General features: G+C 34.7%; 2 pseudogenes; both read right to left on the bottom strand.

Annotated features, from left to right (window-relative positions):
• Window positions 1-7,068: 7,068 nt before the first annotated feature.
• LOC149235490 (putative pectinesterase 11) lies at window positions 7,069-18,397 on the bottom strand (annotated as a pseudogene).
• Window positions 18,398-59,437: 41,040 nt separating this feature from the next.
• LOC149235491 (putative pectinesterase 11) lies at window positions 59,438-61,027 on the bottom strand (annotated as a pseudogene).
• Window positions 61,028-72,089: the final 11,062 nt, after the last annotated feature.

The following is a 72,089-nucleotide window of genomic DNA, read 5'->3' on the forward strand; positions in this document are numbered from 1 at the left end:
GATATCGTTATCTTTCTTTTCTTCCTGCAGGTCTCCTTTGTTATTCCTCCTACTCTCCTCATTACATGTTGAAAGCTGATCGAATGCCTCTCTCTCTTGTTTTTATTTTCTTTCAGAAGTCAAATTTTCTTCCCTTTTTTCCATAGTTGTTTGCATAGCCTCTAAACTTCATAAATTACTTGTCCTTACTACCTTCTAATATTTTTCAAGATAGGCTAGCCCTGTGTACTTCTCTTGCAGCCCAATTAAATTTAGAAAACCAATCCATTAAAACAAACCAACCAGCCTTTAATGGTTTTCATAACCAATTCATTTTTTATACAACAAGGAAACCTTGAATATCCCAAGCAAGAAACCTCCTCAACTCTGGAATCTGTGTCCCTTGACTCAAACCCTTTTTTTGTAAACATGTGTACATTGAATTTCATGAGAAAAACCATGGTTGGGGTTGTCACATCCTTGATGCAATATTGTAAATTTATTATATTCTAGGTTGAATAAATGTTTAATAAATTCTGAATTATCATCTAGATCCCAACAACAAAATAACACTATAAAATTAAATGTGTAACTGTCTCTTCCTTTATTTTTCACATGGGGCATCTCATAGATCCTTGAAAACCCCTTTTCTATAAGTTATCCCACGTGAGAACTTTATTTTTAAAGCATAACCAACCAAATAGTTTCAATTTCATGGGGAGCTTCCACTTCTAGAGTTTATTGTACCACCATAACTAGTTTGTGGCCATTGGGGAATTTGAACCATGCATATAAGCCTCCCTCACTAGAACATTCCCATCCTCCTAATTCCCATTCCAATGTAATAAGTCCTCTTCCTATGAAAGGGTTACCCCTTCCTAATCAATGTCATTAATATATAAATTCCAATGTGTTTCCCATTTAGCTTCCAAGCCCAGGTCTCTAGGGGAACACCAAATTGTGCCTAAACGGGGAAAATGACAATCTTCCATAATCTAATTCAGATAATAGATCCCTTTTTGATGGAGTAATCTAATCATTTTTTTTTGGAATACATGATTTACCAACAAAGAAAACAAAGGCATCCTCTCTAATACTTACCTTAGTCCCATTGTCAATTTTCCAATATATGCTTCGAGCCGGCTAATGTTTAATTTTGAAAAGAGAACGCCAAATGGAAGTCACCTCTTTGGATGTAGATATGTTCTATGATACAAACATGAACGAGGGTATCTGAAAGGTAAAATTTATCTTTTACCAAGTACGACCATAAGTCTTCTCCACAAATCGCCCTCTAGAGTATTTTAACTACAAGAGCCCAGTCGAACCCCTTCAAGTTCTTAAGTCCCCATCCTCCTTCCTTTTTAGGTTGTATTAGTTCCTTTAAGTTTACCAAGTGAAACTTTTTCCTATTTGTACTACATTCCCATATGAAATTGTCTATTAATGAATTAATCTACTTGATAATGGATTTTGGCACCATAGCAATATGCATCGAGTCCACATGCACATTTTGAAGCATGAGCTTGACTAAAATGAGTCTCCCTCCCCTGGTTAACCATTCACAGGTCCACATATTCATCTTACTTTTCAATTTTCCAATTAACCACCTCCAATCTTGCATAACATACTTATTGGGTTTAAGGAAAAAACCTAAGGAAGTAAACCTTTGAGCTAATGGATAAATGTGGATAGTAAAAAGATTAGAAATTTTGATTAAAATTCTAGCATCAACCTAAAAACAAATGAAAGCATATTTTTCCTTACTCATATATAAATTAGTAGCACAACTGAAGGAATAGGTTACTTTGTAATAATTTCTTCATTCCATGAGAGCCCCTTTTCCAAAACAAAGGACATCATCAAAAAAGTATATGAGAGATTGACAAGTTCCTAGGTACCTAAATGCCAATAAATTTAGTCCCTCATCTTCCCCAATTTTATTAGTTGAATTAAACCTTCAATTACAATTATAAACAACCATAGTGACAAGGAACACCCTTGTCTCAATCACCATGTTTCCTTAAAAATCATTGAAGCAGCTCCATTTATTAAGGTTGCAAATTGAACAGAAGATAGACACACCATAATCCACTGAACCACTCCAAAAGTAAGACTAATCTTATGAAATGTTGTATGAAGAAACCCAAAATCAACATAGTCATATGCCTTCACAAGGTCTAATTTCAAGACGAGGGAATTTCTTTGTCTTACTTTTAGCAAGTGTAAGCACTCTTGAGCCTCCATGATGGCCTCATGAATTTTTCTCATCTTAAGAAAACCAAACTATTCCCGAGAGATGTAGGAAGATAATGTTTCTCTCAATCAACAATCTATAATCTTTGAAATTATTTTGTCAACAAGACTACACAAGTATATGGGCTTATAATCCTTGAAAGATTGAGCCTTTGTATATTTTGGAATGAGAACTATAAATGTTGAATTCAAAGCCCCATAGACCTTTCTAGAATATCTATATTCTTAGACTAATTTTTGTAAGTCGTCCCCCTCCCCAAACATAAAATCAAAGAAATGAAGAAAAATCTCAACTAGGCATCCATCAAGTCTTGGACTTTTGTCCTTGGAAAAAGTCCAAAGGACCTTTTCCAATTTAGTAATAGGAACCGACCTCCCAATATATTCAACATCTTCCAACAATAAGATACTCGGGTATGATTCTAAGACTTTCAATTGATTATCAATGTTGACTTCTTTTATGGTAGTATATAATCCCTTGAAATATTTTACCACATCTAATTGCAGGTTGCCCCAAGAGTATATAATATTTCCTCCTGCATCCTATAGATCCCAAATAGAATTCTCCCTTATGCATTGCATAACAAATGATGAAAAAAATTTGTATTGTTATCCCCAACCTTTATCCAAACCACTCTACTTTTCAAGCACCATTCTTCCTCTTATAATCTCATAATATATCTCTTTCTGTTCTCTGATTCCATTAATTACTTTTTGGTCTCCATAGAGAAGTAATGAAGATGAGTTGGGTTGTCTAGATTTTTCACTTTTAATTCAATTTCCTTCAACTCAATCTGGTTCTTTTTCTTCTTATTCCTTTCCTAGATTTTAATAGCTTATTTCAACTCCTTAAGTTTAAAAACAAACTTATCCATTTGTGAATAAAAAACATATCCAACGGCTTCATCCAATTAGATCTATTCAAAGATAAAAACTCATCCTTCACCAACCAAGCATGATTAAACTCGAAAGGGATATTTCAGTAACAGAATTCATCTTGTCATTGCAAGAAGATAGGAAGGTGGTATAAAATTCCCAAAGTATAGACCTAAGACCTAGTGGTTCCCAAAAAGTAAAGTAGATATTACTTAACCAAAAAAGTCTGGTCTCTTAGTAATTCCATCCCTTCCAACCCTCCCATTGCTCCAAGTAGGATGGGAAATACTACGAGAAATATCCATAAGTTGATTATGGGAAAAGACCTCATTGAATAAAGTCACCAAAGGATCCATCCTATTGTGGGCCCTCCAAACCTTGCTAGCATATAGAGAAATATTTAAATCTCTAGTAGAAATAAGAGAATTCACTCTTAAATGCCACAATAATACAACAGATTCTTGAAGACATGTCTCTAATAAAAAGGACCATAATGATTCACAATATAGACCAGAATAACTTAGCCTCTAAACTAACCTAAAATGATAATCCTTATTTAAGATTTAAACAAGGAAAAATATGTAACCCTCAAGTTCCACATTATAGCCAAGCCACGTGAAATAAATGTATCTTCAATCACACTTAAGTTATAGCTAGGGCAAACATTGAGCAAGGAAGGCTTGGCCTTATCCAACAGATCCATAGTTTCATGTATGACAATTAGTTAAGGACGTTGTGATTGAATGAAGTGAGTCAAGGAGGATTTTTTTGAGGCACCTCCAAGACCTCTCATATTTAGAGACATAAGTATCATGGAGGAAATGGAGAAAAGCAAAAAATCTCCAAGAGCCTTAAATCACACTCTCATTAGTTAAAAGAGGAATATGATTCCCCAATAAGGTTTTCATTCCCAAAATGACTCCCATGGAATCAAAAACCTTACCCCTTTGAGCCAATATTTTGGTCTTCCTAATGGTTACACTCTTAGTTGAATCAAGATGGAGAATAGGATGTGAGTAGATAGTAGAGGAGATAGGAAGAGGATACAACAAGGATGAATAATCTAATGGCTCCGAAGGAGGAATTCTATCATCAACCAATTGTGGGAGATAAGATGGTTGAGACATGGTTTAAGTCACTCCATAAGTCTTGAATTGAATATGGAGATATTGGGAGGCAATCAACCATCAATTATGGGAGACTTGGTGTCAACAATAGGACAATCTAAGGGATTGAGAAGGGTATCCAAAATTGTTTGGGTCCTAGTTTCCTTGGACTCTAGGAGGACGAGAATTCAATAATGGGAGGGATTTAAAAACAATAGGGATACTTGAACCCCTAGACTTGATTGAAGAGTTATAACATATCAGAGATGCCACCCCACCAGTTAAATCCTTTTGAGGGGTATGTATATGTGGATCATTAGAAATAGTAGACTCTGAGGGTCCAACTAATAATGTAGATGGTGAGAAAGAAAAATATTGAGATACCGTACTTGATGATTTTTGCAAAGAACTGGAGGGTGAATCATTACCTACTTGCTTACTGCCAAAAGAAGTTTATTTGGACTTCTCTTGTACACACTCCTCCATAGAATGAAAGTCTCTTCTTCTTTGGCATCGGTGGATCAAATTTCATGTCCAGTAGCACCCCAAGAAATGAAAAGGGGTATGTCAATAGTCTATCTTCTGTCCATGAGAATTTTCCTCCCATCTGAGATTAAATTTTGCCTTTAAATCACCTACAAAGTACACTTCAACAAGTAACCAGAACACCCTCGTATCTACTCCAAATAAGCTTCTCTCATAAAGGAAAATGAACATCCCAAATGCATTGCCAATAAGGAAAAGTGCCTTCTAGGTCCAAAGTTCTATGGGAAAACTCGGAAGTTAATCCAAACAACCTTGTGGCTTAGATTTTCCACAATAAGATTGAAACAAACATGCCAACGCCTTAATTATATTACTCCCCTTCCCCAAACCCAAGTAAATAAAATAATTTTGTCCACATCTACAAGATACAAGAAATGGATACATAACCAATTGTTTAGAAGTAGGGTCATCTTTGGATTGTAGCCTAGCATAGGCTTCAATTTTTATACAACACAGGCCTCCATTTTCTTCAAAGTGCAAGTTGCAAACTCCCAAAAGCGAACAATAGCTCTCTTACTAAGTCCTAAAACCCTGTCAAACATAACATCCCTTCTGAATACCCACTCCTGAGCTTCCTTAGCCACCTTAACCACCTTCAGTTTCCTAATACAAGCCTTCTATAAAACCTTTTGAGGTTGTCTCTAAACTTCACAAAACTTTCCAACACATTCCTCCATCTTCTTCAAGTGACACTTTTATGAGAACCATAAACATGGAAAATTTTAAGGGCTAATATTAGCAGGTGGGCTAATTTTCCATGTTTTTTCCAAAAAAAATATCAGCAAATTCCATTTTTTCTAAAACTTATTCGCCCAAATTTTATAGTACAAAATTATTTTACTTTTAAATTCGCCAAAGAATTATATAGACTAATATAAAATCATTATAAATGTAAATATTTTTACAAAAATATCACCAAACATTTCACAGTTTTCATATTAAAAACTATTAAAATTTGTAAAAATTTGTAAATTTTAAAATAAACTACCATCCTTAAAATTTTCTTAACATAAATCTCACCCATTAGCTTTTTTCCCTTCGAATAATTATTCTTTAGTTACAATGCTAACCTTAATAACTCAATTTCAAATGAAACGTGACTCCACATTCTGAATCCTAGTGTCAGATCATAGGGTAGAGTCAACTCCAGATGACCCATCCCACATCACAAATGTCAACCGATGAATCCCCATCAACTACCACGCCAAGCACTCTAAAGGTCAACCGAACTATACTAACTAACCAATCAAAACTTATGAAACCCTCGACAAATTTTTAACCATCAATTAATGCTCAGCTTTAGGATTCGTAGCGCGTTTCAAAACGCGAAAATAAAGGATACTCCGCCTAACTGCTAAAATAAAGAAGAGCCCCCATAACAACTAAGAATAGAAAACGCCCCGCGTGCATGGGACGAATGAATCTGAAAGAACAGGCAACGTAGTAAATTCAATCTAAAACGTAGATTTTATAAGGCAAACACGTTGCGAAGCACCTATTTCTACGTGGTGCGTCAATCTGGTACTAGCTACCTCTAAACTTGTTATTTTGGGAATCAAGGTAGAGAATGGCCGGAATCAAGGTAGGTAATTGTTTAACATGTCATAACATGAAGTCTAGAGAAAAACAATACCTATGAGCATTCCCAACACACCACCTACACTCTGTTCCCACCACAAGATTTAAACTAGCTTGACAACAACTTCCCAAGTACTTGAATACCCGATTTGACAACACCCTCCGAAGTAATTAAATACCCGATGAGGCCTTACACCATTCAGTTTTCAAAAGCAAAACACATGCCGTTCTAAATTCTGTAAATATACTTAAAAATTCACCTTCATAGTTCCAGCGTAAGACTTATTCTCTTATTGATTGGTCTTCTCATTATCAAAATTTTAAAATATTGCCATAATGACAATTACTGGCTAGACATCATTTTCTGCTAGACTCGCATTGCGGGTATTATAAACAAAATGTGGACGTTAACAAATATTGAACAATGAAAGCGTATAGACTGGCATTCTTCATGGTGTATTGATACATGAATCAATTGTGGTATCATAAGCAAATTGTGGACGGTAACAATTGATGAATAGATGATAGTAAGAACCGTGAACGACTGAAAAAATGAGTCATTTACAATGTACAATTGCCCTTCAATTACAGACCCGGTGAAATAGATCATGCTATTCAACGTGGTTGCTCTTATTGCTTGAGACAATAAGACTCGAGCAGCGAATGCAACTTAACGTGTCAAGAAACGAGGGAATTGGTAGAAGGAAGAGAATTACTGGCTGACGTTTTAGCCATTTAGTGGAACCAAATTAGCGTATCTCTACAGGCCGCTTGGCATATTTTTGATCCAATTCTGCCCATCAATGAAACTGCTACTTAAAAACGGTGCAGCCTCCTCATTACTGAGTTCTCTCGACCATGAGACTCTTCGTTTATTTGTTGCACCAGGTCCAGAACATTTGTACAGCCCATAATACACAGTTCTGCACATAGACACATAAGAGCGATTATGTTGTTAGAATGGGATTCTGATAGTCCATGCATAGATGTGAGCATTAGATTTGCTTCGTTGGGATAGCAGTAGCTTACGATTCTCTGGAAGGATCCTTCCAATTATCCCATCCGTCTGGGAAGATAATGTCAGCAATGTAAGTGTAAGCAAATACTACTCTCGAGTAACGTCCCCATGCCCTGCCGAGGTACATTAGTCCACGACCGGTAATGATACAATTTAGAAAGGTGAAGCCCGTGTCTTCACCCGGAGTGGATCTGCTCTGAGCTGTAATTGCGCCATTTAGCTCAGGGATCGTATGAAGACGACATTTCTAAGAGTACATAACCACCAGAATTGTTTATCAGCTCTAATCCATGACAAAGCAAAAAAATGAAAACATTCTGCATGATCTGCAGTCAGTGAGTTTACCTCATAGACAGATTGTCCATCACCGCATATGAAGTCAGCGGCACCTTCGATGAAACAACTTCTAAAGTAATGCCTCCCGCTCTCGTCCAGCACAGTGTCTTGATACCCCAGAAATCTGCATCCGTAAAAAGCACAACGATCTCCCGATATCCTCAGTGCCACAGCTTGATCGCCCGGACCATAAGAGTTCTGCGCCAAAAATATGTACTTTTAAATAATGTCCAGTTTTACTAGGACATTAAATATTATACTACGATTTAATAGCGAAATAGGGGAGGGACGCCATTACCTGTGCGCCCTCCCCTCCACCTGGCGGACAAGCACGTTGCAGGCACGTGGCCTCGTACAACACCACGCCAACTCAATCCGCCACCTGTTAACATGCGTGTCAAGGGTTTACACTTTATTTAACGACCATGGATCCGCTCATTTCCGCCTTTACCGCGCGATGTATGCTCCGACTGTGGGTTTTCTGTTCGGGTCCGGTGTTTGTTCGAAGCCCTCCGCCGATGATGGCGCGGGAGGGCTCCATTACCTGTGCATGATGTCCGCCATGGTTGAGCTCATGTTCGCCAATTGCTGTTCAGCCTGGACCGCCGGTGGTTTAGGGTTTCCTGGGTGGTTGTTTAATTCGTGCTATTTGCCCGCCAATTGTTGTGCCAATTACTGTTTAGTCTGGACCGCCGGTGGTTTAGGGTTTCCTGGGTGGTTGTTTAATTCGTGCTATTTGCTGTTTGGGGAGGAGCCAGTACCAATTTACAGGTAACTGCAAATTTCGGTGGTATTTGTGCGGTTTTTTGGGTTTTTTTCTTCTGCATTTGCTCATTTGTTAATTTTTTCCAATTGTTGCAGGTGTGGCAGGTCCGGCGAGCACTGGAGAAGGTCCGCCGAATGTGTGGCGAGCTCTGGACTGATGGCTTCTATCCGGTAGGATTTTTATCCTACCAGCCATTTTCTGAAGTGTTTTTCAACACCTCTCACCGTGTGTTTCTCAACACCTCACCTCGCTTATTGGAAGTTTTGTTGTAGCTTTTCGGTGTTAAGGTCTTGTGCTTTTTTCGGTGTTAAGGTCTTGTGCTTTTTTCTGATATAATGGTAGCCCTCTGGTTTTGTTGAATGTATAATTTATTAGCTGCTTTGTTGAAGGGTTTAGGGTTTTGGATTCTAATGGCAGCTTGGTTTTGGTTGCCATCTCCAAAGCTTGCAGCTAGTGTGAGACTCGGAACATACGGAAATGATGTTGTAGCTTTTCGGTGTTAAGGTCTTGTGCTTTTTTCTGATATAATGGTAGCGCTCTGGTTTTGTTGAAGGTATAATTTATTAGCTGCTTTGTTGAAGGGTTTAGGGTTTTGGATTCTCATGTGTATATTTCTTAATAGGAATTGTAAATGCTCTTCCGAGGCCAAGATATGCTATTTTTACTACACCTCTTCGCTTATCCACCAGGAGATTGTGAGGCTTCAGGTCCCTGCCATATTATAGGCTGCCTTTCAATATTGGAGCATGAACAGAGAATGTTTCAACTGCCTTTCGAGCTTCTGTACCATTCCATATAATTTAGGCATACTTCATGAATTGTAAGACTCCTAAGCCGGTGGTGTTCTAAATCCTTCTATGAGATGTAAGGTTGTTTGCTTGTAGGAAGTTTGTCAGACTGTCTTAAGGTGGCTAAGCTGTTTCTAGGGTTCTACTGCGTCTAGTCTTGTTCTGAGGGTTTGAAGGGAGTTATACAGATAAGAAGGTATGCGGATTCCTTCCTAAGCAGGTATTGTAAGGATTCAAGGTCTAGTGTTTCATTCCAAAGATCTAGCTTCCTCAGTCCTTCTAAGCTAATGTTTATTAACTGCTTTGTTGAAGGGTTTAGGGTTTTGGATTCTCATGTGTATATTTCTTAATAGGAATTGTAAATGCTCTTCCGAGGCCAAGATATGCTATTTTTACTACACCTCTTTGCTTATCCACCAGGAGATTGTGAGGCTTCAGGTCCCTGCCATATTATAGGCTGCCTTTCAATATTGGAGCATGAACAGAGAATGTTTCAACTGCCTTTCGAGCTTCTGTACCATTCCATATAATTTAGGCATACTTCATGAATTGTAAGACTCCTAAGCCGGTGGTGTTCTAAATCCTTCTATGAGATGTAAGGTTGTTTGCTTGTAGGAAGTTTGTCAGACTGTCTTAAGGTGGCTAAGCTGTTTCTAGGGTTCTACTGCGTCTAGTCTTGTTCTGAGGGTTGGAAGGGAGTTATACAGATAAGAAGGTATGCGGATTCCTTCCTAAGCAGGTATTGTAAGGATTCAAGGTCTAGTGTTTCATTCCAAAGATCTAGCTTCCTCAGTCCTTCTAAGCTAATGTCTCAGACCATCTTCAGATTGTCTCTGTCCTTCTTCGGAATGTTGGTTTGCTTCTTGAAGGATACTAGAGCCTATGGTGTAAGCAGCTTACGTATTATTCATATATTATGATAGCTTGTTTCTCTGTATTGGTTACTAGTAATCACAATGCATAACCTTATGGACAGTGTTCACATAATCTACATGCCTTAATTACGATAAGCTCTTGTTCCTGTATTAGTATAGCTTGATTACAGTGATATCATAACTCTTACATATTACTGATATAAGCTCAATGTAAGGATATGTAATATGAAGCGTATAGTCTAATCACTTACACGGTATCAATTGATGTACCATATATAATTGACTAAGCTTAAACTCCATATTAGTAGAAGCTGTAATACATTTATACCTATAACTATTTCACACATATGGCTCTGATTCCCATTGAATTGATTACAATGAGTACTCTTATTCAAGCATTGTGTTAGCTTCTCACTTCCATGGGACTAATCTAATGAATACCGATATAGTGCTTGCAGTAGTTTGGGTTAGGTTCCTAAAGACTATCTCCCATGTTTGCCTATGCCATTCAATTTTGTCTATCACATGCATTTTGTTCGTTTCCTTGGAACAATACTTAGCTCAATTATTTTAGAACTATATATGACTACATATTTGATTATATTAAAATCAGATTTGTTGGATTTATTTACTTATTTATGGTTGAGAATTTATTTGCAGCTCTGTGTCTTATTATCTCAGTGTTTCAGGTTTTCTTCAACAAATTTAAATAATAATTACTTCAAAAATGAAGAAAATGACTTCAAAGAGTCCAGTAGTTCCAATTGTAACTCTTTATGATCTTTGTGGAGTACATATGTTGTGTAGGCTTTAAGTTTAGTTCAGTTTTGGTTTTGAGCTATTGTTGTGTATTAACTTCTTTCTGTATTCAATAGAAGATGGATGTGTTTGAGAGTTAGGATATTTTACAGAAGTATGTGCTTGTAGGTAAGCTTACTTAGATCTAGGTTATTCTTTCAAAGTTGAAAAACTGCTTACAGTGGCCTGCTTTCTATGATACTTGTTGACTGCAATGAATAATTAGATCTAAAGCATATTGCTACGGTGACTGCATAAATACCATAAGACAATAATAATAAGCCCAAGACCACTGCACATTGACCATAAGAGACTAATAAAGTCATATGTTTTTCTGTTGGTGACTTTCCAAGTGTTTATCTAAGGTCTGGTATATGTTTTCTGATATCTGAAATATGCTTTTCGAGATCTGGTGTACTTGTTTTAGTAAGAAGAAATCAATTTGCTAAGGTTTAATATCCATAAGAAATCACTTATCAGTGTTGGGAGCATCATTTTGAAGCTAATGGTGAAGTATTAAGTGATTTATTTTGTGAAATATAGTTCATCTTTGCAGTGGAAAAAGATGCCCCAAGACATAATATGAATTGACATAACAATTTCAAAAGGGGAATAAGTATCTAAGTTATCATTGTAGCGTCTTTTGTGGACTGATATCATTTGTGCTTAACTCGCAAATAAAACTGCTTTACAACCAACCAAGCTGCTGTTGGCTTTTCAATGTAGTGAATGCATAGCACCATAATGTTGTTAGTGTTTCAAAGCAATAAAACAACCTAGGTTGTAAGCCAGAATGTTTTTGTGACAAGAAAAAGACACAATCCATCCAAAATCCACATCATAATGTGGTTACAAACAAAAACATATGACACCCCTATTCTTTATGGCCCTGAGAATCTTGAGTGCCAAAACTCCTCGAGTTACCTTCTTGAGCCAAGTAGGTTGGCCTACATGTCAAGGGTTGATTAGGAAATGGTTGATTGCTGCCATATGATTGACTCCAATTTGCAGCTTCCAACCATGGAGGTATTGAGTACCCATACCTCACATTTGCACTACTGGTCCCTGCATTAAGTGGAGGTGTGTAATGAGCATACATAGAATTGGCACCAACTCTGGTAGGAATAAGGCAAGTGGGTAAACCCTCAGTGGTATAGTGAGGCACTTGAATGTTTATGAGATCTTGGAATAATGGTGTATTATCTGCAATGGAGTCCACTGAGTTTGAAATAATTCTGGTTTCATTAGCTATTCTTGTATCATTGTCAACCATATTGATCATCCCTTGTTCCTTTTCAAGAATTTGTTGTGCCTTTCGTTTTTCCTTTTCCTGTCTTGCCATTTGCTTTTGTTGGTCCTTAATTTGCCTTGCTTTATCTCTTTCAATCTTTTCATCTGCTCGATGTTGTGCTGCAACAATCCTTGCTGCCTTCTTCTCCTTGACTAGATCCTTCTTTTTCTGTTTTAATTCTTGCATTTCAAATTTCTTTTTTTCAGACCCAACTAACAGGTTTATATAGTCCTCTGAGGTGAGTAACTGCGAGCTTCGGCCCAGACGAAGACTACCTGGTGCACCTTGCTTTTTTTTCATTGATACTCTCTGTACTGGTAGCTTTAGGAATCGTCCAAGTGTCTTCTCCACCCCTCCCACCTGCATGTCATTGCTTGGTACTTCCCTTCCAGTTTCTGTTGGAACTGATCGAACTATATCATTATCTTCATTTGATGCCTCATTATGTCCTTCATCTTCTTCCATTGATATATTGTCCACAAAAAAATGAACAATTTCACTGTTCAATTCTGCTGGTTGTGAGGGCATGTTCATGCTTTCTTCATTGGTTGCTGAGACACTATGTGCATTCATATTGATCATTGCTTCTGCTAGCCATGAAGGTGGGGTTACTTGGCTTGGCAATGTCAATTGGTCATTTTCAACTGCATGTTCAGCAATAACATTAACAATATCAACAACAGGAATTTCATGTTCTTGAGTTGGTGGAACAATCTCCATGTTACTGCGAATTTGTTCATTGTTATATTGTGTTTCACATACAGTTTCATCATCTTCAGCATATAAGTGTCCTTGAGACCAGGAAATCATATTACCAGCTGCAACAACATCATCTTGGTCATCTACTTCTTGCACTTCAACACCTGTTTGGGCATTCCCTTCTTCCTGACCATCCACATGAAATGCTTGGCTACAACCAGTATCATGCATGAGAGCATCATAGTTCAGTGGCCAGATTCCTGTCCTCCTAAAGCCAGCCTTGATATTTGATGGTGTCAAAGCCCTTTTAAAAGCTTTACTTGCAAGCTCTGCTAGCTCAAACCTTTTCACCTCAACCCCTGGATTCTTTGCCATCCATGCAGCACGCTCCGACCTGAAATAGTTCTTGAAAGGGCCAAACACACTAACATCAAGGGGTTGCAGTCTATGAGTGGTATGAGCTGGCAATGTCAATAGGTCGATGCCTAAATTGTTTGCTTCCTCAATTGTTTGTACAGCCATGTGACTCCCATGGCCATCTAATATCAAAGTGAAAAAGCCAACTTAGAAACAGTTCTTTAGTCATCCATGCATGGGGATGTGCAGCCATGCATGCACCTGGTTCGCAGTTCTGTATATAGTTTTTCAGTTGATTTTTACCTTTGAATAGATAAAATCTTGGGATTGAAGTACCAATTGCATTAACACAACATAAAATAGTTATCCACTCCCTGCTCTTGGGCAAAATCTTTGGCACATTTCGGCTCCCTCTCTTGGCAATTACCCGCATGCCACAATTCCTCCCTGCCTGTAAACCTGTTTCATCACAGTTCCATATATGGTTTGCTCCATAAGAATGTTTATCATAAGCACTAGAAAGTGTGTCATAGAATTTTTGCACAACTGCAGGGCGCAAATTTAATGCTCTGTCTCTGTCAAGGCCCTCAGCAGTACGCAATACAAGTTCTGGATGCCTTTTTTTAAACCCAAACCACCATGATTTACCAGGAAACCCATCTTTGAATGGGTTTGGCCTCCCTTGACAGATTTGAGCAACTGTTGATTTGAGTTGTATCAACTCTAGCCCATGTCCCAGTTGGGCCATCTCTTTACACCACTCAACCACCTCGGCCTCCTCATCCTCAGTCATAACTGTAAGAGGCCCTCTACGTTTTGTATGAGTCAGTCCATTTATCCAATAATGTATTGATGAGGGAGGAATACCATGTTTTTTTGCAGATGCCCGAACTGAGTATCCATTAAACTCTATGTCGTCAATTGCAACTAACATTTGTTCTTTTGTCCATCCTCTTATAGCACTGATTTTTTTAGTTGAGCTTGCCCCTTGGACTGTTGTTGATGGTGGTTCTGTGGCTGATGGTGTGTTAACATCAGCAGCTGTCACATGGTCATCTTCAACAATGTTCCCTGGTGCATTGCTGGCATCGACATCAGCTGGCCTGTCATCATCAGACGATGTGCATCGGAGCTGCGCACCCCTTGTCACTCTCCTGCCACTTCTCCTTGTACGAGCAGAGTAACTTCCTTTTGCCATAGATGCAACAACCTATAAAATTATTGCATGCATTTAGACATTAGAATATATGTTAAATTATGCTTTATTACTTCTGCAAAAATTATCCCTATGAAGCTGATGATCGAATAATTCCTGTAAGCTAACCTTCAATTCCTGTAAGGTAAGCAACAAATAAGGTCAACAAATTATTACAGCTTTAAAAATAAAATTAAACATAAATAGATAGCATTCTTAAATTTTCAAGGCTAACAAAAGACTTACACACATGAATACCATTTTGAAAGAATTCATACCATTTGTAACTTATAACACTAGGTAGATCTTGAGATTAAGATTTTTTCTCATCTGTGATGTCAGAACAAGTTTTTACCATGGTGGTGAACTTGTGCTTTTATTTACATTATTGGGACTTTCTTTCTCTGCTTAGCATATCTGACTACAAAAATTTAGGTAGATAAGATGTTTTCTCATCTGTGGTGTCAAAACAAGATTTTTACGATGGAGGTAAACTTGTGCTTTTATTTACATTATTGGGACATGTCTTCCTCTGCTTCGCATATCTGGTTACAAAAACTTAGAAATGCTTCCCACTTGACTGATATGGAATTTGTGAGTTTGATTTTAGTTTTTCATGTAATGTCTAAATGAGTCTTTTTCTCTATCTTTACATAATTTCAAAAGAGTTGAAATTATTGCTTCAGTGCTTAGTATTTTATTGGTGTTTACCATGCTTACTGGAAATTTGGATTCAGTGCCCTGTTTTGATTGTTTCCTTTACAGTTACTCTGTCTCTTCTTTCAATCAATTTGTCCTTAGGATTTTTGAAACAAATGGCTTGCATCTCCTCATATTACTTCACCGATAGTTCACTAAAATCCTATTTAGTTTGTTCCATGTGCTTGTTGCATGAGCAAAAATAAGCGCGACCTTTGTAAAATGTGACTGAACTTAAAATTCGGCTGAGAGGTCTCACTTTTCATTATATTTTGATATATTTGTGAAATTTTCTCTCATAATCATGTAAGTTCACGGGTTTCTTCAGTATCTGTTTTTCCTGGTATACCACTTAAGCGCGACCATTGTAAAATGTAACTGAACTTAAAATTCAGCTGAGAGGTCTCACTTTTCATTATATTTTGATATATTTGTGAAATTTTCTCTCATAATTATGTAAGTTCACGGGGTTTCTTCAGTATCTGTTTTTTTCTGGTATACCACTTTTGTTGCAGTTCCAAAATCTTTGCAATTCTAATATATATTCATAACATGACCAAGTGTGAAATAATAATTCTTACGCCAGGAGAACTTAAACTAGTATTTCTGAAATTGGCACCTTTAAAGTTTTGAGTTTTGCAGCTATGGCTTAATAGCGAGCTGGATTACTAATGTAGCCCAAGTATTTTTAAACTTAAAAACACCTGTTTTATTAAGCAGACTTAAAATCTAATAGCATCTTGTCCTCTTATTTGATTTGCTGTCTTTCTGAGCAAGATGTTTGATAGCTTACTGCACTAATTTGTTTGTAATCCTAGAAAAAATGATCTATTTTAGAAGTCTGAAAGTTGAGCTTACTGTACAGTGTATTGTTTCATATTGCTTTTGTTAAGTTGGTCCAATCAACATGGACACAGCGGGGCTTTCGTTGCGCTTACTGTACAGTGTATTGTTTCATATTGCTTTTGTTAAGTTGGTCCAATCAACATGGACACAGCGGGGCTTTCGTTGCGGAGACCCTACCGTGTATAAAGGGTTATCGGGAACGACAACAGGACGAGAAACGATGTTTAGAAGTTTCCCATTGAAGAAACTAGGAGAAACGATGTTTAGATGTTTAGAAGTTTCCCATTGTATTCAATAGGTTAACTGTATAAGCTAGAACACATACATAAACTCTGTATAAAAAAGGTTAATTGTAACTGTATAGGTTAACTGTCACCACCCTATGGACAGAACTGTAATGTAAGAAATCTGATAAATGAATGGACAGAACTGTAATGTAAGAAATCTGATAAATGAAAACAATGAAAACAGAACTGTAACAGAACTGTAATGTAAGAAAAATCTGATAAATGAAAACAGAACTGTAAGAAGAATGAGTTGTAATTCATATAACTAACTTGAATATATTGGCCACTGTTTTGTGATGTTGTCTTCAAGTTTGCTGAATAGTTTGAAAGCATAAGATGCAACTTCAACAGTGGGTGGACTTGTTTTATAGTTTTGGGGACTTGATTTTAATTGGTGGACATGGATGCACATGGATTGCAATGGCTTCATTTTGAATGTGTGGTATGGATTTAATTTGCTGTGATCTAATGGTTGGGAATTGTTTATTTGTTGATCCATGTGCTTTGATTTGTTTTAATGAGAAATAGAATGAGTTGGGTGTCATTTATTGCAGTTATTGGGTCTGGGTGTCATTTATTGAACAAAGTGGATTTAATTGTTATTGGGTTGGGTGTCATTTATTGAACAAATTGGATTTAATTGTTATTGGGTTGGGTGTCATTTATTGAACATAGGGTGCTTAGTTGTTGAACAACACAGCAGTTATGGCTGACATACATTCCTTTTGTTATGTGCAGGTAGGCATATTTATTTGGGATGCAAAGTTGGAGTTCTCATGAGTGGGGGTTGAAGTGACTGCTGTTTTGTACTTCTGGAATAGACCAGTTTGGAAGCCTTTATGGCTCTAGCTGTTTTCTACTTGGGTCAATATGTTTTGCAATATTAAGTAGTAAAATACTATTTATGGACAGTTGTGGGCCCAGTCAATGTATGGGTGATTTTTGGACATAATTTAAAACTTATTTATACATAATGTTATTTATTTCTGTTTAAAATTTGGTTTCACAAGTCTTAATCACTGGTGGTTTGGTGGGACCAGTATTATATCAACTACTGGTCCCTGCACAAGAATAGGAATCCCTCCCCTACCTGGATTGTGATATATCTAGCCATGAAATCTGAAGCAAACACTGACACAGTTGCGCTGTAAAATGTCCCTCCACTAGATTTGGCACTATCATTCCAAGTGATGACAGTATTGTTGGCACCCGAGCCACTCAGAACTATAAATGGCTTGTCTGCAGGAATCGTCACCTTCTCCCTGATCACATAAGGCTAGAACACTAAGTTTCTCATCCTAAAAGACTCGTTTCTAGACAAAATTTAATGGAGAGATATATTGTTGAATCAAAACCATGCAGAAAGTATCAGTCTTCTGACAAAATTATATCGTAAGAGTCATATTCTCTCATGAAACTAATTAGCGGGTTTATTGGTTGCTCACTTATAAATGCCGGGTTTGACCTGAATTATGATCAAGTGCATGTTATTCGCCGGAACCGCATTGATGGCATGCTGGACCGTTGTAAAATGGCCGTTCCCTTTCTCCTTAGAAACTACTATAACTCTGGCTACACTCTTAAGTTTTCGAGACGATCTGCTATTCAACAATACCGGGATATCATTGTCTACATGGGTGTCGTTCATCAGATGGCGTTGAGAAATTGTAGCGATAGAGTAAGCAGGTTTTAGAGAAAACATATGAAACGAAGTAAAAAGCAAAGCGAGAAGGGTTACTCTCTTACAGTTAGACATCATGGATATATGAAAACAGGACGAGATCGAGGCAAAATGTGCAGGAAAGAAGAAATTATCACACAAAACATGTAGGTAGATAGGAACCGAAACACTTGCACTAGAACCCGACAGAAGATGGGATTTATATGAGCAGAAAGCCAAGTCTGATTTGAGTTTCATCTTAATTGCAGAGGCCCTTAAGGAATCGACAGCCGCCGGAGAGACGATGAGAGTGCAAGGCAGAGATTGCTTTTTAAAGAATCGGTTGACATGGGGAGGAGGTGGGGATGTCAGCGCTCCGCCGAAAAGCGTGGCCAGCAATGTTATAGTTAAATGACTACAGTAGTCAGACTCTTCATCCATTTGAATTTGGAGGTATTAAACTAAATCGTCAATGTGAGAGGAACATGTCATGCAATTGCCTTGTCGCGTGTGTACACCTCATTTAAATCTTTTATAACGGTTGCTAATATTACAATACATTTTTTAAATGCCAGCTATGCTTTATCCAACTCTCGAAATACATCCTTTAATCTTACTTTGCTCTTTTTTAATTCGGGATAATCTTTATCTCAACCCATCGTTTGGACAGACCATTTTTTAGTTTGTTTGTTTTTTGTATTCTTCAAGGTAGAGCAGAGTAGTATAATTTAGTTTTTATTTTTATTATTTCATCATAGTACAACAGAGTATATTTTAGAGAGGAAACATATTTTAACCAAATTTTAAGGATCACAACGCTGGATCATCTTTTAACGCGTGCAATCTAATTTAGGACATGGATGTTGCTTTCATAAATTAATAATTTAGATTCACATAAAATAATAATTTATTAAAAATATATAAGAAATATGATGATTTTAAATAATAAATAAAAAATATTTTAAAAATACATAAAATTATAACGATTTTAATTAATAAATAAAAAAATTAAAAAATAAATAATATAAATAAAAATTTAAAAATATATTATAAAAGAAAATTATTATTAAAATTTTGATAAAATTAGCAATACAGATTATGCATATTAAGGTAAAAACACACTAATAATAAATTGAAAAATGAAAGTGTAACACGTTAGGCTCGAGGAAAGATTCACTGTGGTTATTTAACTTAGCTTTATGATTCGCTGCATTTATTTTGCTTTGTGACATTAACTTAGGCTAAAAAGCCACATAACAAGTTGTTACCTAATCATGATTAATTAGGAATTTAGACATGATAATATAATATAATTGTTTGTCTTAACTAAAAGAAACAACTCTAAAAAGGGAAAGAAGGAGGGGAAGAGGACTATCCTTGAGTTGGAAGATAGAGAAACCAGTGGGAAGTTACTCATTTTAGAGTCAACTGAGTGCAGGACTTGAGGTTGGACCATGGAGTCTTGAGGCCCAAGGCACTACTATAACTGGATATAATCGAAGTGTGGAACAAAGAAAGTGCTCGGGGGAGGGCCTAGACGTAATCATCAGGCTCGAGGCTGGGAGGAGAGACTTTCCAAACAAAGCTGGATTGACCCATTTACAAATTTGGAACAGATAAGTAATCTAGTCTGTAACTACAAGATGGTATTACGTTATGAGAATTATTTATTCCTAATAGTAGGAATTAAGCAGTAATATTTAGTGATAGAAATGCATTAACAAAACACAACTGTAACTGGATATAATCCAGGTGTGGAACAGAGAAAGTGCTCGGGTAGTAATAAATTTTTAATGGATAGTAATATTTTTTTATTTATTATGGTCACATGGATGTTACAAACAGTATCAAAGCCTCAGGTTTGAACACTGAGACTCTTGGGGAAATTATATACATGTAAACAATGAATGTGATTCCTGTAATTTAACTAAGTGAATCTGTATGTGAACACAGAGATCACCTCCACTCAAAAAGGGACAAAATGCAGAGGAGCCCAGGACCACCTAATTCGCCAGGAACAAATTATGTGAATGCTAATCCAGATATTTGGATTCAGCTGGGTGAATAGTCTCATCAAGCTAACACAGTTTTACTTGAAACTGTGCAACAACTTCGTGTAGAAATGACCAACTTAAGAACTGACAACAAAAGACTCTGTCTAGAACAGGAGAAGATCCTAAGGAGTCTGTCCAATCGACAGAATCAACAAAACCCACACCCCAGTGCTGAAGATAGGGAGAAGACCCTAACAACTCAACATGGAGAGGAAAATTCAAAGTCAGCTGAAAAACATGGGGAAGATGAAGAAGGGCGCTCGAACAATGTCTCCGACCAATGCAAGACAAAGAAATAGAAATTTGTATTACAAGGACAATTTAAAAAGATTAAACCATCACTTTTCGAAGGAAAATCCGAGGAGGCGGCGGAAGCTTGGCTCATTGATATGAGCAAATATTTTCAACTTTACGAATACATGGATAAATTGAAAGCTTGATTGGCATTTTATTAGCTAAGAGGTAAGGCTACTCTTTGGGTGGAAGAGATTAAATGAGTGAGAAAAATTGATGAGGAGTAGGTTACCTAGAATGAATTTCAAAAACATTTTAAAGACAAGTATTTAACTGAATGTTACTATGACGAGAAAGCCAAGGAATTCCACCTGATAAGATTGGGAACCTTAACCATGGACAAATATGTGGCCTAGTTTACCTCCCTACTATGCTATGTGCCTTATATGCAAGAAGAAAAGGCTAAGATCCAGCGTTTTATCCACAACTTACCTAATTTTACGAAGGAAAAACTTGAATTTGACTACCCCAAAACAATGGACGATGTAGTACGGAAGGCCCGCATCTATTATCAATAGATGAACAGAAAAATGATGAAGCTAAAGGAGGGTTGAATAAGAAAGGAAGAGGTCTGATTTCAAATAGACATCCAAAACTTTCTAACGTCAAAAATTTCCAGCAAAAGCCTTTCAGTAAATTCCCAACAAGGAACCAACCCAAGACTACTTATTCAGAACATAGATAGGTAGAAGGAACCAATAAATTTAGTAATGATCAGCAGTCAAAACCCCCGCTACAATGTTTGGGATGTAGAGAACCACACTACTACAAAAATTGCCCGCTTAAAGAAAGAACAAAACAGTTGGCAAACATGCAAATTGAATCCACAGTCAAAGAAGTAGCGAGGAGCATGCCCAGAATTAATGTTGCCCTAGATGATCACCAAGCAGAATATCAACCCACCATGATTGAATGTGAAGGTATGATTGCTAAGCAACCTGTTTCGATTTTGTTTGATCCCGGTGCTAGCTTAAGTTATGTTAGTCCTAAAGTGGTAGAAAAGTGTCAACTGCAGAGCTGTAAATTCCCAAAACCATGGCTAGTTCAGTTAGCCACTGGGCAAAAAGAAAGGTAGTCACCAAAACAGAACAATGTCCCATAGTAATCTCAGGACAGCCCATTCACGTGAACCTTAACATTCTTCCTTTGGGTTCATATGATATTTTAATAGAAATGGATTGGTTGGAAAAATGTTGGTCGTTGGTTGATTGCAAACAAAAAACTATCAGTTTTATTTCAGAATTGGGACAAAGAAGGGAACTACAAGGAATCAAGACCAATACAAAGCTACGCCCTATCACTGTTAGTCAGTTAGGAAAATTTATTAGGAAGGGCTGTCAAATTTATGTTGTTCAAGTGGGATTTACCAACACCGAGAATAAAATGGCCTATTTGGATAATATTCCTGTTATTTAAGAATTTGTTGATGTCTTTCCTGAATCCATCCCTGGACTACTACCCAAGCAGGATATTGACTTCACTATTGAATTGATTCTAGGTGCGGCCCCAGTATCCAATGTCCCTTATCGCATGAGCATACCTGAGTTGATAAAACTCAAGATGTAGCTTCAAGAGCTTTTGGATAAGAAGTACATTCGCCCCAGTGTGTCCCCTTGGGGAGTCCCCATACTATTTGTACAAAAGAAGGATGGAACATTGAGACTGTGTTTCGATTATCATCAGTTAAATACGCTGACCATCAAGAATAAGTATCCATTGCCACATATTGATGATCTATTCAATCAAGTGCAGGGATCCAAAGTATTTTCAAAAATTGATCTAAGGTCTGGCTATCATCAAATATGGATAAAGGAGGAAGACATTTACAAAACTGCATTTCGAACCCGTTATGGTCATTATGAATTCGTAGTGTTGCCATTTGGCCTTACAAATTCCCCAGCTACCTTTATGAGTTTGATGCACAGTATTTTCCAGCCCCACCTTGATAAGTTTGTACTAATTTTTATTGATGATATTTTGATATACTCAAAAAATCAGGAAGTGCACAAAGAACATTTGAGAATTGTGCTACAAAATTTACGGGAGAACCAGTTATATGCCAAATTTAGCAAGTGCGTCTTTTTCAAAGATCAGATCCAATACTTCGATCACGTCATATCAGCAGAAGGAATAGCGATGACCCAGAAAAGATCAAAACCATCATGGAATGGACCACCACAAAGAATGTCGTTGATATCATATCCTTCCTGGGTTTGGCCAGGTACTACCGCTAGTTCATTGAAGGATTTTCAAAAATTTCCTATCCTACGACCTCCTTATAAAAAAAGGGGCGCATCTTTCAATGGACAACAGAATGTCAGCAAAGTTTTGAAAAATTAAAACACCTACTTACCACTTCACCCGCGCTAAAGGTAATAAATCCAGAAAAGTCTTTTGTGGTTTGCACAGATGCAAGTAAAGAGGGTGTTGGCGGAGTGCTGACACAAGAAAGAAAAGTTATTTCTTACAAATCACAGAAATTAAAAGATTATGAACAACGATATTCTCCCTATGACCTTGAATTAATAACCATAGTACATACACCTAAAATGTGGTGACATTATTTGTTGGGGAAGAAATTTTTGCTACTAACAAATCACATCAGCCTTACTAACTTCTTCAACCAGTCTAGCTTAAATTCTTGACAAGCCAGGTGGATGGCATTTTTAAGTGAGTTTGATTTTGAGATGAAACACCTTAAGGGGAAGGAAAATTGAGTGGTTGATGCATTGAGTAGGAAGGTACATTGTATTTATCAAGTTTAGATTAGCCAAGCACGCTCCAACATTCCAGAAATTATAAAGGAGGCATCGGTCAAAAATCCTAAATACACTTTTCTTTGGTAGCAAACAAAGGAAGCACTGTTAAAAGGAGAAAAATCAGATTTCGAAATAAGTATTGATAAGCTCCTTACGTTTAAAAACAGAATTTATATTCCCAACCAAAGCTCTGTTAAACAATTAATAATGGATGAGTTCCATAAGAAACCATGTGTGGGCAACCTAGGTTACTAGAAACTTTTAACAACCATCAAAAAAGGGTATTTTTGGCCCGGATTAAGGAAGGATGTTGTTGAGTACTTGTCCAAATGTTTGGAATGTCAATTAGTGAAGGAGAAACATCAGCATCCCATTGGTTTGTTACAACCACTTCCCATTCTGAAATGGAATGGAAGACCATATCTATGGACTTCATCATTGGTCTACCCCACACCAAGAAGCAACATGATTCAATCATGGTTGTAGTTGACAAATTGAGGAAAACCGCACACTTCATACCTGTGAAGTCCACTTACAAAATGGTGGAAATTACAGACATATTTATGAAAGAAATTTTTTGACTGCATGGAATACCCAAGGTGTTAATATCGGACTGGGATGTGAAATTTACATCCATGTTCTGGAAAACCCTCTTTTCGGGATTGGGCACCCAAATCTATTTTGGTACAACTTACCATCCCCAAATGGATGGATAAACTAAATGGGTAAATCAAGTGCTGGAAAACATGTTACGCATGTTCGTGATGCAACAAGCACATAAGTGGGAGGATTACCTCCACCTTATGGAATTTTCCTACAACAGTGGACATCATGAATCACTGGGCATGAACCCTTTTGAGGTGTTATATGGAAGAAAGTTTAGAGTGCTCGTGGACTGGAATAACCCTATTAATAAACTCGCACTAGGTCCAGACATACTAGCAGAGATGGAGGAAGCTGTCAAGAAGGTTAGACATAATCTAAGGGTGATAGGCGAAAAATGTATGCAGATAAAAAGAGGACGTAAAAGGAATTTCAAGAGGGAGATCATGAGTATATGAGAGTAAAACCCCAAAAAAGTTCCTTACAGTGGAGGGGTTGTGATAAGTTAGCACCCCAGTACTGTGGACCTTTACAAGTTTTGGAATGAACTAGACCAGTAGCCTATAAACTTGCATTACCAAGCCACATCTGGGTCCACAACGTTTTTCATGTCTCATTGTTAAAAAAATGTGTGTACAACCTGCAACATATAATAAATTGGGAAAATATTCAGGTAATGATCTAAAAAAATATATGCTGTTTATTTTAATTTGTTTGAGAGAATTATGACTGTGAATTTTTTCTTTCAGGTCAAACCGAAAGGAGAGTTTCTGGTAGAACCTCTTCGTATTTTCGATCGAAGAGAAACCACCTTGCGGAAGCGAGTCATCACCCAAGCTAAAGTGTAGTGGAAGCACTTTGTCCTGGATGAGGCCTCCTGGGAAGAAGAGGGATTTATGCAATAAGCTTATCCGACGTTGTTTTCTTGAATTAAAAAGGAGAGAAGAAGAGAACACCAGGGACGGTGTTCCTCTCAAGAGGGGGGATATGTAACACCCCAGGCTCCAGGAAATATTTACTGTGGTTATTTAACTCAACTTTATGATTTACTGCATTTTTTTTACTTTGTGACATTGACTTAGGCTGGAAATCCAGATAACAAGTTGTTACTTAATTATGATTAATTAGGAATTTAGACATGATAATATAATATAACTATTTGCCTTAATTAAAAGAAACAGTTAACAAAGAAATAGTTACACCCCTACCTTGAAAAGGGAAAGGAGGGGAAGAGAACTATCCTTGAGCTGGAAGATAGAGAAACCAGTGGGAAGTTACTCATTTTACAGTCAACTGAGTGCAGGACTTGAGGCTAGACCATGGAGTCTTGAAGCCCAAGGCACGACTGTAATTGGATATAATCCAGCTGTGGAACACAAAAAGTGCTTGGGGGAGGGCTTGGACGTAATCGCCAGGCTCGACGCTGGGAGGAAAGACTTTCCAGACAAAGCTGGATTAACCCATTTACAAATTTGGAACAAATAAGTAATCTAGTATGTAACTATAGGATGGTATTATGTTATGAGAAATTATTTATTCCTAGTAGTAGGAATTAAACAATAATATTTAGTGATAGAAATGCATTAGAAAAACAATAGATTCAGTGATAATTATACATTAGTAAATAGTAATTCTCAGGTGCATTCAGAAATATCGCACCAAACGAGCATGAAATCTCTCTTACTCTGTTTTCCTTTTTATAGATTACATATATATAAATGTGCGGCAAGGTAACAAGAATAATCAGTTACTGAATCCTTTCTTTTTACTAAATTTTGGACAAGCAAAACATACGTATGTACAATCTATCATATATAAACCCTGATGAATTTCAGAATCCCTTTTTCCTTTCCATGTCGACTTATCTACCCCTTGGCAAGCTAGAGACAATGAAAGAGGCCGTTGACAGAAATAAACCTAACCCTTAGATTTCAATCGAATGCATAACGAAACCCTAAGGTGAGTTCCGGCTTCAACCAATGAAGAATGCATATTCATGGGGTTACTGTAATTATACAAACCGCAACATTATAAAGTAGAAAGACTCTCAGAGAGATTAACCCTCTTGTAGAGAGATGGCAACAAACCCAAAACAGTTAAAGAGTTTCAAATTAAATATAATTTCCACAACCAAACTTTGAAATCAAACACCAAACATCGGAAAACAGATATTTATGAACATAAATACGACTGCGCAAGAAAATCATATACATATCCAGTGATATAAATTAATAAGCTTCAGGCGTAAGTAACAAAGTTCTTATCAAAATACCAAGACATGGCCGAGATATTTTTCTCTCTCTCCGTAAAAGTTACGGCCTTAACAAAAGAATAATTACATACAAAACCGACATTTACATCCAGCAGCGTAGAGAAACTTTAAAATGTCTTTCTCTGAAGTGCAACATAATTAAAACAGTCCTCCTTATATTAAGGCGCATTTCAAATTCAAACTAAATGTTTCACCAATTCAACGAGTCATAAACTGCATCATATTAACCTTGAGGAGCTAGGAAATGAGTTCCAACCTGTACTAATTACAAAGTTGTGAGAACGCATGATCACTGAAAATCCAAAGGATGAACCATAAAGGCATACCTACTAAATAGTAGTGTACTTGCAACAAAATCGTTGGCAGACATTAGCAAACAAACAAGAGAACCTGAAGTATTTCTACAATTTAGCTAAGAGCTCTTGGAACAAACCAACCTTACTTGAATTCGATAGGTCGCAGCTTGGTGTCATCCCGCTGCATATACCTTCCAGGGTCAGAAAAATGTATAGAAGGTAGAAGTACAAATAACTATAAGAAAGAAATATAAACCACTACAAGAGCTTTGTCTAAGTTAAGAGCTTACATGTTTCATACAATGGAAGAAGATTGCCATTCCTCGCAGCGCAGGAAGAGTTGGATGCCAAACTTGGCCAGCAAAGGGATGTATCAACCCTAAGCGCTGGAATAGCTCCCAATGAATACAGAGTATGACCGAAAGAATGAACTGAAATCATAGAAAGAAAGAGTTCGGGGTTACCTCCCCGCAATAGACGAACCGACGAAGCCATAAAGCCTAGAAGCCAAGACAAAGAACTGGAGAGAAACCAAAAGCGAAAGGTTGCAGAGCAACCAAAACCCTCAACCCTGGATTGCAAATGAGCTGCGTACCGACGGGAGGAGGGGTGTTGGGTATTTGGTAAGCCTGGAGCCCTCATCATCGTCAGATACCTCTGACCTGATCAACGAGCGAGATTCACACTGCCTGTCACAGCCAAACCAGAACAGAGGAGAGTTGCCACTGTGTAATCGTCGGAGATCGAGCCACGTGGAGTATTGTACAAGCGACATTGATTCCCAAGGCTGGTAATAGTCCTTCTATCTCTTGGAAGGCCATACGAGCCCTCACGATATGGCAAAGCCGACTGTGGGCAGTAATGCCAAAATTAATTAACAAGACATGCTTTTGGAACGGCGCGTGCCTCCGTTTCACATTTATATATTAAGTTATATATCAATTATAGTATGAAATAACTTATGTTTAATGGGTAGTAATAAATTTGTTTATTTATTTATGTATTATGGTTACATGGATGTTATAGTGATCCATTTAGAAATATTATGAGGATAATGAAGGCATTTAATGGGAGTCCTCTACGGAGGTGGGGGAATTGTTTAGAGAGTCAAAAGTAGTTGGACAAAAAAAATTCAAAAAATCTTGTAGATGTAGTGTTTCGATCATGTTTTTATAGTGGAAATGGATTTAGCATCATCAAAAACGTCTAGAACACTTAAAATTATGACTTCGACAACTTTTATTTAGATTTACAAAATCCCTTTGAAATTTATATAACTTTCAAGATAAAAAAGCATAATTTTTAGACTAGGACCATTTAATGTAATTTGGCTCATCACAATGATAATGAGTTCATTTAATATACTAAACGGGCACTTTCTCAACACACAGGCAAATTTACCCCAACATTAAAAAATCACCCGAATCTCGTTCTTTAAAAAAAAAAAAACACTGGCAGTCGAAATGTTTATAAAACTTATTAGATATCAAGACAATGTGTCGTGGCTGCCACTTGGGAAAAGCAAATGTGCCAACTAAGACCCAGCTTTTAGCCTGTTTTGTCCGAAGTATCGGACGTCTCTTCTACAAAGGTTTTCTGGCAGGCTCTGTTAGAACACGGCCGCCCGTTTCCTCAGGAAAAGGCCAACCGACGCTTAAAAAACACATTTACTGAAAGGAAATGCAGTGGTATGTGCTTTGGCGGGAAAGCTTCGGAATAAAGCGGTTTCACGGAGTCTAGGATGGGATATCGAGAATTTAGCGGTTTCACGGACTTGTTGTGTGGACTGTACAATTTCCTTCACACTGCACACTCGTAATCGATTAGGCACCGATTAGGATGCCTTGATTTGATTCGAGGATGAAAACATTGGAATAATTTGAGCTATTTTTGAAGTATATCATGGTGATGTGCGTCGGTCTTGTGTGGAATCAATGTAGGTTGGAGCAGTGAGATTAATTGTTGGGTGAGTTTAAAATTGGATAGTGAAAATTAAAATTTAATGTTTTTTTTTTACACATAGTAAGAAAGAAAATAGACAAAAGTTTCATCGAAGTTAATTTTTAGTGAAATTTTTATAATTTATACATATATTATATAATTATTTTATAATGAATAAAGGATCTTTAATTTAATTATTTATAATTATTAGATGAAAATTAGATATTTAATTTTTATGAAATATTTTTAGTAATAGTTTTAGATTAAAAATTAAGATTTATTTTAAAAATAGATACACAAGTAATATGAAATGATTTATGGTTTTGGGACATCCTATATTAATAAACCTTGGTATTGTAACAAAATCTATAAGAAAAGTTAAAAATCTCTATAAAAAATGTGGCGAATCTTCATTATTAAGAATCTTGTTACATGTTTTTTCATATATATATTATAATTAAAAATAAAGTAATCATTCAATTATTTTTTGTCATTTGTTATTTAACCATCATGATATGAGATATATTATGAAATAGTCATTTTGATGTTTATCATGAATATATGTCTATCAACATTTATCAACCATTTAATTTATATAACAATACTAATTAAGAATGCAAGGAATCTCAGAGCCCTTAAAAGAAAGATGAACTAAACTCAGAAATCATATATCACGTCCATTAACAAAAAAAATGATTCTACATGATAGAGTTACAAAAATTGCTTGAAATCAAATCTATAATGCTCCCATTATTCACATGCTTCACTATATTTTTCTTCTACTACTACGAGGATACTAGAGCCTCTTATTTATATGAATGGGTAGGGGCAACCTCATTGAGGGGTGGGTTGGTTTCACTCCTAAAATCCATTGAAAAATAGATCTTGTTTCCTAGGTCACTGCATAGCAAGAAGAAAGAGCATTTACTATCCCGAGCTAAAAAATTTGGGATTCTTTTGGAGCAAGGAGAAATCCCCACAAATATCTAGGGTTGGATATCCTCAAAATCTATGCAAAATCCATCCAAAATCCTAGACAATAGTCATGTTAGGCATATAAAGTATGAAAATTCTCTTTAACTCTCCCAGAACTCATTAAGCTAGGAAAGTGTTATTAAGTGCAAGTATTTACCGTGCCCAAGTTGGGATTCTTTTGGAGCAAGGAGAAATCCCCACAAATATCTAGGGTTGGATATCCTCAAAATCTATGCAAAATCCATCCAAAATCCTAGACAATAGTCATGTTAGGCATATAAAGTATGAAAATTCTCTTTAACTCTCCCAGAAATCTTTAAGCTAGGAAAGTGTTATTAAGTGCAAGTATTTACCGTGCCCAACGAAACGAGTTGGGATTCTTTTGTAGCGAGGAGAAAGCCCCAAAAATATCCCAAGTTGGATCTCCTCAAAATGTATCCGAAATCTCTTCAAAATCCTAGACAATAGTCATGTTAGGCATATAAAATATGAAAAATCTTTGTAAGTCTCCTGAGAAAGCTAGGAAAGTGTTATTAAGTGCCAGCATTTACTATCCCAAGCTAAATGATTTGGTATCCTTTTGTAGGAATGAGAAAGCCCCACAAATATCTCAGATGGATCTTCTCAAAATCTATGCAAAATCCCTTCAAAATCCTAGACAATAGTCATGCTAGGCATATAAAATATGCAAAAGCCCCTTAACTCTGCTAAGAACTAGTTAAGCTAGCAAAGTGCAAAAATGTAGGTTCAATATAGTCTTTATGTTCCTAGGAGTGGTTAGATGGGCTTTATGTTTCACCTATTTGGGAGACCGATAACTGAGGTTGGTAGAAAGATGTCAAGTTTTGGATAAATCATTATTGAATTAAAGAAAATGCACATTTGCGAAACAAAAAATAAAAAATATTATTCATGGAAAGTTCAGTATCTTTATGTTTTGGCTAGAGTAATCAATAAAATCAACATTGCTTAAATAAGCCTACAAATCTCACAAGCTTCATAGTGAAACCTTGAGTGAACAATTTGTAAAATGTGTTGGGTTGAAAGAATTTGTCATCTTTGTAACATTGAGAGAGTTGAAAGTGCATTTTATTTTATAATATCTTTTTCACACCTATATCAAATCATAAGTTCAAAATATTAGTCAAAACACTGACCTTCCTAATCTTTTAACTCATAAAAAATATGGTGATTTAGCTGTGAATTTTTAATTCATCAAAAACATGGTATAGCTTCATTTATACCATGACCTTTTAAAAGTGAAGATATTTTTTTAAATGTTAAGCCTACTCAAACTATATAACAAAATAAATAATGACACTGGTTTCTTGACTTGTGAAATTTAAAAGCTCTATAATTTAAGTCATTAATTCAATTGCCCACTTTATTGAATTGTTATGTAACTTTATTATTGCATAATTTAAAAAAAAAATAACTATACAATATTTAAATCAAATTTAAGTTCTGTTTTTTTCTTCATTAAAAATAATAATAATAAATATGTATTTTTTTTTCAAAATTTCCAATAAAAATTATTTAAAATTCAAAATAAATTATTTAAAATTCAATAAATTTAAAATATTATTTATTAATATTACAATATATATTAAATTGTAGCAAAAAAATTTGAAGACGTTGAATTCATTTTGTATTAAAAATACTAAATTTAGTAATTAAAAGTTACAATATCAAACCAAATTTAAGTAAATTGATTGTTGGATGACCTATTACAAATATTTAAAATCATGATACATTTATCATTTTTAAACTAATAAAAATGATATATCAGAAAAATATAAATACATCGTTCAAGTTTATTATGATTTTGCAAATTATTTATTTTATTTTTAAAATGTACCGACTAAATTCAATTAGAGGTGAGTATTACTATAAACATATTCAGAATAGGTGAATAAAGAGTTAATTTATTAGGTTATTATTTAGAATTTATTATTAAAAAATTTAAAAATAAATATTTGAATTTATATTTAGAAATTAAATTTTTATTTAAAAACATAAATATTTTTTATCACTATAAAATAAATTAAATTGTTGTTATTTAATAATGAAAAAAATTCATAATATGTGTAATGTTTGTATGATAAATAAAAGATATGGGATGATTTAATTGGTGAAGATTATGTTACGAAGCATTAGATAAATTATAAGATTTGAGATTAAAATTTATTAAAATCTTTCAATTAATTTATACTTTTATTTAAATGTATAGAAAAAAATCAAAATCTATTTTAAATCTACACCTACTGAGCACTTGGAGAAATAAAATTAACTACTCAAAGCAGAAAGATCTGGTCTAAAATCTAGATCTACGGAGCACTTAGAGAAATAAAATTAACTACTCAAAGCAGCAAGATCTTGTCTAATGAATCTGAACCGTTAAAAAGCAGCCATGTGGTCGACGAATGGATCTGAACGGCCAGGACAACGAAGCAAATTCAATCTAAAACATAACTTTCACATGGGAAACACCTTGCCAAGTACTTCAATACCAGAAAAAATCCTTGCTATCTAGTTTTCAGAAACAAATCATATGTAGTTCTAAATTATGTAAATATACTTTCAAATTCACCTTCAGAGTTCACGCGTCAGCTTTATTCTCTCGCTTGTTCTTCTCAGCATCAAATTTTTAATCTCTGGCCAACATTGACAATTACTAGCTAGACTTTAGTTTATGCTAGATTCGTATTGTGGTATCATAAACAAAGTGAGGACGGTACCAAATATTGAACAATGAAAGCGTATAGACTGCCATTCTTCATGGTGTATTGATACATGAATAAATTCCACACGACCGTTGAATAAATTCCACACTGTAGCATAAATTATTGTAAGAACCGTGAACGAATAATGAAATGAATCGTTTACAATGTACATTTGGCCTTCAATTACAAACCCGTTGAGACAGATCATGCTATTCAACGCGATTGCTCTTATTGCTTGAGACTCAAGCAACGAATGCAACTTAACGTGTCAAGAAACGAGGGAATTGTTAGAAGAAGAAAATTACTGGCCGACGTTTTAGCCATTTAGTGGAACCAAATAAGTAGATCTCTACCAGCGGGTTGGCATATTTTTGATCCAATTCTGCCCATCAATGAAACTGCTACTTAAAAACGGTGCAGCCTCCTTGTCACTGAGTTCACGCGACCATGAGACTCTTCGTTTATTAGTTGCACCAGGTCCGGAACATTTGTACAACCCATAATACACAGTTCTGCACATAGACACAGAAGAGAAATTATCTTGTCACAATGGGATTCTGATAGTCCATGCATAGATGTGAGCATTAGATTTGCTTTGTTGGGATAACAGTAGCTTACGATTCTCTGGAAGGATCCTTCCAATTATCCCATCCTTCTGGGAAGATAATGTCCGCAATGTAAGTGTAAGCAAATACTACTCTCGAGTAACGTCCCCATGCCCTGCCGAGGTACATTAGTCCACGACCGGTAATGATACAATTTAGAAAGGTGAAGCCCGTGTTTATACCCTGAGAGGATCTGCTTTGAGCTGTAATTGCGCCATTTAGCTCAGGAATCGTATGCAGACGACATTTCTAAGAGTACATAACCACCAGAAACGTTTATCAGCTCTAAACCATGACAAAGTAAAACAATGAAGACATTTTGCATGATCTGCAGTCAGTGAGTTTACCTCATAGAGAGATTGTCCATCACCACATATGAAGTCGGCGGCACCTTCGATGAAACAGCTTCTAAAGTAATGCCTCCCGCTCTCGTCCAGCACAGTGTCTTGATACCCCAGAAATCTGCATCCGTAAAAGGCACAACGATCTCCCGATATCCTCAGAGCCACAGCTTGATCGCCCGGACCATAAGAGTTCTGCACCAAAAATATGTACTTTATGTCCAAAACTATGCAGAAAGTATCCGTCTTCTAGACAAAATTATATCGTGAGAGTCATATTCTCTCATGAAACTAATCTGCGGGTTCATTGGTTGCTCACTTATAAATGCCGGGTTTGACCTGAATTATGATCAAGTGCATGTTATTCGCTGGAATCGCATTGATGGCATCCTGGACCGTTGTAAAATGGCCGTTCCCTTCCTCCTTTGAAACTACTATAACTCTGGATACACTCTTAAGTTTTCGAGACGATCTGCTATTCAACAATACCGGGATATCCTTGTCTACATGGGTGTCGTTCATCAGATGGCGTTGAGAAATTGTAGCGATAGAGTAAGCAGGTTTTAGAGAAAAGATATGAAGCGATGTCAAAAGCAAAGCGAAAAGAGTTACTCTCTTACAGTTAGACATCATGGATATATGAAAACAGTACGAGATGGAGGCAAACTGTGGAAGAAAGACGATATTATCACAGAAAACAAGTAGGTGGATAGGAACCGAAACACTTGCACTAGAACCCGACAGAAGATGGTATTTATATGAGCAGAAATCCATGTATGATTTGAGTTTCATCTTAATTGCGGAGGCCCTTAAGGAATCGAGAGCCGGCGGAGGGACGATGCTAGTGCAAGGCAGAGATTGCTTTTTAAGTTGAGATGGGGGAGGCGGGGATGTCAGCTCTGCGCCGAAAAGCGTGGCCAGCAATGTTATAGTTAAATGACTAGAGTGTCGAGACTCGAGACTCTTCATCCCATTTGAATTTGGAGGTAATATATTAAATTGTCAATGTGAGAGGAACATGTAATGCAATTGCCTTGTAGCGTCTGTACACCTCATTTAAATCTTTTATAGAGGTTGCTAATCTTACACTACCTTTTATAAATGCCAGCTATGCTTTATCCCACTATCCAAATACATCCTTTAATCTTACTTTTCTCCTTTTTAATTCCAGATAATCTTTCTCTCAACACATCCTTCGGACAGACCATTTATTAGTTTGTTTGTTTTTTTCATTCTTCAAGGTGCAGCAGGGTAGTATAATTTAGTTTTTATTTTTATTATTTCATCACAGTACAACCGAGTATATTTTAGATGGAAACATATTTTAACCAAATTTTAAGACATCACAGTGCTGCGGTATCTTTTAACGCCGTGCAGTCTGATTTAGGACATGGATGTTGCTTTTCAATAAGATATAACTATGTTTTATATTGCCATTGTATTTTAAGATGTGGAGGTTAGTATTATTATTTTCCCGTTTAGATTTACATAAATGAATAATTTATCTATTTTAATTATAAAAATATATAAAAATTATGATGATTTTAAATAATAACAAAAAATTATTTTAAAAATTTTAAATTAGAAATGGAAAAATATATTTTTAATATAAATAAAAATTATAAATCGAAAATACTATTAAAATTTTAATGTAAATTTTATATAATTAGCGACACATATTATACATATCAATGAAATAATAAATTTACAAATGTACATATCAATGAAAAAATAATAATAATAAATTGAAAAATGAAAAATTCTGTGTAAAATTTTGACAGACGATGTAAACTGTGAAGATGACTGAGAACCACACCAGTAACCCATTCAAAAACAGGCGATTCCTATTTCTGCCACAGTTTTTTAATTAATGCCCCCTGACATGCGGGGGCATTAGGGAAATATAATGCGAGCTGTTTTTTTTTCTCCTCCAATTTTTTTTCTCGCGTTATATTTCCCTAATGCCCCGCATATCAGGGGGCATTAATTAAAAAACTGTGGCGGAAATAGGAATCGCCTTCAAAAACATCACGATAGGAACCAAGGAATTAATGTAATCTCGCTCATCGAGGACAATGAACTCATTTAATGTATACTCACCGTGCACTTCCTCAACCTCAACAAAATAAAAAGGGCGGGCCGTTGTCTACAGAGCGACAAATTTATCCGACATAAAAAAGATCATTGGAATCTGGTTCTGTTTTCAAAAAAATCTCAGAGTACAAGTGTTTATAAAACTTGTTAACTAGCAATTGCATTGGTAAAAGTGCATTTAAGGAATAGAAGATTTGGGAAATTCTTCTCATCAGGACTAAAGTCACTTCACTGTTCTGCATCAAGGATTTAATGTTTGTGATAAATTTTATTTGGAAATTTGGAAATTTAGTTATATAACTTCTTTATTAAATATCCAAATTATAATGAGCCAAAATTAGAAAACTACATGCATACTTTGAATTATAATGAGCCAAAACTAGAAAACTATATGCATGCTTTGAATTTCATGTAACTCATACCTAAATTGCCTACTAGATTCATATAGAGAATATATATATGTTATTTAAATTAGTAAATTTCTTAGAGAGAGTATATATGTTATTTAAATTACATGAATACTATAAGTATTCCATGTTTTCCTTTAATTAGTTATTTTAACATAATATCATCAACTTACTATTGTAGTTTTATTCTTAAATTAATTAATTCTTTTAACATAATATCGTTAGCTTACTAAAAAGATATATATGTTATTTAAACTACTAAATTGCTTGCTTACTACATTCATAGAGAGAATATATATATTTTATTTAAATTACATGAATATTATAAGTATTCCATCTTTTCCTTACCCCAAAGATTGTTCACTAATTCTTTATGGTTTTATTCTTAAATTAATTAGTTCTTTTAACATAATATTTGTCACCTTACTAAAAAGTTATAATGATTTTTACTACAATATATATTTAATATATGCATCCACATGTAAAATAGTTTTTATATAATATAGTTATAAAGGCTTTACAATAGAATCTAGAACCGATATCGAATCTCTATTAGATAATACATATGAATAATTACGCCGTAAGATGTTTCCCTCTGAGAAAGACTTTCCTAGGTGCCACATTGCACCATTTTGCACCTTCAAATTTAATGTTAGATGATTGAACAATAGTCAACTCTCAGATTAATAGTCAGTTAATAGTTATTAAAAATAGTTTTAGTTAATAGTTAATAATATTTAACAAACTGATTTAAACTCTTTTCCTTCCTTATCTTCATATTGAGAGAGAGGTTTTAGTCGTACTGAGATAAAAGATGTTTTCAGAGAGTTCGAGGGCTTGTTACATTGTGATGCATTCCATGTTTAGCATGCATGGTACCAAGAGCTCTCGCAGGGATTTTTTTGTTCCTTTTCTGCATATTGGTGACTGTGTAGTGGGAGAGCTCAAGGAGGCAAGTTCTCAGATGAGCTTTTGAGGATCGACCAGAACCACCATTTGAGGATCAACCAGAACCACCAGCATGCATACCTTTTAGATCTTTTCTTTTCATGAAGCCAGTTTAGATCACTTATATAATCTAGCGGTAAGGGAAATTGATAGACAAACATTTATTCTCCCCCGCCTGGTCTTGGCTTAGATGCCTTTGCTATGGGTAGATAAGTTGGAACCACTGCATTTTATACTCGGTATACATATCTAAATTGAATGGAGAAAATAGCCCATTGGTCGGTAGCTTTGTATAATTGTTATCTCATTCGTATTCTTTATCGGTTGCTCCCAACAAAAGCGTATTGGATATCCTAAACAGTTTATTCTTTCATTCATTCCCGAGGCTGGATTTGTTTAACCATTGTTCCGTCCACAATTTGTTCAGATATGATCTTGGTTTTTCAACGGTACCCACATCGAGATTCGTCTATTTTTTATAGTATCCATATCGACATTTGTGTAATGACAAAATTTATTGAGCTTTTATTTTCCAAAATGGGTTGTCACTCAAATTGGGCTATAGTTAGATTACATAACATATCACTTCTTTTTTCATCTATTCTCTTATTCCATATATGTTATCGGCTTACGGTGTTTCCTTTGCAACATCTAGTGCAAATGCTAGTTATAATTCTTTGGAAACAATCATAGTTGTTGAGTGGAGTGTACAATTTCCTTCACGGTGGACACTTGTAATCGATTAGGCACCGATTAGGATGCCTTGATTTGATTCGAGGATGAAAAGATTGGAATAATTTGAGCTATTTTTGAAGTATACCATGGCGAAGTGCATCAGTTTTGTGTGGAATCAATGTAGCTTGGAGCAGTGAGATTACTTGTTGGGTGAGTTTAAAATTGGATAGTGAAAATTAAAATTTAATGGTTTTTTTTTTAATTCTAAAATATATATAGTAAGAAAGAAAATAGACAAAAGTTTCATTGAAGTTAATTTTTATTGAAATTTTTACAATTTAAATTATATATATATATATATATATAATTATAATTTTATAATTAAGAAAGGGTTTTTTAATTTAATTATTTATAATTACTAAGTGGAAAGTAGAGATTTATTTTTTATGAAATATTTTAAAATATTTTTAATAATAGTTTTAAATTAAAGATTGAGATTTATCTCATATATATATATATATATATATATATATATAGACTTATGTATATATAGACTTATGGTTTTTCTGACATCTTATATTGATAAACCATGGTATTTTAACAAAATCTACAAGACAAGTTAAAAATATCCATAAAAAATTGTGGTGAATCTCCATTATTAAGAATCTTGTTACATGTTTTTTATATATATATATATATATATATATATATATATATATATATATATATATATATATATATATATTAATTTTTTCATAATTAAAAATAAAGTAATCATTCAATTATTTTTTGTAGTTTGTTATTTAACCATCATGATATGAGATATATTATGAAATAGTTGTTTTGATGTTTATCATGAATATAGGTCTATCAACATTTATCAACCATTTAATTTATATAACAATACTAATTAAGAATGCAAGGAAGCTCAGAGCCCTTATAAGAAAGATGAACTAAGCTCAGCAATCATATATCACTTCCATTAACAAAAAAATTGATTCTACATGATAGAGTTACAAAACTTGCTTGAAATAAAATCTATAGTGCTCCCATTATTCACATGCTTCACTATATTTTTCTTCTACTACTACTAGGATACTAGAGCCTCTTATTTATACGAATGGGTAGGGGCAACCTTATTGAGTGGTGGGTTCTAAAATCCATTAAAAAATAGATCTTGTTTCTTGGGTCACCACATAGCAAGAAGAAAGAGCATTTACTATCCTGAGCTAAAAAAGTTGGGATTCTTTTGGTGTAAGGAGAAATCCCCACAAATATCTAGGGTTGAATATCCTAAAAATCTATGCAAAATCCCTCCAAAATCCTAGATAATAGTCATGTTAGGCATATAAAGTATGAAAATTCTCTTTAACTCTCACAAGAACTCATTAAGCTAGGAAAGTGTTATTAAGTGCAAGTATTTACTATCCCCAGCGAAACGAGTTGGGATTCTTTTGTAGTGAGGAGAAAGCCCACAAATATCTCAAGTTGTATCTCCTCAAAATGTATCCATAATCCCTTCAAAAACCTAGACAATAGTCATGGTAGGCATATAAAATATGAAAAATCTTTGTAAGTCTCCCAAGAAAGCTAGGAAAGTGTTATTAAGTGCTAGCATTTACTATCCCGAGCCAAATGATTTGGGATTCTTTTGTAGCGAGGAGAAAGCCCCACAAATATCTCAGTTGGATCTCCACAAAATCTATGCAAAATCCCTTCAAAATCCCAGACAATAGTCATGTTAGGCATATAAAATATGAAAAATCCCCTTAACTCTCCTAAGAACTGGTTAAGCTAGGAAAGTGCAAAAATGTAGGTTCAATATAGTCTTTATGCGCCTAGGAGTGGTTAGACGGGTCTTATGTTTCACCTATTTGAGAGACCCATAATTGAGGTTGGTAGAAAGATGTCAAGTCTTGGATAAATCATTATTGAATTAAAGAAAATTCACCTTTGCAAAACAAAAAATTAAAAATATTATTCATGTAAAGTTCAAAAGTATCTTTATGTTTTGGCTAGAGTAATCAATAAAATCAACATTGCTTAAATAAGCCTACAAACTTCACAAGCTTCATAGTGAAACCTTGAGTGAACAATTTGTAAAATGTATTGGGTTGAAAAAATTTGTCATCTTTGTTACATTAAGAGAGTTGAAAGTGCATTTTATTTTCTAATATCTTTCCTACACCTATATCAAATCATAAGTTCAAAATATTAGTCAAAACACTAACCTTATTAATCTTTTAACTCATAAAAAATATGGTGACTTAGGTGTGATTTTTTAAGTCATCAAAACCATGGTATAGCTTCATTTATACCTATGATCTTTTAAAAGTGAAGATTTTTTTTTAAATGTTAAGCTTACTCAAACTATATAACAAAATAAATAATGAAACTGGTTTCTTAAGTGAAGTTTAAGAGCTATATAATTTAAGTCACTAGTTCAATTCCCCACATTATTGACTTGCTATGTAACTTTATTATTGCATAATTTAAAAAAAAAAAAAAAAAAAAAAATTGAAAAATAACTATTCAATATTTAAATCAAATTTTTTATTTAATAAATATAATAAAAAATTAAATTAAGTTCTGTTTTTTTCTTCATTAAAAATAATAATAAAAAATATGTATTTTCTTCTCAAAATTTCCAAAAAAAAATTTAAAATTCAAGAAATTTAAAATATTATTTATTAATATTACAATATATATTAAACTGTAGCAAAAAAATTTGAAAACTTTGAATTCATTTTGTATTAAAAATATTAAATTAGTAATTAAAAATTACAGTATCAAACAAAATTTAAGTAAATTGATTGTTTGATGACCTATTTGTGTATTACAAATATTTAAAATCATAAGACATTTATCATTTTTAAATTAATAAAAATGATATATCAGAAAAATATAAATAAATACATCGTTCACGTTTATTATGATTTTGGAAATTATTTAATCTATTTTTAAAATGTACCGATTAAATTCAATTGATGGTGAATATTACTATAAACATATTCAGAATAGGTGAATAAAGAGTTAGTTTATTAGGTTATTATTTAGAATTTATTATTAATAAATTTAAAAATAAAGATTTGATTTTATATTTAGAAATTAAAATTTTATTTTAAAATATAAAATATTTTTTATCACTATAAAATAAATGGTTATTAATGGTTATTATTTGATAATGAAAAAAATAATAATCTGTATAATATTTGTATGATCAATAAAAGATTTATTTAATAATGAAAAAAAAATTAATATGTATAATGTTTGTATGATAAATAAAAGATTTGGGAAAATTTAATTGGTGATGATTATGTTAGGAATATTTGATAAATTATAAGATTTGAGGTTGAAATCTATTGAAAATTTTCATTTAATTTATGTTTATAAAATAAGTGTATTATTAAATGATAATTTAAATTTATATAAAATAAATTTAGATTCATTTTAAATTTAGATCTACTAACCCTTACAGGGATAAAGTGGATCTAAACTTATTAACTATTGACTATTGAAAGGAACAAGATCTTGTCTAATGAATCTGAACCGTTAAAAAGTAGCCAAAGTAGCCATGTGGTCGATGAATGGATATGAACAACGAGGAAAATGAAGCAAATTCAATGTAAAACATAACTTTGATAAGGGAAACACCTTATGAAGTACTTAAATACCAGAGAAACCTTTCTATCTAGTTTTCAAAAACAAATCATATGTATTTCTAAATTATGTAAGTATACTTTCAAATTCACCTTCATATTGAACCAGTGCAACGAGTTTTAGGAACCTGCAAAGAGATCCTCAGCAGAGAGATAAGTTGCCTATGATGGGTTTGACTTCTCTGTGAAATAAGGAAGCGAATGATTGCAATCCTGCTAACAGAGGATTGGATCGAGAGGAGGTTGGATCAAAGAGTGCACCTATAGTTGCAAAAAGAGAGGTGCCTATGCAATCGTTTGGAGAGGACGTTGGCTTAGGAAGTTTCCAGCGAATTCAATGAGGAAATGGAGAGCAGCCACAAGTGGCATGTCTAGAGCGCGCGCAGAGTAGCTAAGGGTAATAGCTGCAGAGCAAGGTTGTTTATTGCTTCATACGAGTTGATGCCAAGGTGAGATACGGAGGTTGGATCACCAAAAAGGAGGAGCTCTCAGATCCTACTATCTATGGAGTTATTGAAACCACCCTAATTGTGTGAAAGCCTATATGTACTAGGCTGTTCTCCTAATTGAGATATGTAATAGTGTGTGTGTGCATGAGTGTCTGTACACTCTCCAGGTATCTCACCTGGAGAGCCATTTAGCTAATATATTTGTTTTTTATCATGGTATTAGAGCTTCTGGGTTGTTAATCCTGTAGGTTGAGTGAAGGGAGTGATTGTAGAGAAATCGTTGCGAGTCGTGTGTGGAACAGTGCGACGACCGCCCTGTTAGACTTCACCTTGGCACCCTATTCAAAAATTAGTGTGAATGGTTGATAGACCTTCGTAGATACGTTTCATTTTCTGGCGAAGATCTTCGTGCTCCTTTGGTGTATAAAAGCATCAAGCGGATCCATGGTGCTGCATGTGACTACGAGGGCTACGTGGTGGCTGAAGCTGCGCGTGACTACAAGGGCTGTGTGGTGGCTGAAGCTGCGAAAATTCGTGCAGCCGATTTGGTGGAGCATGATGCCGTGGGCTGCTGAGAAGAAGTAATATGTAAAGGGGACTGTTAAATAATATTCCCGTCATTGCAGTTATCTCGCATTACATAAGAGGAAGACTGCGCTAGGTTCATAACAAGAGGAGGAAATCCATGTGGGAAAAGTCATCAAATTGAGGATTCAATCAGGAGTTTGTCTCGTTAAATCAATTAAGGTATGTTTGTGTTGTTTGGGTGAACACATTCTCACAAAAAAAAAATTCTGCATATTTCGCTGAATTTTCTTAACCCTCGAGGAAGTCCTTTTGCATCGGGACTACAATGATCAGTGCAATCTTCATTCCCAATATTACATTGGATGCTTAGTACATCTGAAAATTCAAGCACATAGCCAAAATGGGAATGTGAATGGCGCTTTCATGAGCCATGTATTGAACCAGTGCAACAAGTTTCAGGAACCTGTGAAGAGATCCTCAGCAGAGAGATAAGTTGCCTGTGATGGGTTTGAATTCTCTATGAAATAAGGACGAGAATGATTGCAATCTTGTTAAAAGAGGATCGGATCAATGGGAGGTTGGATCAAAGAGTGCACATATAGCTGCGTAAAGAGAGGTGCATGTGCAATCATTTGGAGAGGATGCTGGCTAAGGAGGCTGCTAGTGAAGTCAGCGAGGAAGTGGAGAGCAGCCACGGGTGGTCTGTCTCGACCATGTGCAAAGCAGCTACAGAGCAAGGTTCTTTGCTGCTTCATGCCAGTTGATGCCAAGGTGTGATACAAAGGCTGGATCACCAACAAGGAGGAGCTCTCTAATACTTGAGATCGTCATTCAGGAGGCCACCACTAATTGGACTGGCGTGCTATTAATCGGGGGCTGGCAGATGGAGTTCTGGAGAGTGTTGTGTAGAGGAGTGATGTTTTGCAAAGCTCCTGAGGCTCAATCCCTGGCCTGACATCGATCTCTGCTATCTTGGGAGGACAAGCTGCCATTGCACTCATCATTTTACTGAGGGAGTAATGGGTACCAATGTGAAGTGCAGAGTTTATGTACAATTTTTCGATTTTGATGAAGAATGAGCATCTTGCGTACATGTGGGACACCAAGAGTCATTTTAATTTGCTACTGCTGGTACTTTGGTTGTGGTGCTTTGGTGTGACTATTAGAGCAGACTGAAGTGGGTAGCAGTGAAGCATGGTGGATCATTTTCCAGATCCGAAATCGATAGGGGAGAAAATGGGTCTTCAAATTAAATTGAAAGAGTCTCGAAGAAAAATAAGGAGAAAGCATCAAAGGAGAAATGAAAAATATTGTTTTGCTAAATTTAGTGGTGTGTGTCAGGTTGACGGTGATGGACCAGCTGCTCATCAAGATGCAGTTTTGGAATTTGGTGAGATTATTAAATGGTTAATGCCAAATTTACCGTTTTTTTCAGGTATGAATTATGAAATATGGGAAAATGAAATTAAAACAGTACTATGGAAGGTAAATTTACTGGATTATGTTGAAGATGTTATTAATGATAGTGGAAATGCATCAACATTAAGTCTTATAACATCTGCAATAGATGACAACATCATACCTAGCAAAATATATGAATATGGAGAGATTGTTAGTACAAAATTTTTATGGGATGTTTTAGAGATGAAATACTGTTTGAATGAGGGCAATGATGTTGAAGATATTCCCATATTTGATTGTGAAACTAAAGATGCAATGATGGGTGATGAATGTGTGTCTGTAACTAAAACTTGTGATGATGAAAACACATCCATTATTGTAGAACTTGAAATTTTTCCAAATGCAGAAATCAAGTTTGATGAGACTTATATACCTCATGATGAGTGGATAAATTTGATGATTGAAAAACATCTTATTGATGAATTACTGTTTAGTGAGAAGGAAGGCCTATCTCTACATACTGATCAACTGCAGAACATGCCTGCAGCAACAGAACTAAGTGAAGAGGCTGAAGGCATAACTATGTCAGTAGAAAGGGATGGAGTAGGGAGAGATGAGGAAATGAAAGCTCTCCTAAAGGGGCACGAAGACAAAAGCAAATGTGGTCCTCTTTATAAATCTAACATTGTTTTTTGTGCAGATATTGGGAGGCAAGAAAAAGCAACAAAGTTTGAAGAAGAATTGAAGTTTCTTGAAGCATGGCTTGAAACACCATGTCTTTATTAAGTCAACACAAAAGTTGCATTAATGAATGGTGAAGACATCATCGCTGGCATTTAGATGGTTGACACCGGAAATAGTGAGAAGGAAAATTCTCTTATCCAGCCTGCCATAATTCTGAAAAGGGGAAGAATAAAAATTAAAGCTTCACAGGGGAAGAAATGAGGTGAAGATACAGCACTACCTCATGGAAAAGAAAGTGAAGATGAAGCCTCATCCACAAATGAACAAGTATGGGCTCTGCTGCAAAAAGACTCAAATGAAAGCTTTGTCTTTTACCATTGTAAGGCTAGCTGAGACTGAGACCAACAGGCATATGTTATTGTTCAGTACCCTTTATCCATTAAGGGAGAGTGTTAGAATTAATGGATAAAGATATAGTTAGTTGTTTAAGGATAGGATTGAGACTCTAAGATTAGGTCTCAGATCCTACTATGTAAAGAGTGGTTGGAACCACCCTGATTGTGTGAAAGCCTATATGTACTAGGTTGTTCTCCTAATTGACATAGGTAATAGTGTGTGCATGAGTGTTTTTACACTCTCCAAGTATCACTTGGAGAGCCATTTAGCTAATATATTCGATTTTTATCACTTTATTCTCTCACTTGTTCTTCTTAGGATCAAATTTTTAATCTCTTGCCAACATTGACAATAACTAGCACAACCATATTTACCAAGGTAAATATGGTTGATATACGCTGATAGGTGTATATCAACCATATTTAGGCGTATATCAATCATATATATCAACCACATTTTCCAATGTGGTTGATATACGCCGATAGGTTTATATCAACCACATTAATAATTATTATAGATATTTAGGATTATTAATAACTATATAAATAACTATATAGGATTATTAATAACTATATAAATATTAACAATCGGATTGTATAAATATTATAATAATATTATAATAATTATATAAACTCCTAATATATATTAATTAATAATAAGAATAGCTCATAATAATATTAAATTATAATAACAATTATATTGTATTATTATAATAATAAAATATAATAATAATAATAATATTTGATTATAATATTATAATAATATTACATTATTATTATATTATTATAATAAGAACAATAAAAACCAATTATTTATTATAATTAATAACTATACAAATAATAGCAACTATATTAATATTATTATAATAATATAAACTCATATTATTATTATTATTATACTTAGTATTTTTAATATTTATCTCAGGGTTTGTATACATAAGATTAATTATTATCAGTATTTAGGATTATTAATAACTATATAAATAACTATATAGGATTATTAATTACTATATAAATATTAATAACCAGATTATTTATATATATTACTGTATGAATATATATTAATATTATAATAATTATATAAATTCCTAATATATATTAATTAATAATAAGAATAGCTCATAATAATATTAGATTATCATTATATTATTTAAATAATCTAATAATATAAAATTATATAAAAAATAATAATAACAATTATATTGTATTATTATTATTATAATAAAATATAATAATAATAATAATTAATATAATAATAATATTTGATTATAATATTATATTATTATTATATTATTATAATAATATAAAAATATAATTATAATAATAATAACATAATTAACAATATTATTATTATAATATAATTAGGAGTTTATAATATTATTATAATATTTATATAATAATATATAGAAATAATTGGGTGGTTAATATTTATATAGTTATTAATAATATTTGATTATTATATTATTATAATAAGAACAATAAATACCAGTTATTTATTATTTATGATAGTTAATAACTATACAAATAATAACAACTATATTCTTATATAATTATATATTTATGATCATTATATTAATATCATATTAATAATATAAACTCCTAATATATATTAATTAATAATAAGAATAGCTCATAACAATATTAGATTATCATTATATTGTTAAAATAATATAATAATATAAAATTATAAAAAAAATCATAACAATTATATTGTATTACAATAATAATAATAATAATATCCAATTATAATATTATAATAATATTATATTATTATTATATTATTATAATAATATACAATATAATTATTGTTATATTAATAATATAATCAGTATTATTATCATAATAACAATAAAGACCAATTATGCATCATAATTAATAACTATACAAATAATACCAACTATATTCTTATATATTTATATATTTATATATTTATGATTATTATATTAGTATTATTATAATAATATAAACTATTATTATTATTATTATTATTATTATTATTATTATTATTAACCTTTAGTATTTTTAATAGTTATCTTTGGGTTTAATAGATATTATAAACCCAAATGAACAATAAACCCAAGGGATTATGAAGCCAAGGGAATAATATTAAACCCATGGGATTAATATTAAAAACTTCACATCGAGTAAAGGCAAATATCAATACTACAAACACTAAAATAAGCATAGTTTATTTTGATGGTGAGACAATCCTTGTCACGATGCGATATTCAAACATGGTTCACCATGTTTGGCTACAATTTATATTATAAACTTAAGGGAATAAAAAAACCCAAATTTTGATATTATAAACCCAAATGAATAATAAACCAAAGGGAGTAATACTAAAACTCCAAGGGAATATGAACCCAAGGGAACAATATTAAGCCCAAGGACTAATATTATAAACCCAATTTTTGTAAACCCAAATATAAATATCACAAACACTAAAATAAACATGTTTTATTTTCATGGTGAGACAATCTTTGTCAAAATGTGACATCCAAGCATGGGACTAATATTATAGACCCAACATTGGTAAACCAAAATATAAATACTACAAACACTAAAATAAACATGGTCTATTTTGATGGTGAGACAATTCTTGTCACAAAGTGACATTCAACCATGGTTGAGCATGTTTGGCTATGATTGACAATGGTTTACAATGGATTAATATGAAAAACCCAAGGGAATAATATTAAACCCATGGGACTAATATTATAAACCCAACATTGTTAAACCCAAATATAAACACTACAAACACTAAAATAAACATGGTTTATTTTTATGGTGAGTCAATATTTGTCAAAATGTGACATTCAACCAAGGGACTAATATAATAAAACCAACATTGGTAAACCCAAATATAAATATTACAAATACTAAAATAAACATGGTTTATTTTGACGGTGAGACAATTCTTGTCACAATGCAACATTCAACCATGGTTGACGATGTTTGGCTATGATTGACAATGGTTTACCATGATTTATATTATCAACCAAAGGGAATAATAAACCCAAGGGATTGATATTATAAACCCAAATGAATAATAAACCCAAGGGATAAATACTAAAACCCAAGGGATTATGAAGCCAAGGGAATAATATTAAACCCATGGGACTAATATTATAAACTTCACATCGAGTAAAGGCAAATATCAATACTACAAACACTAAAATAAACATAGTTTATTTTGATGATGAGACAATCCTTGTCACAATGCGACATTCAAACATGGTTCACCATGTTTGGCTACGATTTATATTATAAACCTAAGGGAATAAAAAAACCCAAATTTTGATATTATAAACCCAAATGAATAATAAACCGAAGGGAGTAATACTAAAACCCCAAGGGAATATGAACCCAAGGGAACAATATTAAGCCCAATGGACTAATATTATAAACTCAATATTCATAAACCCAAATATAAATATTACAAACACTAAAATAAACATGTTTTATTTTCATGGCGAGACAATCTTTGTCAAAATGTGACGTTCAAGCATGGGACTAATATTATAAACCCAACATTGGTAAACCCAAATATAAATACTACAAACCCTAAGACAAATATTATAAACATTGAAATAAAGGTGATGTACCGTCATTGATTTTTATATTGAGACAATCCTTATCACAATTCCATGTCGGACCATTGTCGACATCATAATAAACCGTGTTTGACTCAGGAATAATAAACCCAAGCAATTGATATTATAAACCCAAGGGATTGATATTATAAACCCAAGGGATTAATACTAAACCCCAAGGGATTATGAACCAAAGGGAATACTATTAAACAAAAGGGACTCATAATATAAAACCAAGGGAATAAAAAACCCAAGGGATTGATATAATAAACCCAAAGGAATAATAAACCCAAGGGATTATTATTTATTTTCATGGTGAGACAATCCTTGTCACAATGTCACATTCAAGCATGGTTGACCATGGTTGACCATGGTTGGCTTTGATTGACAATGGTTTACCATGATGGATATTATAAACCTAAGGGAATAATAAACCCAAGGGATTAATATGAGAAACCCAAAGGAATAATAAAATGAAGGGATTAATACTAAGACCCGAAGGGATTATGAACCCAAGGGAATAATATTAAATCCAAGGGACTAATATTATAAACCCAACGTATATAAACCCCAAGACAAATATTATAAACATTAAAATAAACATGATCGACCATCATTGATTTTCATATTATAAACCTAAGGGAATAGTAAACCAAACTTACTTACATTAATACTAAAATCCAAAGGGATTAATACTAAAACCCCTAGGGACTATGAACCCAAGGGAATAATATTAAGCCCAAGGGATTAATACTAAAACCCCAAGGGATTATGAACCCAAGGGAATAATATTAAGCCCAAGGGACTAATATTATAATCCCAATATTTGTAAACCCAAATATAAATATTACAAACACTAAAATAAACATGTTTTATTTTCACTGTGAGACAATCTTTGTCAAAATGTGACATTCAAGCATGGGACTAATATTATAAACCCAACATTGGTAAACCCAAATATAAATACTACAAACACTAAAATAAACATGGTTTATTTTGATGGTGAGACAATTCTTGTCACAATGCGACATTCAACCACGGTTGACCATGTTTGGCTATAATTGACAATGGTTTACAATGGATTAATATGAAAACCCCAAGGGATTATGAACCTAAGGGAATAATATTAAACCCATGAGACTAATATATAAACCCAACATTGTTAAACCCAAATATAAACACTACAAACACTAAAATAAACATGGTTTATAAAACTAAGGGAATAATATTAAGCCCAAGGGATTATGAACCCAAGGGAATAATATTAAGCCCAAGGGACTAATATTATAAACCCAATATTGATAAACCCAAATATAAATACTACAAACAAAAAAATAAACATGGTTTATTTTGATCGTGAGACAATCCTTGTCACAATGCAACATTCAAAGATGGTTGACCATGGTTGGCTATGATTGACAATGGTTGACCATGATCAATATTATAAACCTAAGGGAATAGTAAACCCAAGGGATTAATAGTAAAACTCTAAGGGATTATTAACCCAAGGGAATAATATTAAACCTGAGGGACTAATATTATAAACCCGACGTATATAAACCCTAAGACAAATATTATAAACATTGAAATAACCATGGTCAACCATCATTGATCTTCATATTAAGACAATCCTTATGACAATTCCATGTTGGACGATGGTCGACATCATAATAAATCATGTTTGACTCAGGAATAATAAACCCAAGTGATTGATATTAGAAACCCAAGGGATTAATACTAAAACCCCAAGGGATTATGAACCAAAGGGAATACTGTTAAACAAAAGGGAGTACTAAGATTAACCCAAGGGATTGATATAATAAACCCAAGGGATTATTATTTATTTTCATGGTGAGATAATCCTTGTCACAATGTAACATTCAAGCACAGTTGGCTATGATTGACAATGTTTTACCATGATCAATATTATAAACCTAAGGGAATAATAAACCCAAGGGATTAATATGAAAAACCCAAAGGAATAATAAAACGAAGGGATTAATACTAAGACCCCAAGGGATTATGAACCCAAGGGAACAATATTAAATCCAAGAGACTAATATTATAAACCCAACGTATATAAACCCTAAGAAAAATATTATAAACATTAAAATAAACATGATCGACCATCATTGATTTACATATTGAGACAATCTTTTTCAATGTGATGTTGGACCATGATTGATTTACATATTGAGAAAATATTTGTCGCAATGTGATGTTGGACCATGGATGACCATGGTTTTCATAATGTGACATTGGACCAAGAGACCATCTTCATCACAATGTGACCATGATTATTGACCATGGTTGACCATGATTAAGAGTGGTTGATTTTCACATTGAGACATCTTTGTGACAATGGGACATTGGACCATGGTTGATTTTCATATTGACCATGGTTGACCACGATTGACCATGATTTATTTTCATTTGAGATAATATTTGTCACAATGCAGCATTTGACCATGGCAAACCATGATTGAAGAAGGTTGACACGACTGATTTTCATATTGAGACAATAATTCTTATAATGTGATGTTGGACCATGTTTGACCATGAATGGCCATGCTTGACGATGATTGACCATGGTGGATTATCATATTGAGGCAATCTTTATCACAATGTGATGTTGGACAAAGAGACAATCTTTGTCACAATGTGAACATGATTATTGACCATGGTTGACCATAGTTGACAATGATTGACCATGGTTGATTTTCACATTGAGACAATCTTCGTCAAAATGCGACGTTGAAACATGGTTGACCATGGTTGATTTTCATGTTGAGATAGTTCTTTCACAATGTGATGTTGGACCATGGCTGACCATGATTGACGATGGTTGATTTTCATATTGACCATGGTTGACCATGATTGACCATGGTTGAGCGTAATTGACCATGATTGATTTTTATATACAATCTATGTGACAATGCGACGTTTGAATAAATATTATAAACTGTAAAATAAACATGGTTGTCCATTGTTGACCATGGTTGATTTTCATATTCACATAATCTTTGTCACAATGCGACGTTGGACCATGGTTGGCCATGATTTATTTTCATATTGAGACAATATTTGTCACAATGCAATGTAGGACCATGGTTGATTTTCATATAGAGACAATCTTTGTCACAACGCAACACTAGACCATGGTTGACCATGAATGACCATGGTTTTCATAATATGACATTGGAGCAAAAGACAATGTTCATGACAATGTCACCATGATTATTGACCATGGTAATATTATTTAATGCTATTAATATTAATAATTAACATTAAAATTATCATTTATAAATATTAATAATATTAAAAGTAATATTAATATCCGTATTCATATCAATTAATATTAATATTAAAACTAAAATTTATAAATAAATGAGAGTACCCTTCGGATTAATCACATTATTAGGATTTGGTCAACATTTCAAACCAACTAATGTGGTTCATCCATATTAGATGTGGTTCATCCACATTAGTTGGTTCAAAACGTTGACCAAATCCTAATAATGTGATTAATTCGAAAGGCACTCTTATTTACAATATGGATCACAAAAGCCTAATATCTAACATTTATAAATAATATTAAAACTTAATATTAAAATTTTATTAATATTTAATGTTATTAATGTTGATGGTATATTATATTAATTAATTAATTAATATAATACCAATAATATTAATAAGTTAAAATAATAATAATAGATAAGATTGTAAATTTAAAAAATTTAATATTATTTTTCACATTAAATGTTATTGATATTATTTATAATAATAATGTTAATGTCATTAATAATTCTAATAGTGTTAATTAATGTTATGAATATTAATATTGGAGATCTATAATTGAATGCATAATTTATTTTTCTAATTATATTCATCATCTATTTCAATTTATTCTTTTAATCTATTTCATATTTTGTTTTTTTAGAATTGCATTTCAAAAATTATTATTTAACAAATATATTTCAAAGCTTACTCATTCACTAGTATTCACTAGTATTGATATCTATAATTTTTCAAATTAAATTTAATCTACTTTACATTTTAAGAATTTAATGTTCAACAAAGACAAATTTTAGAATTATATTTCAATATTTAATATTTTTCAAAAATAGATACTTATCATTTATTAAAAAGATAATTTTCAACATTTATAATTTTATAAATATGGGGATAAACAATTTTGTATTTATATATTAATATTCTCTTTTTTTTCCCTATTAAATTTAAATATATATGTGTGTATTTAATAAATATATATTTTTTAATCACATTTCAAGGTTTATTGGACATCTATAATTGAATGCATAATTCATTTTTCTAATTATATTCATCATCTATTTCAATTTATTTTTTTAATCTATTAATATTTTGATATTTTTTTTAGAATTTCACTTCAAATATTATTATTTAACAAATATATTTCAAAGTTCACTAGTTCACTAGTTCACTAGTATTGATGTCTATAATTTTTCAAATTAAATTTAATCTACTGTACATTTTAAGAATTGAATCTTCAACAAAGATAAATTTTAGAATTATATTTCAATCTTTATTATTTTTCAAAAATAAATACTTATCATTTATTAATTGATGCCTTGTTGTTATTTTCCACTTGACATTTTAAAATGTCTATATTTAATGAAAATAAACTTTACAATTACATTTCAAAATTTGTTACCTCACAATGAATATGGATAATTTGATGCACATCCATTTTTTTTATAATTAATTTTAAGATGCACTTCATATTTTAAAACTAAATTGATGTTTTATTTTTATTTTCCACTTGACATTTTAAAATTTCTATGTTTAATAAAAATAAGTTTTACAATTACATTTCAAAATTTGTTGTTTCACAATGAACATGGATAATTAAAGATTAATTTTAAAATAGTTAGAAAGGATCAACCTTTCTATATTTATTTTTTAGATTTTTTTAATAAATTAAAAATGGTGATAAAAATATATTTTAGAAGGTTCCTGAAATTAAAATAATTTTTAAAATAACAAAAAAAAACATAGTTATAAGATAAAATTGAAAATAAATTAATATTTTTTTATTTAAAAATGTATAGATGTTATTTTATTTTTATTAAATTATTATCTAAATAAGATCGCTTATTCTTTTATTTACCATAAATTAAATTACACTTTTGTTTTTACTGGAGTGTATTTTGAAGTTGATAAAATTATAGTAATATTTTTAATTTTTATTGTAATGTTATTTTACATAAAATGACTTGTACCATTCCAATTAAAATAACTTATTATTTTGTTTATATATATATATATATATATAGATATATTCTAGAGGGTTTTGGATACACAATTATCTCAGGTGTGGGTGTTTTGTTGATGTGAAGTCAATTTTGTGTGATATATTAGACATATTGAAAATGTAATCCGCAAAACTTACACTATCTATATATATATCTTCCTAATTTTTATTTTCTTATGTATGTTATTAATATTTATATTACTATGTTTATGTAATAATGTCTTTGTATTTATTTTTAAAACATTTTTAATATTATTTTACATAAATTATATTTTAAAATTGATCTAATTTTGTATAAAGTTTCAGTTTGATAGAAATTATCTATATTATTATTTTGATCTTTAAACATTAATTTACATAAAAATGATATTTCAATATAATAACATATAAATTTATGATATAACTCGTTAAATCTCAAAATAATAAAATTTTATGATAGATATTTTAAATCTCAAAATAAATGTAATAAGGATACGATGGACAACAAGATACATGCAGGTTATATTATGCTACATCTCTTTCCTGGTGAGATATCTGGTTTTTGTAATTTTTATGTTGTCTGTTGCAAATCTATCTTTACCAAGTATCATATCCATGAGATATTTAGGTCTGATCCTGCTTAAAGTGTGGCAACTTTATATAAGTACCTTAAAATACTTATTGCCATTAGCCCTGGTAATCCAAGTGAATACCTCAAACACCTAATCAGCACTATGTTTTTTTATTTTTATTTTTTTGCCAAGAATGTTAATCAGATAATTTGTGCATGCATTATTGCCATTAATCCTGGTAATCCAAGTGAATACCTCAAACACCTAATCAACACTATGTTTTTTTATTTTTATTTTTCTTTGCCAAGAATGTTAATCAGATGATTTGTGCATATGCATGCAGGCATGGAGTAACAAAAGAATTCACAGTGCAAAACACCGTGTGATTGTTAAAGGACGACAATCTCGTCTTTCCCTGACTTTCTTCAGATTGTTACCAGATGGAATGGAGATAGAAGTGCCACCTGAACTGGTGGACAACAAGCATCCGCAACGTTATAGAGCTTTCCATTATTCAGAGTACACATCCTTAAAATAACAACAAAAGGTGAGTTGGAGAACCCTCTTGAGGCCTATGCGGCTGTACAGCAATAAAAGCAGATGGATGTATCTAAAAAAATTATAAAGGCATTTGCTTCATCCATAGAAACTAAACCATCCTTTTCGATTTCTGGGTTTAACGACCAGAGCAGCGAGTGTGCTACCCTTGCAGAAAGTGACATGAACCTTTCAGATGATGTAGTTGACAGTATCATTGATAAGACATTCGAGGAGGTGGATACAAAACATGATGGGAAGATCAAGAAGGATGAGTGGAGGAGTCTCGTTCTGCAGCATCCTTCTCTGTTAAAAAACATGACTCTTCCATATCTAAAGGATATCACAACATCGTTTCCAAGCTTTGTGTCTCACTCCCAGGTGGAGGATACATGATTATACTCCAGTGGTCATCTGGTAGTCGTAAATGCACAAAAATGTAGCATGCAGTGGTGTGCAGGGGTGTTCATTATCATTGCATATTTATGGCTAAAGGTGCAAGAAAGTTCTGCAAATTCTCAATAATCGTTCTCAGTTCATCCTTACATAAGCAACTTGCAGAAAAAACGTTTCATTTTAGCTTTTTCTTGTGTAAAATAGATTGGATGCCCAGTAAGCACTGTTTGGGGCGATTCTGAGAATTGCCCCGCCACCGGCCCTTCACCAGTTGTGGTGGCGGGGCGGTGGCGGGGTGATTTTGAGAATCGCCCCAAATGGTCATAGCTACCCTTGTAGAATTTGGCATGAACCTTTCAGATGATGTAGTTGAAAGTATCATTGATAAGACATTCGAGGAGGCAGATACAAAACATGATGGGAAGATCGACAAGGATGAGTGGAGGAGTCTCGCTCTGCGGCATCCTTCTCTGTTAAAAAAGATGACTCTTCCATATCTAAAGGATATCACAACATCGTTCCCAAGCTTTGTGTTTCACACCCAGGTGGAGGATACATGATTATACTCCAGTGGTCATCTGGTAGCCGTAAAACCTCGTGGTCCTGCAGTGATAACTGATGGTTAACGCGAATTGTGATGCGGGTTACAAACTGGCAAGCATTTCACATATTTCCTGGGTCATAACTAATACAAATCGTTTCTCAGAATCTTGCCGGATGGCGACTTTGGAATCGCGTCCACCAAGTAAACGATGCGTATCACCTGCTTTGACACGAACTCTTTGGTTTCTTACTCACTGATTTCCGATGTTTTCACCATGAATGCCACCGGAACCTTGCATGTCTTCTCGTGTTGTTGAAAATTACAAAATAGAAGCAGTTTCGATAACAATCTGTGGGAATGCTACTTTGTTACTTGAATGCCTGGATTTGTGCATAAAAATTGCCATTCGGAGCTATATGGTGCACCCTAAAATTTTCATCCCAATCCTCTCAAGGTTTGGCAATTTGCGGATTCCCCTTTTGCTGGGATTCAGTGACCTGCAACCAACGAATAATGTCAAAAAAAATCTTGGGGAAGATTGCCATGGAATCTAATACATTCTTCATAATGCATCCCTTAGATCTGGCCGTAATTTGGCATTTGATGCTATTTGGAATGAATGCAGAATTGCCATGATATCGTTTTGCCGTAGCTGTAGTATTCTTTTTAATGCATGCTTGTAATACGTTCCACAACAATGCCTCAGGATTTGTTTTAAAAGTTTGGTTTAAGTCGAGATGGAATTTACCAGCATGCGGCAATGGAAACAGTGTTTTTATGAATGCATTTGCTTCATGTGGCAATGGAAACAGTGTTTTTATGAATGCATTTGCTTTTGACACTACCAATTCTGGTGCGTACGGAAAAGACAAACCAAATTTCAAAAGAACCATGTTTATAATGAATGCGTTGCGTATTTCAGATTCTAGCAAAGTAAGGACATCACCCTCTCTGACAGGTCCTTTTACATTCCTCATGATCAGTCGATTTTGATCATCCAAAAATTTTACTCGGACCTGTGTAACTTGACCTCTTGATCCAGTACGGCCAATTACTTTCACCACAACTGCCAATTTCACACCGGTATCCATGACTTTATGCTTAGATATGTATCAAACTGAGCGATTAATGCTATATGACAATCAAAATAACTTGAAAGAGGTAGTTCACTAAACTACAATAACAATCTTCAGTAAAAAATGGAAGAAAAAAAAAAGTTTGATTATATTTGCGTGCTGTAGAAAATAAAGGACTAATGAAGACAATCAAATACATTTCTTGTATTTACGACATAGACATACTTTAGAATCCATGTCAACGACTTTCTAAATGCATGCATATTTACTCTTACATTTTTGTAAGAACCGCACTTAAAAGTTTATCTCAACAACTCACTCTACAATGCTTTGTAACGTAATACTTTGTTTGACTAATGGTGTTTGACTAAAGAGACCGATGTAACATAATACATCTCTCAATAACAAACCATTCTTACTCGTTTTCCATTAGACCATTCAACTGTGTTTTCTAGTCAATTCATCTTTATCTAAGATATTTACATAAATATTGATTGAGATTATGGTTTTCACCTTGATTAAGAAGACTTTTAAAATGACAATGTTAAGCATAAAGGAGTGGAAATAGGAGTAGTTTTTAAAAGCAAAATCCAAGTGTTCTTTCTAGTGAATTCATGGAAAGACAATAGATGAGTCTAAAATATTTGAAATGCTTTAACAATAAGGTTATAGTTATGGTACAATAATATATTTTTAGTTAATTCTATTAGGAATTCACAAGAGATTAGATATATTAGTTTAACATTGAAAGCTTTTTATCGAGGATTAAGGAATACTTCTTTATTATATTAATTTATCCATAAAGGTCATTTACTTTTTAAAAAATATGTTTTGTTACTTTCACTTTAGGTTTGGTTTTTGATCCAATGGGTTTGTATAGATCTCGAGGTAATAGACTCCTTAAATATGACTCTAGGATTTCTAAAAGTATTCTTCCAATATGAATGAGTTTCTATGTCTACAATGTAATCACCACAATGAAATAATAAACATTTACTACCAACTAGATGTTCATAGCCTCATAAAAGGTTTTTATATCCCTCGTTACTTCCCCCATTGGGGTGCTTTTAATTTATTTTATTTCTCCCTTTTCTTTTATTTAGATATGAAGATGGGTAACATCTAATTGATAATAGTGGGGGAAGCAATGCATTGAATAACCATATTAATAGGGGTGTCTCGTTATATTGGGTCTAAATTCTTGACCTAATTGACTTTTTAAAATTGTTGCCAAGGGAGATGTTTTTATGTTGTTGTTAAGATATTCACAGTGAATTTGATAAATGTAATCCTTTCTCAGTGGTAATTGATGTTAATGGAGGTCCAAACTTAGTTTGCTCATTTTGGTTGTGTTTCCCATTGTGGTATTAGCCTCCATGTGCTCCTCATGAGTCACCTGCAACAAAATAAGACAAACACAAAATACCATGTAACTATATTTAAAATGTCATCAAAGTTATTATAGTGGTTCATAAGATGACAGTGACAGTGACATTCCTTTAAAGGTTTGGAAAGAAATTAAAATAGATTGTTATTATGGCCTTAGATACTCTAATCAAAGTAAATCAAGTGGTTGTAGGTAGCTCATCGTATTCTCCCTACATGTGGGGTATGATTTCACTAATGATGCATTATTAGGATTGTGATTGACACTAGAGTTATCTTCTGGGAACTTGCTTGTTTTTTTCCAATTATTTCATTCTTGAGAGAAAATCCTTTGGCATTTAGGTTTGGGATTAATTGATAGCAAATGAAGTTATGCTACCTTCATTTCTGAGGAACACATTTATGAGGGAGTAACAAGGTTCTTGAGGTGTAACTGAGTTGCTTTAGAACAAATGAAACTTGCTTCTGCGATTCCTTGTGAACTTTTTGTGAACATATTTTATGGAGAGGGTGATCAGTTTAGCAAGGTTCATTAGAGGAGATTCACTGTAATTTGACTCCAGATCCTCTTTTTGGTGAAATCCTGGCCTCCTATGAGTTTGTCATGCTCAAAATTAAAATAAGGATAATTAGGAAAATGTGCTTGATGTGATATGATAAATTTGTCCATCTATGTTTAGGTGAAATAACCATGGCATGTAATGGTTGAATATTTTGGGGTTTTAAATTTTTAGTAGGCGATTATTTTGTATCATAGTACATTTTTACAAATCACGTCAAATAGCCCACCTTATTTTAAGGGAGAGGGTAAAAAAGGTAAATTTAGCCCTTGAAATTAGGACTTACAACCTTCCATTCGCCCATTTTCAAGAATAGGTTTTATTTAAGTGAATCCATTCGCCCATTTTCAAGAATAGGTTTTATTTAAGTGAATCCTATGGGCCAAATACCATATTTATAAAAGATGTATGGTAAATTAATAAAAATATAAATAAATGAGAGGTATGGTAAATAAATAAAACATTTTTTTATATTTACTCCATAAGTCACATTATATAATAAGTAAAGTGGAGGTATGGTAAATAAATAAAACGTCTTTTTATACTTACTCAAAAGGTATGGTAAATAAATAAAAATATAAATAAACTAGACATATCGTAAATAAATAAAACCTCTTTTTATATTTAGTCCATCACCCTCGTTCTATTTATGAAGGCTCAAGAAAGAGGTTTTATTTAAGTGAATCCTATGGGCCAAATACCATATTTGTAAAAGAGGTATGGTAAATTAATAAAATTATAAATAAACAAGAGGTATGGTAAACAAATAAAACATTTTTTTATATTTACTCCATAATTCACCTTATATTTACGAACACTCAAAAAATGGGTTATATTTAGGTGAAACCTATGGCCAAAATACTATGGGACAAATACCATGGACTAGATTGTTATTAATACCATGCAAAAAACCATTATTAACCCTAATATTAGAATTAATAAAAATAAAAATGGCACATGGTATTGACCCATGGTATTCACCAAAATGGCACATGGTATTGACCCATGGTATTCACCTGGAATGTAGCCTATTTAAATGGGGGAATTAAACCAGCATGTAGCCTATGCTAAGATTCACTAGGACTTTACAAAGTTTTATTATTTAGTGAAAACTTGCCAAGATCTTACAAGATTTTATAATTGAGTAAAATATTGGCCATGTCTGGTGAGAGATTCGCCAAAAAATTATATATACATATTATATTATTAATAAAATCGCCTTCCTTTTTTCCTATATACCATGGAGATTCGCCCATTTATTATATTTATAAATTTAGGGGTTCTTAAAATTTTCCCTGATACAATGTACAGACCCAATGAAACGGATCATGTTATTCAACGCGGTTGCTCTTATTGCTTGAGACTTGAGCAGCGTATGAAACTTAACGTGTCAAGAAACGAGGGAATTGCTAGCAGGAAGAGAATTACAGACTGACGTTTTAGCCATTTAGTGGAACCAAATTAGCAGATCTCTACAGGCCCGTTGGCATATTTTTGATCCAATTCTGCCCATCAATGAAACTGCTACTTAAAAACGGCGCAGCCTCCTCATCACTGAGTTCACGCGACCATGAGACTCTTCGTTTATCAGTTGCACCACGTCCAGAACATTTGTACAGCCCATAATACACAGTTCTGCACATAGAAACGGAAGAGCGATCATGTTGTTAGGAAGAGCGATCATGTTGTTAGAATAGGATCCTGATAGTCCATGCATAGATGTGAGCATTAAATTTGCTTTGTTGGGATAGTAAAGGCTTACGATTCTCTAGAAGGATCCTTCCAATTATCCCATCCTTCTGGGAAGATAATGTCAGCAATGTAAGTGTAAGCAAATACTACTCTCGAGTAACGTCCCCATGCCCTGCCGAGGTACATTAGTCCACGACCGGTAATGATACAATTTTGAAAGGTGAAGCCCGTGTTTATACCCTGAGAGGATCTGCTTTGAGCTGTAATTGCGCCATTTAGCTCAGGAATCGTATGCAGACGACATTTCTAAGAGTACATAACCACCAGAAACGTTTATCAGCTCTAAACCATGACAAAGTAAAACAATGAAAACATTTTGCATGATCTGCAGTCAGTGAGTTTACCTCATAGACAGATTGTCCATCACCACATATGAAGTCGGCGGCACCTTCGATGAAACAGCTTCTAAAGTAATGCCTCCCGCTCTCGTCCAACACAGTGTCTTGATACCCCAGAAATCTGCATCCGTAAAAGGCACAACGATCTCCCGATATCCTCAGAGCCACAGCTTGATCGCCCGGACCATAAGAGTTCTGCACCAAAAATATGTACTTTATGTCCAGTTTTAATAGGACATTATATATTATACCAGGATTTAATAGCGAAATACCTGGATTGTGATATATCTGGCCATGAAATCTGAAGCATACACAGACACCGTTGCGCTGTAAAATGTCCCTCCACTTGATTTAGCACTATCATTCCAAGTGATGACAGTATTGTTGGCACCCGAGCCACTCAGAACTATAAATGGCTTGTCTGCAGGAATCGTCACCTTCTCCCTGATCACATGAAGGCCACAACACTAAGTTTCTCATCCTAAAAGACTCGTTTCTAGACAAAATTTAATGGAGAGATATATTGTTGAATCAAAACTATGCAGAAAGTATCAGTCTTCTGACAAAATTATATCGTGAGAGTCATATTCTCTCATGAAACTAATCTGCGGGTTCATTGGTTGCTCACTTATAAATGCCGGGTTTGACCTGAATTATGATCAAGTGCATGTTATTCGCTGGAATCGCATTGATGGCATCCTGGACCGTTGTAAAATGGCCGTTCCCTTCCTCCTTTGAAACTACTATAACTCTGGATACACTCTTAAGTTTTCGAGACGATCTGCTATTCAACAATACCGGGATATCCTTGTCTACATGGGTGTCGTTCATCAGATGGCGTTGAGAAATTGTAGCGATAGAGTAAGCAGGTTTTAGAGAAAAGGTATGAAGCGATGTAAAAAGCAAAGCGAAAAGAGTTACTCTCTTACAGTTAGACATCATGGATATATGAAAACAGTACGAGATGGAGGCAATCTGTGGAAGAAAGACGATATTATCACAGAAAACAAGTAGGTGGATAGGAACCGAAACACTTGCACTAAAACCCGACAGAAGATGGTATTTATATGAGCAGAAATCCATGTATGATTTGAGTTTCATCTTAATTGCGGAGGCCCTTAAGGAATCGAGAGCCGGCGGAGGGACGATGCTAGTGCAAGGTAGAGATTGCTTTTTAAGTTGAGATGGGCGGAGGCGGGGATGTCAGCTCTGCGCCGAAAAGCGTGGCCAGCAATGCTCTAGTTATATGACTAGGTAATATATTAAATTGTCAATGTGTGAGGAACATGTAATGCAATTGCCTTGTAGCGTCTGTACACCTCATTTAAATCTTTTATAGTGGTTGCTAATCTTACACTACCTTTTATAAATGCCAGCTATGCTTGATCCAACCATCCAAATACATCCTTTAATCTTACTTTTCTCCTTTTTAATTGCAGATAATCTTTCTCTCAACACATCCTTCGGACAGACCATTTATTAGTTTGTTTGTTTTTTTCGTTCTTCAAGATGCAGCAGGGTAGTATAATTTAGTTTTTATTTTTATTATTTCATCACAGCACAACAGAGTATATTTTAGAGGAAACATATTTTAACTAAATTTTAAGACATCACAGTGCTGCGGTATCTTTTCACGCCGTGCAGTCTGGTTGTTGCTTTTCAATAAGATATAGGTAACTATATTTTATATTGCCATTATATTTTAAGATGTGGAGGTTACTATTATTATTTTCCCATTTAGATTTACATAAATTAATAATTTATTTATTTTAATTTTAAAAATATATAAAAATTATGATGATTTTAAATAATAAATAAAGCATATTTTAAAATTTTAAAATTAGAAATAGGAAAATATATTGTTAATACAAATAACAATTATAAATAGAAAATACTATTAAAATTTTAATGTAAATTTCATATTATTAGCAACACAAATTATACATATCAATGAAAAAAAAATTAATAATAAATTGAAAAATGAAAAATTCTGTGTAAAATTTGGACAGACGATGTGAACAGTGAAGATGACTGAGAACCACACTTCTGACCAGTCAGTAACCCATTCAAAAACATCAGGATGGCAGCGAAGGAATTTAACCTAATCTCGCTCATCAAGGACAGTGAACTCATTTAATGTACTCACCGTGCAGTTCCTCAACCTCAACAAAATAAAAAGGGCGGAGCGTTGTCTACAGAGCGCCAAATTTACTCCGACATCAAAAAAATCATTGGAATCTGTTTTTTTCTTTCAAAAAAATCGGAGTGTAAGTGTTTATAAAATTTATTAACTAACAATTGCACTTAAAGGTGCATAGGTAAATTTAAGAAATAAAAGATTTGGGAAATTCCTCTCACCAGATTAAGGTCATTTCATTGTTTTGGATCAATGATTCAAATTTAATAAGGATAACAAAGTTATGAAAGAACCCTTGAAACTCAAAAGTGTAATTTTCTCAACCCAAAGATGTACGATATATATGATAAATAGTTATTTTTTAATCCAAAAGTGCAAGGCTGCTTCTCATATATAACCTTACATTTGCATACTAAGATCACCACCTATTGCTTTACATTGGAGGTCGAGACGTCTATTGTTATTCATGAGTTTAATTGTTGCTTTGATGGTTGAAGGGTTCCATTGGTATTCATGAGTTCAATTGTTGCTTTGATGGTTGAAATAACATCCCGTTGTATAAATATCTAATGAAAATGATAAATTTCTTGGATGCATTCTGAAACCTAAATACAACTCAAGATGCATGTTATATTTCAAAGTTTATCCTTGTCATTTGGCATATGGTTGTCATTGCTACTTTTTATGATCACCTAATATACTTAGAATCACAAAAATTTGTGGTACATTTAGCATCATACCGTTTTATTATAATGGTTCATGAATGTGGAAGTGGCTTCATTATTTCACACAATTTCCCCTTGTAGTGGGACAACACAATGCTTTTGAAAAGCTCCAGAAGTTAGTGACCGATGCAAAGGCTAACTCCCTTCTCTCGAGTTGGCAAGGGTGGTTCTGGCAAAACTTTGCTTCTGAAGACACTCTTCAACAACCAAAAGGTTGTTGGAAATATTAATGCCAACCACCGCCTTAAACACACTGACAACCAGCATGCTTGCCCAAGGTTGTTGGAAATATTGATGCCAACCATAGCGTTAAACACACTAAGAACCAGCATGCTTGCCAGTCAACCACTACACTGTTGCAATTTCTTTTGCAGGCAGAATGACAGAAGTCAGAACAGAAGTTCAAAGTGGACCATTCCGCAACACATCATAGACGTTAAAGCATTTAATGAAGTTTAATAAATAGATATGGGCAATAGATATGGGCAAACCTTCATTCCGCCACTTTTGCCCACACTCCACAACACCTGCAAGTTCAGAGAATCATTTACTATGTAAAATTTTTTGGTCTATCATGTAATTAATGTGAAATTGGTATGTTAGGATAAATATGCAAGTAAAATTCATTTGTAATGTTGGGCAAATAGGGTAATGTTGGGCAAATAGGGAGCTAGAGTTTGTGAGGTAGTCATGAGAAAATCATGGAGAAAATTTTACGGAGTTTTACAGAAGTTTACTCCACAACCCAGTGAAGCGTAAATCATAGTAAGTCTTTTGTGTTTTACTTGGAGAATCCAATTTATCAGGCCAATGTTTTTTCCTATGTTTTATATCATAGTAAATCTTTTGTGTTTTACTTGGAGAATCCAATTTATCAGGCGAATGTATTTTCCTATGTTTTATATTATAACCAAAAGTATGTTATGTTTCCTTCACAAGTAAATTTCCATAGCCCTCTTTTATTTTACTCTGATTTTCCCTTAGTGAACTATGTGTTTTAATTAAAGTCCTTATGTGGTTGCGATATTCTCGAGGCAACCAAAGATTTACCTTTCCGCAACTGAAGTTACCTTGCCTACCATTTCGCACATAAATTTATTTTTCTAACGTGGTATGAGTGGGTTAAATATTGTTAGTGTAAAAACAAGTGTTTTTACTAGCAATTAAAATTTGTTTTTGAAGGCAGAATTTTTGAAGCATATTTACTAGCAGCTAGAATTTTTTTTTTACACTCAGAAATGGCAACATCAAGCATAAGCTTGACTAATACTTAGATACCTCAGTTTAATGGAAAAAAATTATGATTATTGGGCTATTACAATGAAGGCTCTGTTTTCGTCTCAAGACATTTGGGATTTGGTGGAGAATGGTTTTCAAGAACCAGCAGATGCAACATCCTACAATGCGTTGTCTCAAGCAGAAAGTGATCTGTTGAGGGACAACACGAAGAAGGATTCAAAAGCCCTGTCCTATATTTTCCAAGCAGTTCATGAAAGTATTTTCCCAAGGGTTGCAGCGGCAACGAAGTCCAAGCAAGCATGGGACACCCTCCAGACAGCCTACCAAGGCATGGCAAAAGTCAAGACAACAAAACTGTAAATGTCGAGAAGAGATTTTGAAACACTTTGTATGAAAGAGTCTAAGAATGTAGACTCATTTTTTACACATGTAATTGGGTTGGTTACTCAAATCAAGTCCCATGGTGAAACACTTGAAGAAAGAAGAATAGTTGAGAAAGTGTTGAGAATTTTTCCAACAAGGTTTGATGCCATTGTTGTGGCCATAGAAGAGACAAAGGATCTCTCACAGTTCTCAGTGGATGAGCTTCATGCATCACTGATTTCTCATGAACATAGACTAAATAGAGCAGCAAGCTCCTGATTGGAGCATGCCTTCAAGACACAAGTATCATTTGGTCAAGGTAGAGGCAGAGCAAAATCATATGCTAGAGGAAGAGGAAGAAGCCCACACAGAGGTGGAAAAAGTAACCCTTCAAGCTAAAGTGGAGGGGCAACAATCAAAATCCAAGTCAAGGTCCAAGCCAAAATCAAGCACAAGGTTAGAGGTATGATAAATCTCAAGTTCAATGTCATTACTGTAAGAAGTATGGTCATTATGTAAATGAATGTAGAAAGAAACAATATGACATTAGTAACAAACCAAGTGTAAATTTCACAAATGAAAATCAAAACCATGATAGCATGTTTTTATCTTTTAATGTAGTACAAGAAAAACAAAGTGATATATGGTATCTAGATTCAGGGTGTAGCAACCACATGTCAGGGAACATAGAAATGTTTTCTAATCTAGATGAAAGTGTGAAATATGAAGTGACTGTAGGGACATATAGCAAAGTCTCTGTCATGGGAAAAGGAAGAGTTAATATCTTAACAAAGAAGGCAGCGAAGAAGTACATCTCAGATGTTTACTTTGTCCCTATTCTAAAGCATAACCTCATAAGGATTGGACAAATCATACAAAAGGGCTACAATGTCTTCTTCAAAAATGATGAGTTCACAATTTTGGATAGGCCTCCAAGTAAACAACTGATTGCAAAGGTTCATATGACAAACATTAGAATGTTTCCCCTAAAGATAAGGTCAGACTTGAAGGAAGAAGGTGGACAAGCACAACTATCAATGAACTCACAAGAGGATGGAAGAAAAGAGGCAGCTGTCACACAAGTGAACTATCAATCAGAGGTAAAAGATGAAATTGGTTATGGAATTTGAGATTTGCACATCTCAACCTTTGAGGTTTGAATTTTTTGCATAGGAAAGGCATGATGAAGGGATTACCACTCACAGAAAAAATGGACAGTCTATGTGAAGGATGCATCTTGGGCAAGCAACACATGGAGACATTTCCAACAGGAAAGTTAGTAAGGGCAAAGGCACCTTTGGAGATTATCCACTTAGATTTATGTAGAGCAATGCAGACACCATCAGTTGGTGGTAGCCACTATGTATTGACCTTCATATATGACTACACAAGGAAGACATGGTTCTATCTCCTAAAATAGAAAAGTGAAGTGTTTGAGCACTTTCACTAGTACAAAGATCTTGTTGAGAAGCAAAGTGGACACTACATCAAAGTTCTTAGCACTGACAGAGGTGGAGAATACATCTCAAATGATTTCCTTCGACTTTGCAGGGAACATGGAATTCACAAGCAATTTACAACAAGATATACACCTCAAAAAAATGGTGTGGCGGAAAGGAAAAATAGGACCATTATGGAAATGGCAAGGAGTATGTTGAAGGCAAAGCATTTGCCAAATGATTATTGGGCTGAAGCTGTCACTTGTGCAGAATATATCTTGAATAGATGTCCAACCAAAATCGTCCGTAACATGGTTGCTGAAGAGGCATGGAGTGGAAGAAAGCATAGTGTCACCCACATGAGAGTTTTTGGTTGTGTGGAATATGCACATGTCCCGAATGAGTTGAGGAAGAAGTTGGACAACAAGGGGGAGAAATGTATATTTGTTGGATACAATGATTAATCCAAGGAATACAAGCTCTACAATCCATCAATAAAGAAAGTCATAATTAGCAGAGATGTGCAGTTCATAGAAGAGGAAGCATGGGATGGAAGTTTAGAGAAGATAGTTAATGTGAAAGCATGTATACCATGTGAGGACAAAGAGGAATTGACAACAAGTAATTCGTCAACAATAACTTCCCCTACTCCTATTCAAGCGCAATAAAGCAGGTAGCAAGGAACACCATCAAAAAATAGTAGGACAATGTGACGTAGTCAAGCAAGTGCTTCTCCAAGCACACCACAAAGCGCAACACCAAGTGACATATCAGGCCCATCTTTATCAAGCATAAGAAGACCAAAATTCAGAAATTTGAATGAAATATATGAGCAAGATGAAGTTGATAGCAACGCTAGTCTGAATTCATTATTTGCTCTGTTTTGTCATGTTGATGACCCAATCCATTTTGATGATGTAGTCAAAGATGAAAAATGGGTTGCGACAATGGAGGAAGAAATAGAAGCAACAGAAAGGAACGACACATGGGAGTTAGTGAACCTTCCGCAAGGAAAAGAAGTCATTGGAGTGAAGTGGGTCTATAAGACCAAGAGCAATGTCTATGGGAAGATTGAAAGGCACAAAGCAAGGCTAGTTGTTAAAGGATACAAGAAGGAGCATGGAAGAGATTATGAGGAGATGTTCGCACTAGTCGCGAGGATGGAGACGGTGCATACAATTGTGGCGATTGTCATGCAACATAAATGGAAAGTGTATAAAATGGATGTAAAGTTAGCGTTCTTGAATGGAGTGCTGAAAGAGGAAGTGTATGTTGTGCAACCACCTGGTTATGAGGTAGAAGGTAAAGAAGACAAAGTGTATTGATTGAGGAAAGCTCTTTGTGGGTTGATGCAAGCACCGCGTGCATGGTACAACATGATAGATGCCTACTTGTTGGACAATGGTTTCGACAGGTGTGACGGTGAGACTACTCTCTACATCAAAGAGAATGATGGTAAGATTCTCATTGTTGTCTTATATGTTTATGAGTTGATTTTTACAGGCAGTGATGATTTTCTCATCGCAGATTTCAAACAATTCATGAAGAATGAATTTGAAATGACTGACTTGGGGTTGCTAAGATATTTTTTGGACATATAAGTAAAGCAAACAAAAAATGGCATTTTTATCTCTCAAGCAAGGTATGTGGTAGACATTTTGGAGAGGTTTAAACTATAGAACAACAAGCCCGCACCAACTCCAACTCTCATGGGGTTGAAGTTGAGCAAAGAAGATTGTAGCAGCATTTTCAATTCAATGTTATACAAAACTATGATAGGAAACATGATGTATTTGACCGCCACTAGGCCAGATATAATGTATGCAGTCTGTTTGGTGTCAAGGTTCATGGAGACACCCAAGGAGACACATTGGCAAGCAGTGAAAATAATTATAAGGTATGTCAATGGGACAAAACAATATGGCATTTTTTACACCGCAATAGATGATTTCAGGTTCATTGGTGACACTGATAGTGATTAGGAAGTGTCGATGACAGAAAGAGCACGTCAGGATATGTCTTTCATTTGGGTTACATATCCATTTCATGGGCTTCCAAGAAGCAGCCGATAGTTTCATTGTCAACAGCAGAAGCTGAGTATGTCGCTGCAACAGTAGCAATGTGTCAAGCAGTTTGGATGAGAAGTGTCACGCCCCCAAGCCGCCTGTAATCTTTCAACCGCTCTTAGCGAGGTGCGGCACCACCGAACACTTTCTTTTCACCAATACTTATGTTCGTGGACTACGCCTAACCACTTACTCCAACTTAGTTTGTGTTTCGCAAGCAAGTATTATTAATGTTTCCTTTATACCAATGAACACCCATACACTTTCATTAACATCAGCAATTATAAACGAGAACACAATTGCACAATATAAAGGGAAAGGCAACTCCCTAAATAATGAGTCTGCCCGAATAATATATTATACAACAATTTACAAAGCTTTACAAGTATACTTGGAAACCCCAAGTTTCATACTTAGACAAATTTACAATCCAAGGCAAAACTCGGTTGCCTGGCTCGTCAGTGCCTCTGCACGGTTGCCGCATGACTTACCAACGCTTCATTCACCTTGTCGCACGATCATGTTGTTTGCCCAACTTGGGTGCACCTCTAAGTCGCCACACACGGGGGCCTCTGCCCGAGACACACCTCGATTCACAATCTCAACACTTCACCAAGTCACCGTGCACACTTGCACGCCGGGCGGGTGCTCACTCGAGTCGCCAAGACACCTGCGCCAAGTCATCGCACAAACCGAACGCCACACACCCGTGCACGCCTCAATCGTCCGTCGGGCGCCACACACCTGTGCACGCCCTCACCCAACCACTGGGCGCTCTTGCTCGCACCTTCACCCACAACCACGCTATCATCGTGCAGCCCTGCCCAAGAATGGGTGCATTACAACCTGCGCCTTCCTCCTTAGCTTCTGCGCACTTAGACTGCGCCTTCCTTCCTTAGAGCGAAGATGTTTGAGCAATGGATGATGTTCCAAATGCCATCCATGCATTTGCAACTTATACCAACCGTGGGGCGAAGTCTGGCTACCCAGCCGACTCGCCCAACTCTCCACACGCCATCGTAAAGTCACCCAAATGCACCGTCGGCTCCACACAACTGTTGGTCGGCCTCCATAACGTTTTTCACCATGCCACCACGCATATATATGCTCGCCCTCCCCTTCTATCATGCATATAATACATCGCACATCCAAGAGAGAGCTCGCCCATCACATAACCGCAGTCGTTCAGCTCAACTGAACTGCACGTTCAAGCCTACCCACATGCCCAGAACTGCAGGTCGTTACATCCTCCTCCACCTGAAATAGTTGTCGTCCTTAACAACATACCATCCTGGTATCCATCCACCAAGATCATCATCAATGTCTGTCTCATCCTTGGTCCATGATGTCAACTCCTCCACATACTGCAAACATCCCTGCAACATATGTAGAACTCCATCTCCACCATGTGTCGTCCTCATCCTGTGAACTGTCCTCCTCGTCTGCCTGATGCCAGCATCTCTCCGTGCACTTCCGGACCCCATGTCTGAACTAGTTGGGTAGCTAATCCAACTGTCACGCTCAAGCCATGAGAGTGAACATCCTTATGCCTTCACCAGTCTATCTCGGATTCTGCCACATCCTGGACTCACCAAGAATCTCTCCACCATGTTTAGGTCCATGGAAACTCCATCCCATCTGCAACATGTCATGATGCTTGATGCCAAGCCATCCCTGCACCATCTGTCATACCTGCTCAACCTATTTTAAGGACTCACTGCCATGAGCAGCTAACAATGAGCCCCATATTCTTTGTCATCTAAGAAGATGTGGAGGGAGTAGAGCCTGAAGGCTCACCCTCACTAATCATCTCAACCCATCTGTCAGGATCTTCTATCTCCATCCTCTGTAGATAAGTGACTCGATCCTCCCCCCGGACATTCGACCTCACATATGCCTCATCATCATCATCATCATCATCCTTGACCACTTCTAGCCTTCTTGACAAATCCAAGATACTATCTGAAAGAGTCTTGATGACCAACAACTACTCGGTAAGCTTTGTCTCAACCGTGGACAACTGCTTACTCATGTCTTCCATCCGCTTCTCATCCTCCATTTGCATCACTTCCAACTCACAATCAGGCCTTGTCACTCCAATGGTTGGAACACCAATGGGTACATCTTCCCTTCCATCGTAAATGTACAGCTTCCTCAAATGTGGAACAATCATAGCATCAAACTGTTTCATGAATTCCATTCCCAGCGCAGCTTCGTAGTCATCAATCCACACTATAATGAAGTCGACCTTCCTGTCCACTCACCAAGTGTTGTGTCCACTTTTTCAGCTACACCAAGAACATTATCAGGAGGAGAAATCACTGTCTTCATCTGTGCCTTCACTGGTACAAATTTCAGCCCAATTCTTCTCGCAGTATCTTCTCCCATGAAGTTGTGAGAGGCCCCATCATCCACCATAGTGAGTATATCAGCACCTCCAACCTTCATCCAAACATACTCCATCTTGTTCCTCTCAAGATCCCTCTGAGAGACCACCTCTGTAGGAGCAACAGCTCCAAGTATCTACATCATCCCCACAGAAGCTTCTTCATTCTTCGTATTAGATTGTGAAATCACAACCACTTTCGGTCTAGAAGGACAATTCTTCACCGTATGTGGTCCAGCACATATCCAACACTTCAAGGCTTTCTTCGTCTTCGAATTATCATCCGATTTCGAAGCATCATCCTTCTTCTTCTCTTTCGGCTTATCAGACTTCTTCTTCCTATCATCAGAAGTCTCATCATAATTCTCCACCAACCTATCCACAGCAGCAAAAGCTTCCTCAAGTGTTCTAATCCTCTGTCTCTTCACTTCATTGTGTGCCCAAGGCTTCAACCCAATAATGAAATTGAACACCTTGTCTCTCTTCGCCATGTCAGGAAGTTCCAGAACCGCACTTGCAAACTCTCGCTGATATGTCTGAAGGTTCCCAGTCTGCTTTATGAACTTAATTTTCATCCTTGCTTCCCACGTTTCATCCTGAGGACTGAAATGGGTCTGCAAAGCTTTCTTCATCTCATCCCACGAAGTAATGTCACCAGCACTGCCATTGGCAATCTGATCCATCCTCCTTCGCCACCACATCTTAGCATCCTTTTTCAAGAACTGAGCAGCTACCTTGACCTTCGTCTCATCATCAGATAGACCCAATTGTTCCAAGTATTGCTCCATGTCCCATAGAAAGTTTCCAAGAGTATTTGCACTCCTTGTAGCATCGTAAGATTCTGGTTCCTTGATCTTCACCTGAGGCACTCCTCCACCTGAGTTATGCCTCACAGCCTTCTTCAACACCGTGATCTCATCTCTAGCTTCATCAAGAGATTTCTGCAAGCCCACGATCTCTGCAAGACCTTGGTCCCTTTCCTCTTCAACCTCCTTGACCCTTACTTCAAGTTGTGTACACATAAGATCAGTGTACTTGTGTTGAGTCTAGAGTTCCTTGAGCTCTTCCTTCATCTTTGAGTTGGCCTCTTGCTCATTATCGAACAAGTCCATCTCCTTATTCGAGGAAGTTTCCAAGTCCTCCATCTTCACCAACACTTTTTCCATAAGTGCTATAGTAGCATCCTGCACACCATGACTAGACCCAGCCTGAGATTCAGCTGCCATTGCTACTAGTTTCCTTCTTCTTTGCGATCTAGTTTCAACCATCCAATAGCTTCACCAAGATGCCTGCAACCTAAACTAGCTCTTGTCCAACTTGTATGTCAAACATCTTCCTTCACCTGTAAGTACCTACTTCACCGTCACCAACTGTCAAGCTTCTTCAACCCTGAATCAGCTTCAATGTCTGTACTTCGTCACGAGAAACCCTGCTCTGATACCAACTGTCACGCCCCCAAGTCAGCGGTAATCTTTCAACCGCTCTTAGTGAGGTGCGGCACTACCGAACACTTTCTTTTCACCAATACTTATGTTCATGGACTACGCCTAACCACTTACTCCTACTTAGTCTTTGTTTCACAACCAAGTATTATTAATGTTTCCTTTATACCAATGAACACCCATACACATTCATTAACATCAACA

This window comes from Pinus tabuliformis, chromosome 8 (genome assembly GCF_031772625.1).
Source record: "Pinus tabuliformis cultivar Carrire ecotype Pingquan chromosome 8, CPIR1, whole genome shotgun sequence".
Lineage (NCBI taxonomy): Eukaryota > Viridiplantae > Streptophyta > Pinopsida > Pinales > Pinaceae > Pinus > Pinus tabuliformis.